A 72,089-nucleotide genomic window follows, 5' to 3' on the forward strand; every position below is an offset into this window, starting at 1 on the left:
CACCTCAAAGAATAGCCTGCACCTGAAAAGGTTCCAAGGAGGGCCATAAGAATGATCAGAGCTGGAAAGACGCTTCCTCTGAGAAATGATCAAGTGAGGGAAGACTCCTGTGTGTCCTTTGGGTACAACAGAGGTCTGTGAATGGCTCAGAGGAGGTGGCTTTGGATCAGTTTGCATCTTCTCTTTGTCTACCAAGCGTGTCACAAAATTCACTACCTTTCTTCAACAGATATCTCTATTGTGTTTCTTTTTTTATAATGTACAGAGATATTCTGGGGACTGGCACAAAGTGGAGAGAGAGAATTTCTATATAGTACAGGGCCTGATAGCAGAGTGATGAAAAAGACACGTTATGCAGCCACTTGTATTTTCCTTTAGTAACACTCCCACTGAAGAAAAGCTGGAAGAGAAAGAGATTAAATAAGTAAAAATGCCCTATCAGTTTTTAGAGACACCTACACAGTGAGTGGGAAGCTCCTTCTGTGAGACTGCTATTTACCCTATTTCAGGCTCTTTCCTCAGACACATATTGTATTAAATTAATCTTAGGGAAAATACAACATCCCAAAAGACTCACACTGATCTAAGGCTCTTTTTTGACTTTCCAAAGCTCCTCCATCTTTTTTTTTTTCCTTTTTTTTTTTTTTTTTTTTTTTTGACAAAGATCTTTCTAACACAATTTTGAGATTTTATGTCAACGGAAGCACTGAGGAAGCTCATAGCAGGAAATTTACAGTTTATGATAAATCCGCTCCTAGATTTCATATTGTCTATTTACTGTGTCAGCTGCTGCATCAGAAATAAAGCAGAATTGCAATGGTACCACCCCAAGCTGATCTCTGTTCTCTTGCTTTCCCAGGACATAACCTAAGCAACCCCTGTCCCTCATCCCTTGTATTCACAATGTCAATGTTGAACCTTGATGACTGATCATAAAAAACAAAACAAAACAACAACAAAAACAGAAAAGCAAAACAACAAAAAAATGCCCACATTACTAAATTTATAATTTCAAATTAAGATTGGTTTGGGGGTCTTGGTTGGAGGATTTTTTTTCCTGCCAGAAGGACTGAGGAATTCTTACAAGAAAGTATTTCCTCTTCACTAAGGGGAATCATGAACAGGGAAAACATGCAGAAAGAAACAGGGAAATGCTGAGTAGGATATTCAAATTTCACACAGCCTATTTCTGTTAATACTTTTATTCAAATCTACTGCATGTGTAGTAATGAAGAGATGTATTATAGGCTTACCAGTAGGATTCATAAAATCACAGAATAATTCAGGTTGGAAGGGACCTCTGGAGCTCCTGCAGCTCCGCTGTTCTTCAGAGCAGGGCCAAGCAGATCAGGATGCTCAGCTGAGTGCTCAGCCTGTCCTATGACAGATTCCCCAACCCTTGTGACACCTTATTCTAGGGTCTGGCCACTCACATGGTAAAACACTCTTGCATCCAACTGGAATATCCTTGGCTTTGTCTGTTGTGCCTTGGCTTTTCCCCTCTGCATTTCTGTCCTGGTTTGAAAAGACAGATGTCTGCCAGGGAAAGCTGGAGCTTCCCTTGGAATGGAGGATGTAAACCCCCTCCCTCCAAATAATTATAATTTTTCAATTATGGGGCTTTCAGGCAAAGATGTGAGAATAGGAATAACAATTCTTTACTAGGAATATAAAAAAAATAAAATTTAGTGGCACAAAAACCAAACAGACAAAAAAACCCCTCTAGAAACCCTGACAGAGTCAGAGATACAACCTGACACCCTGTTGGTCAGGGTGTTGGGAGCAGTCCAAATAAATCCTCCTGGAGTGAAAGATGTGGTTCTGTTGGAGCAGAGATGATCCCATAGAAGGGTCCAGTGGTGCTGGGATGGGTCCAGTCTTCCTCTGGGAATCCAGTGCACACAGGCTGTGCTGGTGTTCTGAATCCCAGGTTTTATCCAGGCAGGAATGCTGGGCTCGTCCCCCTCGGTGGAGCATCTCCCCATGGGATGATGGAATTGTATCAGTCATGCCGTGAGCCTCGATGGCCCATGAACAGCAGATATCCCCTGGAGGGAGGATGGGTGGTGGAGGAGATAACACTGCCCCAGCTGGTTTTGACAGCTGCCCATTAATAGAAGGCACCCACCCCCTCCCCCAGAGCCATGAGGAAAGAAACATCTCCCCAGACAGCTTCAACAGATGGGAAATAGAATACATCTTGCATTGAACCCAAGACAATTTCCTGAAAGACTCTGGCTCTATCTTCTCTAGGTCTTCCCATCTGGCAGCTGTTCCCAACAACAAAATCACCCCTTAATTTCTCTTCCAAGTGCCAAACAGACTCTTTTCTTTGACTCTCCCAAAGACAGAATAAAGGTTCGGTAGTGAAAGAACACCCAATAACCAGAATTAAGTGTCGCTCCTTCGGGGTGATCCTTCTGTTAATGCAGACTTGGATCCCTAACACAGCTTTGTGACAGAAGCACAGTTCAGCCCAGCCTGTGAGGAAAAGACAAAAGTGAAAATCAGACAGAGAACTCCCCAAAGTTTCATATCTTTTTGTTTCTACAAAGAAACTTTGTACCTGGAAGAAGTTTGACTCAGGTGTTGAACATGTTACAGTGCACACATGTACGGTGTTACCTGGGTGTACAATTAAACTTCAGCTTTGCCCTGCTTACATTTAAGCTTCAGGAATTGTGTGATTATTCCCTTTTCAAGACGACATTTGCAATGTGTCTGGTTGCAGATAAAGAGCTTGACATTGTGTTTTGAGTGTTTGGTTTAAAGGCTTGACATCTGGAGAAGTTAGAGATATTTCGAAATGGTTTTCAATAAATCTGATGTCAGAAAACACAGAATTTCAGAGTGAGTGACTGCAGTTACAGTCTAGTTTTTTACGTTTGGCAAGTATTTCACAAGGAACAGACAGCTGAGCTCTCCCAAACCTCCCCGGGCATCCCCATCACCCATCTGGCAGCTGGGCACACCTCACCTGCCAGGACACAGCTGGCACCAGGAGTCCTGCAGCCCTGCAGCCCCATTTATTCCAGCCCCACTCAGGAGCTACCTAAATGACCACAGCCTGCCAGTCACAGCCCACCTGGGAGCTGCAGAAATTTCTGGAAGCTCCCAGAAGCAGCTGAAAGCAACAGCCTCATTCTAAGCAAAGCAAACACAGTGAAAACACAGAACTGGAAGCAAACAAGTGACTAAAAGAACAAATTCTGATCAGCTATAAATAAAAAATAATTCAGAGGGATGCTGGAACAGGAACTGAATGAGGCAACCCCCAAGAAACCCAATCAAACTTCAACTGTGTCAGAGATGGTGGGATGGGCCTGATGGACTCCAGATGTTCCTTCCAACCAACTAGACAATCCTTCTCTGGTTGATACCAGTGCAAACAGATTCTGTAGTGCCATGTTCATTGGCAACCAGACCTTTGGTCCGTAACCTGAGGGATGGGTTGCCTGGGAACAAGGACCAGGAGGGAGGCTGGGGTGGCTACAAGCCACAAGTCTGACTCACCCAGGCCAGGTACAGCTCAATGAGGCACTAAGGAAATGCTAAAGTGGGTACAGCACTTCCTCCTGCATCTCTCTCAGGATCCAACCATTTGTACTTCAGCATTTGCTGAGCTGACATTGTTCCTTATATTTAATAAAAACTACAGGGGATTTGCTATGTGTCCCCTTGAACCCATTAAGCTCTAAGCTGTGACAGCAGCTGTAGGAAGGAATGCCAGGCATGAACTTCAGCCTTCTGAAGAGTCACCTTTTTTGCCACACTCTGAACCCTTTGCTAGTTTTGTTCTCGCTCTTTGATGGGCAATTAATTCCTATTCACCTGTCAGACACCCTCATCATTTTCTAATATACTTCTAATCACTCCACTTTTGAGTTTATTGCCACTTTGCCCATGCCATTACAGAGTGACAGGACCCAAAGAACCTGTGGCTGCAGGGTGGATGCAGGTCCTGAATTGATTTAAGATTGGCTGGAGAAACCTCTGCTGCAGCTGAGCCTGCTCATGAGGAAAGATCCCAGTTTTTTAGCACTTCTGAAAGTCCCAAGACAGCAGTTCCTCCTCTGGTCACTCGGTGAGCTGGGTGATGCTGTTTGCTCCTGAAAAATGAGCTGCATTGTCAGGTGTCAGTGGCTCTTGAGTGTGGAACATCTCCTGCTGCTGATGTGACAGATGTTGAGCAGGATAGAGGACAGCGTCCATTCATGTGGGACCTGGCATATGAGAGCTCTCAGAATTAAAAATAGCTGCCCACCTCAGGCCTGGGAGATGCAGCAGGAAAGAAATGAGTGAGGACAGGATAATGTCACCCTAATGATTCATGCCATGTTGTACAGCTGGGCCAATTACATTTTATGACTGACTGATAAGACAGGAAATTGTGATATTCCCCCTCCAGCATTGTCAATGATTTTGTTCTCCATATCATACTTAAACCATTTTTTACAAATAATTTTTATTAGGCTCTGAATCCCTCCCAGATTACACAATCAGGATAGACCAAACTCATCCTGGAAAGGGGTTCTCTGCCAGGCAGCCCTTACTTCTTCCCACCAGAGCTCCTTCTGTGCAGCTGCCAAATTCAGCCTGTACCAGAGATTGGATCCATGCCTGACAGACACTGATCTCAAAATCAAAGCACACCAAGAGAGCAGAGCACTGTAAAAAAAATTGAAATTTCTATCCAGAGGCATTCTTGTATGAAAAATACACAACAAATAAAGAAATTGCTTGGTTGAATATCCTGACAGGAAAAAGGTGGTGTGAAGGATGTCGACAGCAGGGCAAGGCATGCTCAAACTGCTGAGGACAGGAAGATCTTCAAAGTAATCATTCATTTTACTAACTAATAGTAAATACATTTTCTTTTTGATGGTAGTGAGAGATCTATTAAATAAAATATATAAAACCAACCAAGATATATTTTCAGTGCTGTAAGAGAAACCTTATGCATTTAGCGCATGATTCATGGTCCACTGAAGGTTCATGAAAGTCTTTTAGTCAGCTTCACTGGATTTTGGTTCTGATAGCTCAGGTCCTGAAAATTCCAGCACCCAGCAGAACATATGAATAAGGATTCCAGATTTAAAGGAGATAATCTGTATTTCAACCCAAGTTATACTCATAAAATAATCTGGAGTAAGAATGTTCCTAACCTTTTATCTGCAGCATTCTGCCAACCCAATCATTCATCTCCCTGGCACGTTTGAAACAAGGAAATATTTTGTCAGACAGCTCTCAAACAGCAGCAGAGGTTTTATCACAGGCTTGAAATGGAAAGTGATACTGCTGTTAAAATCTAGTCCTGATAACATAAATCTCCTGACATTATTGAGGCTGCCCTTCCAGTGCATTCCAGTATGTTTTAGTAGATTTATGATGAATACCTGTAGATGGAAAAACAAATGAGATTGAATAGAAGATGTGACAAATACATTCTCTCTGCCTCTGCTTTGACCTGCTCACTCTCTATTGAAAAAGATCTTGTCTCTATGTATATAAATGTACAGATAGTCTATCACTTACCTAGTACATAGCTTAAAACAATTTGTAAAGGAATCTGTGAAGGCATGTAAGTATGATCAAAGTTGAGTAGAAAAACATAACAACACTTAAGTGACTCTCTTACATTTCAGTTAAATCTGATAGAGCTCGGTGTGTCCTTAATGTTCCTAGATTAATGCTAAATTCTGAAGGAAATTGGCATATCCTCCAGGAAGAAGTTTTCTTCAAGGTTATTGCAGATTCTAGCAATGTTTTTGAATCACAACCAGAAAAATATCTTTATTCCAGAGACATGGCACATAAAGCTAGTGGGAATATTGGTATTTGGAGACATTTTGTGCCTTCAGGATGGAACAAAAGGCCTTTGTAAATCCAGTAGCTCCAGATTGTGGCTTTTCTCTAAGGAAAATACTATCTGAGATGAAAATATTCTCTTGCTTATTACTCTTTTTGTCACAAAATACAAAACACATTTGGTTTCAACAGATGGCCAGTGAATTCCATGGGAAAAAACCCCATTGATTTCAACAGGAATTGGACCAGGTTTGAGGTCTCAAACTTGCTACTTGATTTGAGCATTAATTTGGTAATAGGATCATGGGTCGAGGAATGCCTACCAAATCTCAGATTCCCAAATGGTATCTGCAGTTTCAAATCCTGTTCAGAAGTGCAGTACTTCCAGGTTGTTGATGTTGCTTAAATTAAACAAAGCTGTGTGATTTATTGAGTAGCTCAGAGGTTACACTGATACCAGGATATAGAAAACATCAGCATTGTTTTCAGGTTCACATAAAGGCTGTTCCAAAGTATTCCAGCAGCTCTCCAGCCCCAATGAATGAGGACAGGCACTGTGTGTCTGAAACAATACTGTTATTTTCTAGATTTTGAGACGTTATTTGTATGTCTTCTTGAAGTTATCTTGCTTCCCTCCTACCTGTCTTCCACTTGAGAAAATTTTGTTTGTAGTGCAATACTGGGAAATCAGGAATTTACTGAATGAGCAAACTGAACTGAGAAGGGAAACTTAACTATGCCAAAGATTTGAGACTGGATCACTGAACCAGTGAGGAATAGAATCACAAACTCTATCCTTTGCTTTACTTCCTTGTGAAAAATATCATTGCTTTTACCAATCTGTCATTCCTCATTGTTCCTGGGCAGGTCCATTTGAATCCAGGAGAATCTAGTCAATAAAAACATCTAAAGGAAATGACAACCTGAACATAACCCAGAACTTGTAAGCCTTCTGTTTGTAAGGACAAGATTTTGCAGATGCATTGAGAAATGTGGCACAGCTACTTTTTGGGGTGTTTTTTCCCCAAAAGAAAACTGCTGGGGAATGCAAGTATCTGGGAGGGATAAACACCACACTGTGGAAAACAGGGTGCTGTAGTGAAAAATTCCTGAAGCAACGCCAGAAACTTCATTGACATGAATAGATTGTAAAGAGGGAGGAATCAAATTCTGGCTGCAGGAGCTGTTTTTAATTAATTGCCTGAGATCTCATTCCTGCCTTGCCCTTGATGCTGTCACTCACTGGTTGGAAATGCTGCCAGCTCAGCAGTGCTCCCTTTCTCCCAACAAGTGGTGGCATTTCCCATGTTCTTTGCACAGCTGTTCAACGAGTGCCAACCTGCAGCTCCCAGTAAGTGAGACATAATTCTGCTGCTTAGGAATAGAGCCCTACCTGCTTCCTTTGAAATAGGCAACACCTGCCCCAACAACTGTTCTCATCAACATAAACATTACTTTAGGAGGATGCTTAAAGGTGACAAAGTGCCAAAACCTACCCTAGACCTTTCTGCGTTTGCAAGGTGGGCAAAATGTTTACTCTGATTAAAAAGAATAAAAATCCCATTTCCTGTTATGAAAATGGAGGAGTTAATGTGAGTGGAAGTTCTTTTTGTTATGTTGCAAATATTCTATTCACAATATTCAATTTGAGTACAAGTTGCACTATTTGAGGTTCTCTGAATAATTCACGTGCATTCATTTACTCTTGATTAGTGGATCCGCTTCTTCAAAAGGTAAGTATTTATTTTATTTTATGACATGTAGCATTAATAATTTATTGCATTTCTCACAAGCTGCTTTTAAAGAAAGCAATGAAAATTTGCAAGGAGACAAGAGTTCTGAATAGATATAAAGAGCCAAGGAGTCACTTAAGCTGTCATTTTGGAAATTGTTACTGCTGTTTCTCAGGGAGGAAGAATGCAATCTCGATAATGCAGAGGAGTGAATAACCTGGGCTGAACAGATGATGCAATGACAGAGAATTGCAGCACTGCTTTCTGTGCAATAAATGACAGCCAGGCACTCGTGTCCCCTGCCTTCTCAGTGATGAGGATCTCTTTGGAGAAAACCTTCTATGAAAACTATTCTTGTGCAGTAGCACGAGGATTATCAAACACCTTTGGAAAACTGCAGTGGGAAAAGGCCAAATAAAATTACTGGGACAAGTAGTGATGTTATTTAGGGTAAATGAAAAATAAATCGCATCTGCAAAGCATGAGGACTTGGAAGCTTGCATTCAAAGGAGAGGAAAGCTCTGGTAGGGACAGTGGACAGTGTAACTTGACTATAAAAGTTATCATGTTAATATAAATTTTAATGCTAATTTCATTCCATTACAGAATTCAACTCTTAAGACTTCAGGGTAGCTTTAGAAACCAGGATGTGCCCTGTTGACAGTTTCCCTATTGACTGTATTTCCTCAAGCACTCATCTTAACTGGTTTCTCCTAATTTCACTTGTAGACAATTATATTAAAATTACAAAGGCTCAATGACTTTTGCTATCTTAATTTCTAGCATCACATTTAAATTACTCTAGAATGCAAGCTGCCTTAAATAGAAATTGAGAGGTACATCTGTTTCCATTTTTGCTAAAATCATTTTATTTGTTGCTGAAATTGGGGTAGTTGCATAGAAAGGCCACAAAGGAACAAACTGCCACAATAGTCAGAGATATTACCGAGAATTTATGATATTTTCCGTCTTTTTTTACCTCTGCCGCTTAAGGACAGAAGCGTGGGATGTAACACTGGTTTGTACAAATCACCTTTGTCAGTGTTATTTCAATACGTATAAATTTCCATAGTAATAATAATACTATAAATTAACATATTTCAGCAGTAAAATGCAATTTTACTCCACAATTTTCTGCAATAAACACACAGTTTCCTTTTTTTTTTTAATTTAAATGAACAAGGTTAAAATAACCTTGATTTATTCAGTTATTTTATCAAGCAATATAGTTAAAATCTACTTATGTAAAACTTCTTAGACTTATGCTGAACAGCCAAAGCCTCTCTAGAGGGTCACCATTCAACTGATCACTTAATTTTAAGCCCTTTATGGTTAGCAAAAGTTATAGAATCAATAGTCACAAATTCAGCCCGTTTAAATTAGTATTCATAAACTGAGCAAAAATGGGCACATTCCTGTGCAGAATAATCTGTGAGCCTTTAGTTATTATGGCTGCCACAGATTCCACTTAAAAAAATGCCAAATCAAGTTATAAAATGTGCATGAAATACAATATAAATATCTAACTTTATCAAGTACCTGCACTTCCAGGTAAGAAGTGTAATGTAGCTGTATAAAAGAATAATTTTCCTACTCTGGATATGAACTTTCTGCACTGAAATCACAAGAAGTTGTTCCTGGAATTTATATCTGTTATTATTATATTTTCATGTCACACCTGATCTATGAAGGTAACCGTGGCTGAGCAACTAAAGTTTCAGGGAAAATTCCTTCAGAAGGTGAGTAACTCAAAGCAAGAAAATTTTGGGGTAGTTAAAAAGGTTTATGATACAAAGAATAAAGTTGAGGGAAAATGATCTAGAGATATAAAAAAAAAAAAAAAGAGAGTGCACATTTACTGTGCATATTTATGTCCAGCTGAGCTGAGAACCAGGTAAAGGCAACTCCGACATTATTTCCTTCTTACCAGCACCCACACTTTTACTGCCTGTGCATATTTCTCATCTTAAACTTATATCTCAGGTCATTTATCCCTGAGGAATTGGCTTGGAGAACACTACTAAAGGTGTTTTTCAGACTAAAATTCTCGCTGCATCTGCCACAAACTCCCTACTACTGGTGTTACTACAGCTGGAGTTACTTTAATTAAGTTTTTGCCAACTGCAGCCAAATATGACCTTATCTAATGAGTGTTCCTGGCAATCTCATGAGTTGAGAGCCTTTCTGGGAAGCAGAAATTTGCCAAATCTGGCAGGAAGTCCTAATTTTGTTGCCACATGCTGCAGCATGTGAGACAGATAACGTTGGATAAGGCAGCTGCTATTGAGCTACAGGCTTTTGGCAGCTCATTCCTGGCCATGTGGAGAACATGCAGTGTTGACACAGTCCAGAAAATAATGAATTAATAATTAGTAAAAAAAAAATTGTTAAAACTTAATGGTGCAGATTTTGTCCAAGTAAACTTGGGAAAGTCCAGTGAGAAGGAGTTTGAGGTGTACCCAAAAGGAGCTGCTAAATATCGAAATCATTTAATGGAAAGCTAGACTGTAGTACTTTTCCTGTTAGAAATGGCACTGTCAGAGCTGTCCTGCTGTACAACGTGGATGATAGTATTCCAAGAGATTCCCAAGCAAAGGAGACTTGGTGAAACCACCTGGGTCAGTCCAAGATGAGTTCCTCACAGGCTCTTCCTCTGCATGTGACCTCTGTCTGGGTGACAAATGATGCTGTGGGAAAGCAATTTCATTGAGATAACACTTTTCTTGCCTGCTTGCAGCCACATATTGTTCAAATTTAGGCAGTTAGCAAACAGGTAAACTCATAAAAATGCATTTTCCCACTTCAGGAGAGCTTTCTTTTTTTGTCATGAAGTGGCAAGACCATTTAACAACTTCTTTGCATTACGGCAAGACTCCTTGTAGATTTCTTTAACCCTCTTGGTGTTTTCCCTACACAGGAGAAAGATTATTTAATGTTTTTTGTTCAGTTCCTCTGTGGTACAGGTGTGCATGCCTAAGCACAGTTGGCATTCTAACAGACATAAAACAGAGAGGGATGTGCCAGCACAGCATCGAGCAAGGGGGTGAAGAAAGGGAAGTGGCAACCCAGCAACTGCACTTGATGCCTTAAGTTTAATCTTTTATGTATTTCAGGTTCTGTGCTGCCCAGGGGTGCAGTTCTCAGCCTCACAGCCAGTGTCACTCAGCTCTGCACAGAGCAGGGACACAAAACAAATCCTTTTCCTGCTGCACACCAAGGACAACTTTCAGTCCCAAAAGCACAAACAAGGGTGGGCTGGGAGGGAGGAACAGGAAGGATGGGACCTCACAGCCTGAAGCTGCAATTTGACTATTAAACCCCAAGATGGAAATGGACCAAAACTTATAAAAATGTAAGACTTCCTGACTGCTCTTCCATTTTGTGACCATTTTGGGTCTACCTTGCATGTACCCCATGCCAGATTCTTGTCCTGCCCAAGGTGTATCCTGGAGGTCTTTCAATAAACACCTACTTTATTTTCTAGCTCTGTCCAACCTCTGTTCCAGGTCAGCCTTCCCAAGGCATCACACTCAGCTCCTTAAACTAATCCCAGTTCACACCATGGGAGCACAGCTCTCTGCTCAGCTGCCTCTTGAGCTGGTTAAGCAGAACTCGTCACAGAAAAAAATTTGCTGATTTGTCTTTAGCGCAAACCCAACTCTTTGTTCTTTTGTGCACATCAAACCTCAGCCTCTTGCATTCCTCTGACAGGAACGTGGCATGAGCACAGAACGCACCCAGGTGCCTCCTGGCAGGCAAACCAGCCTGAGAGGGCAGGTCATACTTGCTGGACAAGAGGGGTTGGGATTGTCACATTTGGTGCACACTCATCACACTTCTCATACTTAGGACAGAAACCTTCATGCAAATGCTGGGTTTGGACTCATTTGATGTTAGCCGTCTGAAAGGCAGACATCTTATTTCCCAGCTTCTCTCCATCCTCAGGGGAGCACATGGAGGTTCCAAAATTTTCCAAGTGAAGGAATTACCCCTAAAGGTTACTTTTACCCTATCAGAGATTCCTTAGACAATGAACTTTGACAAAAAAGCCCCCTAAAATTATGGGTGATGTAGATAACCTTGGCCATTGTGTCTAATTAGAAGTACACGGATTTTTTTCCTCCCAGTATGTAATCGGCAAATGTGTATTTATTTATTTATTTTTGTTTGTTTGTATTCAGCCTGCTGGGTAGATTTCCTTTCATTGTTATTAGATTCAGGTACTCGCATCAGATGTTCTACATAGAGTAAACATTAAGATTCCTGAATTTTCATTACATCTCCTATATTCAATGAATCATTTATATGCAAATGAACTCAAATTTTACAGCATAAATCTTCAATATTAGTGTTTTTGTAGTCCTTTCTTTGAATTTTAGTGGCATATTTTTAGGGAATTTCAGACAAGCACTGCCAAAACAGTAATAGGCTTCAATAACTGCCTTTTGTAGACTGAAGTGACAGCTTTGAGGTTGGAAAATTTTATCTTTTCTTTAATATTCAGTAGTTTTACAGTGACAAGAAACACATTTTTGAGTCAATAGGCTGAAATCTGATAAAAAGCATTTAAAAACCCAAGTAGTTTGATTGGGTGCAATCATTGCATGAGAGTGACTCCAGCTAACAAAAAGGCTCAATCTTCCCCTGCCTCACGGTGACAATTTTGCTTTATAGGGAAGGAGCTGTGCAGCACATTTTCTGCAGCACATAAGCTGCAAATGTGACCCTTTAGATTCTTTTTTTCTGCATTTAAAGAGCTTGTTTAGAATTTCAGAGGCTTGTTTTCTTTGCCAATTTCCCCAGCATCATTTTTATGAGTCAGCTCAGACAGTCTTTACTTTTCAGATGTCAAGGCCTTGCATTACATTTCCTACATTACCAGGCAGGCACGGTGCTAAATGTCTCTGCTGCAACTGAAACAAACAAACATCAGCTTGGATCTGCCAAGACAGGAAGCTCTGACTTTGTGCATGCCTCCATAAGATGATGAATATTTTTAGATTATGTTTAGTAACTAGAGTGATACCCAATGCTGACATTTGTCTCTCATACAGAGATGAAATTTGAAAACAATGAAAATTACATTTGGAGTGTCTCTATTTATACTTAGGTTGATTATGTATCTTTCTTTTTTCATCAGTTTTCAGTTTTTAAATCATTCTGCTCCATTGTGGTCTCTCCAGCTCAAATCACTTCAAAGCATTTGCTTTTGCACAGCAACAGCAAGAGTCCCTTTATATTTTCTAGAAATGAGCCTGTAAGATTTCCTGGGGAAAGAGCCTTTTTAAATAGGCCTCAAAGTATTCCAAGTAGGTCTCCTTTGTCATTACAGATCTTGATTATATTGATTTTTAACAGATATTTCTATGCAAACCAAAAATTTTGCATGTCTATAAAATGCTAATGAATAAAATTAGCATTGCACTGCAGATGGCCCAGTGTATCTCAGCGTACGTGTTAGCTGGAAAGGTTGGCCATTTTTCCTGTTTGCCCGTGTCTTTTTTTCTCAAAAGTATTCAAAGTATTCACCTTTCCCCCCACCTACTCACGCCTCTTATAATCACTTAATTTTTCAGACTGATTTTAACTTCCCTCTGTACACAGAAGTTTGATCTACACAGCAGAGAAGAAATACCCCACATCCCTTATAGAACAGCTGAAATTTGCAAAGTTTAGACAAGCTTTTGGGTACAGCCTTTTATCCTCTCTGGTAACTAAACAACAACTCAAGCTAAGCACAGGTTAAAAGCAATTTCTCTTGGTTTAATCTCTTTATGTTAATCAACTCTTTTACCACATGCATAACAGCTGCAGTGGCAATGAATGACTTCATTTCTGTGCCTTATAAAAGTGTCCTTTTTTCTTTACACATCCTACTCATCTGCTCTAGAACACATCACAGCTGGTGTCTTACAGCTAGGGGTTAAAATCTAGTACAGAGCTCCCAGGCACCTTGTTCATCTGTCTCTTGGATGGATGTTCACAGTAACTTTCTTTTTTATGAACACAGACTTAATCCTGGTGGCAAAAAAAGGCGAGAAGAGGTTGCACCAATTCCACAGTGAAAAGCAGAATGCATGAACCTACAGATTTCTCTTTCTGCTTTGAATTATATATGAAGACCTAGGTGTCACACCCTTAACATATCCACTGTCAGAACTTTAGCTTTAAGCATTAAATTAGCACCAACAAAAGGCATCTAAATCATGAAAATAATAAAAATAAAAGTGGAAATACATTATGAGTCTCACTGTAGTTATCAGGCATGTCATGTTTTCATACTGGAATAGGAATGCAAGGACCAGGACACAAAGAATAGATCTTGGAGAAATACTTGTTTGCCAGTAAAGTGCACAAGTACCTTCTTCAAATATGACTTTCATGACTATTCAAGGGAGAAGAGCTGTCTTCTGAACAAGCAAGCAGGAAGCACCTGCTTGCTTGTTCCCTCTTCTGCTTGACATGTGGCACTTCCAAGGAGGAGCAGACTCATGACTGCTCCAACTGCAACCCAGCCCTAAGTCCACACCTGGAAAAAACCTGAGGAGAAGGCAAAAGTGCTAAAATATCATGTGGGCAGCACTCCTCCAAACCTGTCTGCTGCTGGGACCCAGATGTTCTGTTTTTAAACAAATCCATGTGTGTGTTCTAGCAAGCCCTTCCCTCAGCCCAAATTACCTGGCAGGAGCTGGAGCCCATCGTAACAGGCAAGAGAAGCTTTTTGAACACTGCACCAGGGCTGCAGTGTTTTGGTGAAAATATTGCACTTTGTCGGGCTGGACAGCAAATCCCTGTGGATTCAGGAATTTCCACCTTGCCAGAGCAGGGCTCCAGGTGCTTCCTGTGCCTGCAGGGAGATAAGCAGAATGAGGGGAGCACAATTCTGCAATTCCCCTGCAGCTCTGCAGTGACACCAGGGACAAAATGGTGCACGTCTTCAGGCACTACACATTTCTGCCCTTCTCTGTTCTTGTTTTGCCAGACCTCTGTGAAATTCCACACTTTCCTTGCCTCCCGAGGTGGCCCTGCAAAAAAAAAAAAAAAAAATTTGCCAACTCCATCCAAACCAGGGAAACCCTTCAGCTCCATAAATTTTCATCCATTTTCTTAATTTGGAGGTTGAATATTTATCTAGCCTAGCAACTGATGTGTCAGCAGTTATGGCTGTAAGGGAACATACTCGTGCAGAGTTCTGATGCCAAAATAAATAATATTTTCCTGCTTGAAAGTTCCTGCAGATGTAAAAGCCATAACTGCATCAAAGAATAAGATATTACTGCCTTAGTGTCAGGCCAACAAGAGCTGCTCCTTAAATATGGACTAAAATAAGATAGAAGAATGCATAAAATGTTGCTTCATTAGTTCCTCGTTTGATGGTTATTTCTTTATATCACATTCATGGTGAGAGGATAATCTCTTTAGCTCAACAACAACCCATTAACCATGTTCTCTCAATTAGAAATAGCTTCTTTTCTAAAAAAGCAAACACCATAAACACTCCTGCCTCCAGCTCATAATGATTTTCTCTAAGTAAATGTATCAGAGGCATAGTGCAAGGAAGGAGCTTGGTACAAAGAGAAATGACACAGAAATGGAAGATATTTCCGATCATATAAAGCTCAATTGCTGTACACATTGTGTGTGAATATTTTTACTGTTTACCAGAAGCCTGTTACTCAGGTGCACAAAGCAACTACAAATAAAGTAAAATTTTCTTGACTTTCTGGCAGTCTGGGGCTTCCCAGTAAAAGGAAACTTGGAAAGCTGAAAATGGGAGAGAAGCGTAGCCAGGGGAATACTTTTAAACAACTTATGTTTCAGAAACCCAAAGAAAACAGTGCAAAGGAGAAAACTGCTTTCGTGGATCTAGTTTATTAATAAGCATTGTAATTAACAAGTCAACATGCTGTACAGAAACCTGAAATAGAACTACTGCAAATTTACTGGACTTTAAATGCTGCTGGACTGCAGTACATGGTGCCCAGCTGCATTATTTGTAGAGTGTGGTTAGGGCTGTTTCAATACACAGACATACACTGCTCACTCCCAGATCCTGTAGTTTGCCATAGAGCAGGGAGACTTCCCAGAAACACAAACTCAAATATTTACAAGAAATCGTCAATCTCTTTCTTCACTAGGGATAACATAAGTTATACACAATTTTCCTACGTATACCAAATAAAATCTTTGCCTTCAACTTTACTTTGTGTCTGCATAAACCAATTCCTTCCCGTTTATTTACCCAGCTAAACCAGGGCAGCAAACTGCAGTGTGATCATTTAATTGCTTATCATTGATTAAGGGTCGGTATTCAACCTGCAAAAGGAAAACGTGAAAAATCAAATAAAGCCAAGCATAAATTTGCCAACTTTAAAACCTCAGCTTGACTCCAACAACCTTGAGCTAATCAGCCATTACCAGTGGAAATATTTGGAGGCTCTGCCTTTGGCTGGACCATGCTGGAAGCAGGGGAGGAGTGGTGGGTGTGGGCTGGTGGGTTCATGGCTCCGTGGCTTTGGAGTTCCCCATGGATTACAGCGTGCTCAGGGTACAACAAAGCCGAGTTTCCCTTCTCTAGGGAAAATCCCAAACAGACCCAGGCACAGCAGGGTCAGGGATGCAAAGGGATCTGTGCTCTGCTCCAGCTCTGGGCTCAGCACCACAGAACGGATGCTGTGTGGAGCTGCCTCGTGCTAGCATTCCTAAACCCTCCGGTCCCATTAGCACGGGCTTATTGCCATGCTAATTAGCTAAATGACCTGCATCCGGCCAGCTCCCGGCCCGGGAGAGCAGGTGCTCTGCAGTCCTTGTCTGGCCAGGCAGACATGCTTAATTGTTCTTTAGAATTAAGTTACACTTCAGAATACAGCACAGCTCAGGAAAACAAAGAAACAGCATCTTTTACTTCAAACAGTTTGAATCGGTTCTTTTTTTAAACTTTTTTTTCTTTTTTTTTTTTTCTTTTTTTTTTTTTAATTAATTTTAGCATTGACTGCTTTACAATATGGCAATAATCCATTTCGCAATGCTCAGGAGTGCAACAAGCATGAGTTTGGAGGGGGAAATAATCTAGACTCGACTGTGTGACACATCACTTTGAAGGCAAAGGTTTTCCTTTATTGTTACACTGTATGGAACAAATCTAATCATGTAACTAGCATTTTACTGTATATTGTATATAGAGTCGTTTTCTCCACAAATTCACACAAGTAAGATAAAATAAGTTAAATGACTAGAAAGAAAAAAAAATACACAAAAATATACAGTCTATGTACTAGATAAATTATTTATATATATGGCAAGATGTGTAACGAGTCTCTAGCAACATTATTCCTCTGGATACTGACATGCTACTCAGAAAAATGTTGCCTCAAATGCGTATTTTTATATATTAGAGGTATAATATATAAAAATGAGGGAGCCATTTATCTCCTGATACATCTCCTTGTGTATTTACAATTAATTGCTCTGTATCTTGTTGACTGAATCTTAGAATATCAAACACATTTTCATGAATATAATGTTTAATACTTCTTATAATCAGGCTCATCTTTTATGCTTTTTCTTTAAGTAATCTTTTACTGTTGCTTGGTTTGGGTGTTTTGTTGGGTTTTTCTTTGTATGCTTTCAAGGGAAGGGGGCTGGTTAAGTGCTTCTCTACCTTAGGGAAATTAAAAAAAAAAAACCAACCCTAAAGTAACTCCTAAATATTTAAACTAAGTGAAGTTGTTGGGGTTTTTTCTCCTACCAATGAAAAGAAACCCACTAATTCTGGGTCTTTCACCTTTTCCTATAAAAATCCTAAAATTGTAGAAATTAATTCTTTGCCAGAAAATTTCAGTTGCAATCTTCATCCCCAAAAGAACTCTCCAAAAGCCCCCCCCCCCAAACCCCACAAAAAAACAAACCAAACCAAACAAACAAACAAACAAAAAGAGTTTTCCAGTGGAGCTGCCATTCCATAAACATTTGGAATAGCAGCACCTGTAATAAAAACTAAAGCCCTCTGCTTACAATAGGAGGAATTACTGTCAGCATTATTCTAAATTTGCACAATTAGTATGTTTGGTAAATCTGTGTAAACTACAGATAAGATCATTTTTTGCATATCCCTGAAAAGAACTGCCAAATTCTCTCCTCCTGATGTCTCCAAAGCAAACAACAAAGGGTTTTGTATACATTAGGTATGAATTAATTTGTCAATTTTTCAATTGTTCCAGGATTGAAAAAGAGATTTGTCAGTACCCAAAGGATTATGATTTTTTTCCAGGATTTACATGCAACTGGAAGCCAGTGTGCCACATCTTTTCTAAAAGTTATTTAAAACTATTAAAAAAAAAAAAAAAAAAGAGGAAGCAAAAGAAGTACATCATTAGATAATCGGATGCCTATTAATTAAACCCTATCAGTAGGTTAAAAGTGAAGCTTTTTTTTCTTTTTTTCTTTTTTTTTCCACATGAAATCTAAATGTGGTTTGAATAGATTTACAGTGGGGACAGCAATATATAAAGCTACTTATACCTGCTGGGCACATAAGAGAAGCTCTTTTAGCATTCATTGGAAACCCTCAACAACTTGAACTTCTGTAAATTTTACAAGCAGCTAATATTACAGCATTTTTACACACAGTTTTGTTTACAAATTACAGATTTAAGTTACATTATGAAGCCTACATAGAGTTCTACCCATAGGAAATATTCACACAGTTTTTCCCCTCCATACAGCTTCGATTGTCTCACTTAATGTAGCAATAAAACAAAAAAGTGATGCATTTTCTTAAAGGAAAAATTTCTTGGTACGTACATACTGCAAATAATGAAATGGCTAAAGACCAACAAAGTACTAGAAGGAAATACTAGAAGGAAAATATGTTTTTTTCATCTAAAAAAGGAATCTTCTTTTCATCCACTGTGGAATTTACCAAGAGAATATATTCTCCAGTACACAGAACACTGAAAAAAATCTTTTCTCTCTAAAGAGAATCACCTTGAGACTTTTTCAAATAATATGAATAGGGTTTGTTTATATTTATCCAACTTCCACTACCTAGATCCTTCTTTCTTTGCTGAGCACTATCAGTCATTCTCTAACAACTAACCCACAATGACAAGTACTTCTTAGTCTAACAGGTTTGTGATGAAGTAACCAATATTATAGTTAAATTTTTACTGGATACTTACAATAGGTGAATATAGCTGTAAAAAAAAGCCGTACACATCACTATTAAATATTCTTTAAAACACTGGTAGCTTGCAGCCACAACATCACATCAGCCAAAAAAACTACCCCACTTCCTACTGTTTTCAGCGGTGCCCATGTAATTTTCCACTAACAGGAACAGTAGCCAAAGCAAGCTCTGCAAGACGAAAAATAAAATAAAGAAAAGAAAAAGAGAGAAATAGACTTATGGCTAAAAATATAATAATTATAATATTCTTCCTTGAATTATTATAGAAAGCAAAAACTTGGAAAATGAAAAAGTAAAGTTGTTTCTTATTTGTTTTCCATTTTGATCTTGGATATCCTCTCATTGTCACATTGATTATTTCACACAGAAAAGCCTAGTCGAGAGTTTTTATTTCATCTATTGCATTTTTTCAGAAAATAAATACCTGTACATTGAGCCAATAAAAATTAAAATAAAAATCAGTTGTCACATACATTCCCCTTAATTATATAAAAGATAAATTTTGGTGGAAAGATATACCGTCCTTCTGAAGAACTAGAGTTTAGGATCTTATTAATTCTATTATGTCAAGTAATCAAATGAGAGAAATTGCTCACTTGATCTCTAATGCTAAGCAAATGGAAGATGAAATCTATGAATATGCTATAAATATGCTATAAACAACAACAACAACAAATTTGAGTAAGCTATTTTTAGACTACAATATCCCCCAAACTGTACTAAGGAATTGCCTCCAAAGGAAGGAGGAACTGCTGGCAGATATTTGCACTGTGAGAAAAAGAACCAGATTTTTATTTTCTTCTGAGTGTTTTTGTGTTGTGAGTTCTTATCCCCATTTTCTGGTTTATACCAAGAACTATGGTAAACACCTTTCCACCAGGTCCTAAGGACTTAGATTTTCTGTTTCAGATGTAGTGTTCTATTCACAAGCCTAACGAGCTTGTATGCGCCCGAGGAGTGGCGCTAGGCCGTGACTTTCCACAGTCACGCTTAAAGCCTGAAATTAGAGATTTGCCAGATATGCATTCACAGCTGGTGCTCGTGCACAAACGTGGTGCTGCTCCCAGCCCCCGGCGCCTGGTGGGACGCGGCGAAGTTTGCCAGAGGGATGACCTTGACGGGGTCCTCGGCGGCGCAATGTCTTTCACAGGTGTTGTAGAGCTGGGGCCTGGGCCCTCCCTGGCCCTTGTCACTGTCATCCTTTGGCAGGGGTCTCCCCAGGGTGTGACGGCCCTCAGGTCTGGCTCCTCGGGCCCAGCCTTGCTGGAAGCCAAACGATGGCAGGGAGGTGTTGGGCTGCTGGAACTGCGTCAGCGCCGGTGGCATCCAGCAGTTGTCGGAGTGGCCGAGGATGAGGCACTCCTGCGTGCAGTTCTCGGAGGCTTCGGCCAGGGCTTTCTGCAGGTTCACTTCGATAGCTAGGAGGATGGAAAGAACACAGGACAGTGTCAGGGGTGTGAGGAGAGACAGACAGAGGGAATCAAGGTCAGCAAAGCAACCCCCGCCCTACACTGATGGCCATGGTTTGGGAAGAAAAGGCCTCCAAGGGTAGAGGTTCAGTGAAGGTTCAGATGTTGGGGCCCGCAGTGTTGTCACAGTTCACACCATCATTAAAGCTTTAAAATAAGCCCTAACACACTCAATTTCCTACACTGATGGCCACAGTTTGGGAAGAAAAGGCCTCCAAGGGTAGAGGTTCAGTGAAGGTTCAGATGTTGGGGCCCGCAGTGTTGTCACAGTTCACACCATCATTAAGGATTTCTAATAAACCCTTATACACTCGATTTCCCAGAATCGTACAACTGCTCAGGTGGGAAAACACTTCTAAGCTCAGTGAGTTAAACCAGTAACCCAACACCACCCTGTTCACCCCTAAAAAAAACTCAAAGTGCCACATCCACACGCCTTTCAAACCCTCCCAGGGATGGTGAATTCCACCACCTCCCTGGGCAGCCTCTTCCAATGCTTGATGACCCCTTCAGTGAAGAATTTTTTTCCTAATGTCCAATCTAAACCTCCTCTGCCAGAAGCTGACCATGTCCTCTGGTCCAGTCACTTCCCTAAAATAATATTTTCACCTCTTGCAGGCGTCATTTCTGTAACAAAGCTAAAAACTTTATAATAATTTAATTCCATTACTCTAGATATTTGCACAGAAATACTTGGAAAAAAAAAAGACTTTTGGTTTCTTTAATATTCTCTTAAAACTGGATTTTTTCTTGTTTTCCTTTGCTTAAGGCAAAAAAACCTAAATTGGGCACTAGCCAAAGATGGTCCACTGGCCTCAAAGATGCACTCAAGCTACAAGAATAAAAAAGCATAACAGCTATTTTAAAGAGAATTGATTTCTCCATGCATTCAGTACTCAACACCTTGAAAAATCAAAGAGTACTAGCAAAAGAAGATGTAATCTCTGTAGTTTGCTAGTAATCAAACCAGATTTCTTCAGTAGATGTGAGGTTTGTGCCCTTGAAAAAGGATTATAGAAATTTTAATTTGTTCAAAGACAAAGTAAACTATGAAATCAAAAAGTGTTCATTTGTAATACATAAATATTTTTGATCTATTTCATTTAAATTGTAGCTTTGCCATGGTAGGTAAATTAAAAATGAATGGAATTTAAATTTCTACAAATGGTTCCTCAAAATAGTTTTAATATTGCAAGAGTTGATTTTATATTCTCTTCCTGTTTACAGGGTTAAATACATGAGAAGTGCAGAAGAATATCTGATTGGATATTTCCTTGTGTTTTCTTCATAAAACTTCCCAATGAAAGATACAAACATATTTTTAATGCCTGTCTTAATGAAAATTGCATTTAAAATCGGATTCTGGCTGATAAGCACTGGAGAAGGAATGCCACTAAAATTACTTATAGCAATGAGAGTGCTGAGTAGGAGCCTCCCACCCTCTGAGCTTTATGTTTAGACAGATGCTGCATTTCTGTTTTAACAAATATTTTGCATGTTGAAACCTGTGTAAAGCTGCAGAGCACAAACACTTATTTCCATGCTACATCTCAATACAAAGGAATTAAGTTTTTCCTTCAGGCATTGAAATACATAATGTTGCTGTCCAAAACAAGATTTTTTTTTTTTTAAATCTACCATGTTTAAGAAGACAGCTGGTTGCTCGTTATATCATGAATGCTCTGTTCTTGATTATTTCTCCTTCAGGACTCTCTACGTGTCAGTTAGAGGAATGATTGTTTATAAAAGTTATTTTGGTGTATTACTGGCATTTCAACATGTCCTCAGTCATTTTGCCTGAGCATTTTTCAGTTTAATCCTGACAAAGCTTTGGCACCTTGCTGTTGAAATACTAATCCAGTTTTGATGGGCAGTAGGAGACATAAATATGGAAATAATTCAGTGGAGGCAAGAGGTACTGCAAAAAAAGAAAAGTTTCTAGTGGTAGATTAGTCTAATCTTTCTGTGTCCTACTATCTGCTATTACAGACATAACTTCAAGTATATTCAAGTCTTTTAAGCTCTTTAATTATCCAGGTTTGCTTCTATTCTGATGAAAGCAACTCCCTGAAATCAGGTACAACCTTGACAGAGTGTGGAATTATTCCCATTTTGTAGAGAAACTGATCTTTTTTGCATTAATTTTAAAAAAAAACCCTTAAAATGCTATTAATTCAGGTAAAATGTGAAATACACACAATTATTTATTTGGAAATAATGCTTATTTGTTTTGAGGTCCTCACAGCAAGAGGTTACAACACTTGTACTGTACCATTTCTCTCGAACTACACTAAGAGAGTACACAGAGCTAAAACAGCAAAAGGAAGCATTTGACAATAAAAATTTAACATTTAACATTGGCCAAGGCAACTGTGGAAGAAAAAAGGTTGCCTATAAAACAGTCTCCACACCATTTCAAAGATCAGGACAGTAATTTTGTGTCACGTGATGCCAGACTACCTGGAGACTTGGAACAATGTTACCATGTTAAGAACAAGAGTATTGTTAAAATTACAGTCTTGTTTATTCTGTTAACAAATAGATATTTTAATCTGAGTTTTCGTTTTATTAAAAGTAAATAAATAGGACCCCCCAAAAAACCCAAAAAACACACCCCCCAAAGAACAACAACAAAAAGCAAAAGAAAAAAAAACAAGAATGAAAACCCCAAAGCTTTATAACTATTCTGGACACAATCCTAAGATATGAATGCAAATTATTTTGGTGTTAAGTTGTTTGGGTCTTTTTTTTAATAAAAAAGGTTGCCAATGCAGGATTGTTTAGAAGAAACATCTTTTGTAGAAGTCATAATCTTTCTTTCAGTCTTGTTTCAATATTGTTATCAGAGTGTGCTTTTCATCAGGGCTTATGGTTAATACCATGTAAAATATACAGTTTTCCTTAACTTTGAAAAAACACTTTTCAATGTCAAACAAAAAAACAACTTTCCCCACCCACAAACCAACGACTCTTGGAAAATAACTCAAACTAGAACAAACCGTAGAAAGATTTCTGCATGAATATTCACCGAGCATTATCTTTTATTTGCCTGCTCCTTCAGGCCATGAAATAGATCTTCTTTTTGTCAAACTCTGTCAGAATTCTGGATACCCAAAACTATCACAAAACTCTGTCTCTATTTTCCTTACATATCATTCCAGCCACACCTGTGGGAGATGTGAAATTCAGTGTTCAAGTGGTCATTGATCAGAAGCTCTGCAAATTGACCACGGCACCTTCTGGCTGCTACTCTTTAAGCTCCTTTCTATTTTGTTTCCTTGCAAGTAGTTCCAAATGTGGGTGACAATCAAATTTTCTGAGCCTTTCTCTCTCATTCCAAAGTAGTAGTGCAGGTGATTATTCTGCACAGTCTGATAAGTAATCAGGGGAAGGAAACACCTCTGACACCTGCCTCCACCCATCAAGGAAGAGAAAGTTCCGGCTGTCTCTGAATGCTTTCAGAAGAAATGATGGCTCTTGCAAGTGAAATTCAGTGTCTGGTACCATCTTCTCACATAAGACATGACAGGTTTATAAATGGAAATAGGAGTTTGCATATTCCCCACATATTATGAATAAAGATTACATTCCATTGAACTCTAAGCAGTCTAACTAGTTCCTTACTTCAATCAGTTACAAACCCTCAATTTTAGATATTATTTTCCAAACTACATGGAGACTCTTCAAACATGACATGAAAATTATACAAAAGAGAATTTTTAATTCATATAATAGATCACACTCGTGCACCTGTGAGTTTACCACTTTGATTTGAACTCCAGGTTGTTTTAGGAATGTTTTTTTTTTCTTTTTAATTGTCTGCAGAACTAAGAACATTTTTAAAGAAAGTGTCTGTCAGCTCTTACGAAATGTTTAGATCAGAACTGTCAAGTATAACTAAAAGCACAACAGTTAAAAGACTTTCTTCATTGTTCCGCAGTCTCATCATTTATAGGTCAAAACAGTTTTCAAGTAAGAATATTTCCCTTCACTCCAGAAAATCTGGAATTCCAGCCTTGCCAGATATCTATCCTTCAATCAAAACACCTACAAAAAATACCTTTTTTTTCCCTTGTTTGTTTTGACCAGAGACTTCCTATGGTTAAAAAGTCTGCGTGGGATTTTAGAGGTAGTAAATAAAAATGCTGATTATCCTCTTTGCTTTTTAGAGATGAAAACTGAAGAGCTTGACAGTGCTACTCTCCTTCTCAGTCTACAAAACTCCGGCGCAACTCTTTGGCATTTCTGGCTTACTATTATGTTCCAGTTTTAAGACTGTTTCTCATGGAAAATTCACAAAGGGAGACAGACTGTTGGTACGAGTATGTTACCCACAGTCTCAGAATGTTGAGAAGTTAGAATTATGGAATCATTTTGGTTGGAAAAGACCTGAAAGATCATCAAAACACATACTTGGTGTACAGACAGCTCACTTTATTTTCTACCCTTTCCCTCCAGCCTTGAAAGAGACATGTACTACTAAATGAATGTCAAGAGGACTGGTTCTTTCCTCACTCTGCCATGAAAGTCATCACTTGCACCACAGAATCACAGGGATTAGGCTGGAAAGGACTTTTGGTCTAACCTTCTGCTCATACCTGGGTATATTTGTTGAAAAAGAAGAGTGGCTTTTCCAAAAGGCCAGACTTTCAGAATTGTACATATCCCTTAAGAGAAAAAATCCAAATGCATGTGTTGAAGGGAAAGATGTGCTTCACTAAGGGTTGGACAATCAAGAACATGAGCTCCTGGAGAAGCCTTAAAAGATCCACCTTTATACACAAGTGTGGCAATGATCAAAAGACATTTGTAAATGCATTCATTACCAAAGCACTCAGATTCATTAGAAGTTCAGAAACCACCAGGCTGCACAATACCAATGCAGGTTTAGGGGCATAAAAACTGTGCAAAGAAAATTAAAAAGAAAAAGAAAAGGGGGAAAAAAAAAAAGAAAAAGAAAAGGAAACCTTAAACCACAGAATATAGAGTGCTTGAATTTTAAAGCCATGTAGCTGAAGTCTTAATGAAAAGCCAGTTTTGAATTTGACACATTTTGGATGCAAACCATCCAGCGTTACATTTAGAGCACTCTTGTTTCATAATAAAGCAAGCAACAATTAGCAAGCAATTAAGCAAATTGCCCATAATTATGCCATTGCCGAGCTATTTTTCATATTTTCACAACACAGCACATACATGAATACATGGCTGGCAGTGCCAATGCTGTTCTGTCAGCATCCAGAAGTGCCTCTCGTTTACTGGAGCGTTTCGTACTGAGCAGCTCCCAGCGCACCTCCAGCGCTCTCTGCTCAGCAGGAGCCCACCAGAGTGATGGAGATGACAACCCCAACTCCTCATCTCAGCCAGCAGCTCCTGAGGAATGGAGCTGCCCCCCCCCCCCCCACCACTCTTTGCCCATGTGTATTTACTAAATGTGGTGCTAAATCTAAGCAGGAATTCAAGCATAATGTGGGGAAATTATCGTCCGGAATTACCCTGGTGACCAAACATGGCCACTTGAGTAACATCATTTAGAGGTCTCCACCATTTGAGGAGAACAGAAATGACATTAACAGTAAAAAAGGGAGGGAGGAATAGTAGTTAGTGTAAAGTGGGTTACTTTTAATAAAGTCAGGAGGAAGAAGCTTGAATGCAGGAACCCTAAATAAGCGCTGCTATAATATACTCTAGCTTTTTGGTTTAATAATAAAATGCCTTTGGGAGGAGTTCCCTATGAATTTTTTATTTCCTGTATACATCTCAATAAATTAAAAACCTAAAAGAGTTACTTAAATTCTAGCCTTGGAACCTTTTTATTCAAAGAACAAGTAGGACACACGACCCTCAATTTTCAGCTGTGCGTACAGAGCTTGTTTTGCTTGTGAGAAATTAGGGAAGATTGATCCTCCACATGTTCTGACTGAGGAATCAACAGGCATGAGGGGAATCACATCTTCCTGTGCTACCTAGGCTTGCCAGATTGTGCTGGGTAGCTTGCAAGAATCAGCTCTGCTTCCATTCCAGTGAACATAGTTTATATCCTAACAGCCGTGGTTTTAATTTGAATTTAATCTTAAAAAAATACTTCTCATGAAATCCAAATGACAGGATGAGGTGTGAGGATTTTGCACCTGGATTCAACAAGTCAAGCAAACATTATTAAAGACAGCAAAGGAAAGTTGGTGAGGGCAAGAGGAAATGGAGGAAGTGTCAGGGCAAGAGAGTCAGCCTCTAGTAATTCCTGTCTCATTAACTACACTTGTGAAGTGAATCTTCCCCTCACGAGCAACAGCCCTACAAATAAAGCACATTAATCTTTCATTTGGTTACCTCATTGTTATTCTGACTAGAGCCTCAATCTTGTATTAATCATAACCAAGATATGGTCGAAAGGCAAAGCTCCTGTAAAAAGTTCAGCTTCAATAATTACTGTTTTCCACAGAAAGAGAATTCACATGAGAAAAAAAGAAACAAAAACAAAACAAAAACCCAAACAAACATACAGAAAAAAACCCAAACCAAAAAAAACCCCCAAAAACCCCCAAACCCAAGTCCCCAAACCTCCTGCAAACTCATTTTTTGAGCCAAATGAACATGGGTGTGACAGATTGTAGGACAGTACATGGCGCTGACCCTTACTGCTCTACCAGTCCAATTGAATTCATCTTTTATGTTCATGTTTCGCTGATATTTATGGGGAAAAAAAGGTAATTTGCAAAGGCCACATGTTTCTTGGATTAAAATTGTATATTGAGTTTTCAATAAGAGTTTTAACTATAACTAGTAAAGCATAATGACCACCTAAAATGGATAACCTAAAATCTAGTATATTGATTACAATAGTGGCTAATACAATGTGCTTTATTTAATATTTAATTAACTGCTTCCCATTTGTACTGAACCTTCTTAATTATTAATACATGGTTCATTATTTAACATGGAATATAAATTCAAATTCAAATCAATTAAACAAGGTGAAACTACATAGTGAGAAATGGTTTATCCTCCAGCAATAACCTTCAACCTGGAAACATAGTAAAGAGTGAAATTAGCATTTTTTCCCCCATACCTGCAAAGACTGTGCATTATAAGTGATACATATTAAGCTCTACTACTGATGTAAAATTCTTGTGATAAACACAACATCCTACAAAACTATGCTGGATAAAAAAGGGCTTCAGCTGTCACTTTTCAGAGGAACCATTTATGCAGAATATAACACTATACCTAGTTTTTCAGATTTCAGTTTCAAGTAAAATTACGTGTGTCCCTGAAGGAACGGCAGCTTACTGATTTTACTAAAAATCACTAAATACCTCAAAAGAGTGAGGATTCATAAAGAGAACTAAGAATCACTATGCAATCTACATAATCTCACTTTGGTGTGGAAACAAGAAAATGCATTTCCTAAGTTTAGGCTGTGTAATCAAAAAATCAGATACATCCATCTAAAACTCTGATACATCAGAGCAAAGATCTGGGCTTGGAGATAGGATGAGTGTCAGGAAGGTACAAAGGGAAGAGAATTTCTGGGTAGAACAGGGTCAGAAGCACTAACTTATTGATAAGGGGGCTACATGAACATATCAATATTCCTCTATCCCACTCTCCTACCAGATTCCAACACTTGTGACAAGGAGCAGATTGGGTGAGCCCCCTCAGCAGAGGTCAGGGCTGAGTGAGGAGGATGAGGATGAGAAGAAGTTCCTGCTCAGTTCTGTTCACACACAGCAGTTCCTTCAAGGGTCAGTGTGGGAAAAAGCCCCTCAAATGTCTGTGTTTACACCCTCTATTCATGCAGTCTCTTGGTGTATCTCCATGCCAAATGGTGCTCTGTCTTCCTTAGTATTGGTTTTGCAGTAACAAATAAACAAAAGTTTGATGGAAAGCAAAGAAAAAAAAATCTTTTAAATTAAGTAATTGAACAACTGTGCGCAATTGGTCGTGGTTCAGACATTTTAATGAAATATTAATTTTCAAAAGGGAGTCATAAAATCCCCAAATGCTCAGTGAGCTAGTGAACATATATCTCCTGAGATAACTTAAAAGGTAGACGATAAAAGTTGTTCTGAATTGTGTTTTCATCAGATATACACAAACAAACTTGAAGTCAAAGACCACTAGAGCAGCAACCAAAACAAACCTAAAACAGTCTAAAATATTCTGTACCTTTTGTGTGACTCCAGTTGTATTTCAAGGAAAGAAACCCAAAGAAACTATATTTCTTCATTAGAATATTAATCTTTTTTACTGTTAATACCCTGTTTATTTTTGAATATTTTGAAACATTTTTTACAATAATTACCTATGTAGTTATTTATGTAACACACTATGCTTTTTTGAGTGATGATAGCTATTACATTTTATTGGACCATCAACAATAATAATTCTTTCCAGCTGAATATATAAATAAAGCTTGCTGTGGATTGACAAAACAATCTTCCCATCAAAAATGTCATTTCAAAATTCAAATGCTTTGTGCCAGTGTTGATTCACATTACATTTGGGGGCATAGTGTGGTAACTGGTAGTTCCCATTTTCTCTATTCAATTCATTTTCACTTATTTCTTTAAAATATGAGGATCCTTAATATTATGAAGAAATGGCATTATTGAATGGAAATGTTCCCATTTCTCCAAAGCTGTCCCTCAGATTTTACATTTCACCATAAATATCAATTCAGGTTATGATGCTAGGAAAGAGCACTGCTTAAATTTCATGCCATCTGCAACATGGTCTAACAATAATCACAGCTATTCCCCTTTTCTGAATTCCCTACAACACCCTAGCAACTACTGCAGGAGAATAAAAGTTACGCTCCACCTCAAAACTTAAGAATACATAATTATGAGTAGTTAGGATAAATATTTCAGGGTAAGAGGCCATGGTTTGTAATTCCCCTAAAGCAGGGTCCTGGGGTGGCTCTTTGATGTTATATCCCCAACTGTCCTCTTTATGCTGTATGTTAAGTTCTCTACCTTTAAGACTAGTTCAGAGAGAGAGGAGGGAGAAGGAAGCAGTGTGGAATTTGTTTCAGACAGGGCCTGACTCCTGCACATTGTTTCTCTTGGACAGTGTTGTCTGCAGCGCCTACGGACTGTGGGACAGAGATCTCCTGTGCTTTTAGTTAGTTTTAGCTGCCTGAGGCAGAGGAGCTCCCTGGACTGTTTTTCCTTTGCCTCAGGACTGTTTAAAGCCGCTCTGGACTGAAAAGCCCAGAGGAGCAGCGGGAGCTGACCCGCGGCCCGGCGGGGCCTGGGCCCGCAGAGCTGAGCTACCCACAGCAGGGACTGTCTGAATTTGTCATCTCACTTCAGAACAACGAGAGGTTCCATTGTTTCATATTATTCATTCGTTATGCTTGTGGGCACTTTGTTTGTTAAATAAATCGTTTTTTCCACTTTTCTCTGGGGAGGTTTTTTTCCTGGACCAGTTGGGGGTGGGCCCGTTTGGGTTTGCTTCCCAGAGGGACCCTTTTTTGGGGATTTTCTCCCAAATTTCCCCTAAACCAGGACAGTGCAGCGCGTGACTCCATTGTGTTTTTTTAAGACCATTTCATGACAACCAACAACCTTGAGGAAGGGCAGGCTGGAAGAGTAAAACTTCAGCGTTCCACCTGTCCGCAGGACACTGGGATTCCCCTCCCGCTTGCCTTGTCCTCCCTGAGAGGACTCTCTCCTCCGTATGGCCGCAGCTTTCCTCTTGGAAAACCCTCTCAACCATAGCCTCCTTGATGACTACGCAACGGCTTCCACCCAATTTTTCACAGCAGTTTTCTCTCAAGACCACTTTGTCAATCTGCCGCCGGCTACCCTCAGCGGGCCCACGAAGCTGCTCATCCCTTTGACAAAGGCTCCGAAAAGTGTGAACACATGGAAAGGGCCATGTTTGATTAACAGCCCTGTGATTGCTGTAAAAATGAAATTTGAAAGGTAATAATTACATTTGTAATTACTTAGGTCTAAATCTCTTATGTTTCCTACTCCCTGTATTTCTGGACAGCTGGAGCAATGACTCATTAATAATAATAAAGTCATTTAACCCTGCAGGCACGTTACAAGGAGAAAGATGTCATTTGTCACCAATGTAAATAGAACAATCACTGAAGGATACAGCAAGACCACTATTTCATATTTATTGCAAATGATAAAAGGGACATTTTGCACTCATTCTCACCATGACATCCCAATCTGCTTGTTAATTATCAGCAAACATAAGGGGACAGCATACAACATACGAGGGCCTACTAATAATGCATTGTCCTGCGGTGACATTTCCATAATCACTTTAAATCTACCCTACACATCTGCACTAGTTAGAGCTTTCAGCACTTGAAATCATACCCCCTAGTAAGGAATGAATTATCCTTTGCAGATTGAGCACACAAAAACAGCTCTTTCTCAGAGTTTGAGGGTCTGATAGCTGACATGTGCCTCGCTATTACTTTAAGGGATAAGGTTTGGCATTCTGTTGCACTTGTGGTGGAGCACAGTGTGACTTAAAAATAAATGCAATTGTATTTTTAGGCCAGGAACTTTGCAGTTGTAAATCTCACTGGCAATATTTTAAACAAGGACTTCTGCAAGTCACTTAATTTTCCAGTGGTTTTCAGCACTGTTCTGTTCTTTGCTTCCTCAAGAACTCTGGAAGGACAACTCTGTCTTAGATGACACAAGTGCCCTTTTTCATAGGCAGCTCAAGTAAGTTACTCAGAATTTACTGGATTTTTAAAAAGTATTACTGATAATACTCCCTGTCTATGAAATAAACTTCTGAAGAAAGACAATTCTTTCCCTATATGATTATATTAAGAGCCATGAAACTTTGAGGAAAATTCTTGCAGAGAAATTTCGCCTGTGGCATCAATATGAAAACAAATGAAAGGATGTTTCAGGTAAATTATCTGAGTTTCAACTCCATCAACCTAGAACTTAAATTTCTTCCTTGGTTTGCTTATTCATCAGCACTTATCTAACCATCAGACATGTAGGAAGAACAGAGAACAAACTTAACAATACGGAGCTATAAACTGTTATTGTGTGGGTTAGAAAGGAGGAAAGAAAACTTCCTAAATCTGCTTATATTTTCCCCAGGTATTACAACAAAAGAAAGACATGCTTTCAAAAACTTAAATAAGTAGTGTTAAGAAATAAGACACATCAGGAAAGAGTAAAGTGCACAGAGTAAAATTCATATTTTCACTGTTAAGATAGTGACAACACAGAAAGGCTCGTATGTGGAGTGAAATGTTTTGTCAAATTGAAAAATGGAAATAATATGAACACTACAATTTTCACATCAATTGGAGGTAAAATGTTTTGAATTACAGTCATTTTAATCTTGTTTTATAAAGAAAATGACTTCAAATGGGTGATAATTTAAAACAGCATAATCCAAACTTCATTGTGCTCCAGTCAGGCATTGGAGCGTGGCTCCAAGTGATTTGGAGCAATCTTTGCACATCAGCTCAGAGCCTCATTCTCAGCAGACATTTGAACAACAACAACAAAAAGATTCCTGAAAACTACAGTTCCCATCATTTACCTGAGAGTTCAAAATCACTGACTGAGATGGCTCCAACTTCCTAATTGGGCCATTATAGGCATTGCTGGCACCTTCAGAAATTTGGGCAGCATCCTACTGAGGGAACGCTGTCACAGCTACCAGCTCTTTAACAGTCCCTTGTGTACCAGCTTCTCCACTGAAATTTTTCTGTTTGATTGGAAGTTCCTCATCTCACTCACATGAGCCTTCTCCAACTATTAAGAAGTTTTTTGGGCATCAAGGAGTTTTGCTGACAGGATATATATATAAAAATATTTATTTATTTATTTATTTATTTATTTGTATATTTATATATTTCTATATATATATATGTTCTCCAGAGTAAATTTCAATTAAAAATATAAAAACAGTGGAATTTTAGCTAGCAGCATTACTAAACTTATGTGGTTCTCCATAAAACATATGATTTTATCAGCCCCTAGACAACTGACAAATGATGGGAATAATTTAGGCCAGATAACACTTGACACAATCCTTTACAGAACATTTTCTCCTAGCATGGATAATTTTAAAAGGACATTGTTAGGAAACAGTGATAGCTGTGATTGTTCTGGAAGATTTTAGTGTCAGTAAGATCAGCCAAAGGAATGGAAGTGAGCAGCTGCTGACAGCATCTTGTCAGCCCATTGCAACAGCTGTCAGGAGTGGTTCTGTGACCTGCAGCCATGAGGACTATGATTCTTGAAAACAGGGTAGTGGTTATTGTTGTTGTTGTTGTTGTTATTATTATTATTATTATTATTATTATTATTATTATTATTACTACTACTACTACTACTACAATTAATTACGCAGAGCATAACGAATAGAAAACTGTGGGGGTATTAAGTTAAACTTCATGAGGTATCCAATTGTTCGTGAAATTAAACTTCATTACTTGGAAATATTTTTAAATGGAAATAAACACACTGGTTGATCTTTAAATTCTGCTTTTATAAGCTCAATTATATAAACATCTTCTTATAACCACACACTGTCTGTGTGTCTGTGTAAGGATTCTGAGGAGAGATATAAATTTATTGACCTTCAAATTTCAGAGAGTAGGTGTCAAGTTTTGACTCAGACCTCCTTATATTCATATTTTTATACATTGAACCATAGCTGTCTTTTCAAAAAAATTTAACGTTCACTCCTGTTTGATAAGCTTTGGCATGAATATGCCTAGGCTAATAAAAGCCTAACATATATTATTTAACAAGGTTAAAAACTAGCAATCAGACTTGTCAGGGAACTTATCACCTCCTTTAGAATATAAGCCTCAATCAGCCATTTCTCTACTGCATGGGACAGGGGCTCTCTTAGGTTTAGATTTAAGAAAATCAGTTCTCACAAAGTCACTAAACTTCAGCATCCAGCTCTTTTGAAAGTCCGAGTTTCAAATTAGTTTTGAAATCCTGGTCAGGGCAGACACACACTGGAGGTAACCAAATAAATCCCAGCAGTTCTTGCTGGGTGTGAAAATTCTTGAACTAACCTAATCTCTAGTTCATAAACCCACAAAATCCCATAATTTATGTTTATTTTTCCTGAAGTCCTACAGAAAGGATATTTTAAGTCTGGGTTAAGTGCTGGTCTGGCAGATGCCATATAGAAAGCTGTCAACACTTTTGGCACAGATTTCTTTTTGAGAGGGTTCAAACCTGAATTTCTGAAGGTGATGTTCCTTGAGCTTCATCAAACTGCATTTCACAAGCACCTTTCCTACAGTTCCTGTGGATGGCAGGAGAAGTTTTGACTCAGTCTGTGTTCCAAAGGGCTGCTTTAAATCTTTCTATGTTTTTTAATTAACCATAGGATATAAAAGGACCTAAATGAAAAGCTACCAGTCAATTGCTGACTAAGTGTTCACCAGCCTGTTATTGAACCTATTTCATCTATTTGTTCCTTAATTCACCCATAGTCTAGAGATGTCATTAATATGCTCAAAGTTAATTTATTATCCTCTATTGCTTCTATTCAGGCCCATGTTAACAGAATAAATTCATCACAAATAATCAGACTTGAAAAGGCAGATTTGGATTCTGACAGAGAATAATTGATCATGGCTGGGAAAAAGCCTCCCACAGACTGGGCTGTTGGAATGCTGGAAGATGAAACTGGAATGACTGCAGAACTCCTGCAGAAAAGGACATGAAAGTCTTGGGGGGCAAAACAAACAAATAATAAATCCCCGACTCCATCTCCCCAAGTAGGGAGGTTCCTGACACTGAGTATTTTTCTTTTTCACACTCACAGGTCCTTTTTCTTACCTTCTACCCTGAGGCAGAAATAATCATTAGGGCTCTGCTGGTCCTCGTTTCCATACCCAGAGCTGGGGACAGAGGGGCACAGGGAGTGCCAGGGACATTCAGAGCTCTGCAGAAATTCAGAATTCAGAGCTCTGGGGCCACAGACTGCTTATCAGTACATCCATGCAGCACATGGCCCTGCTGTAGTGCTGCACAGTGCAACACTAATTTATTTAATTTGCTATTTTTTGTCACCATCCCCGTGATAACAGCAGGTTTGGGGTGATCTACTGCTCTGTTACACCACGCTTGCTACCTATCTGTATATTATCTGAATTACAAAAGCAACTGGATATAACAGCATTTATGACGTGTTCCAGGTGCTGTTACAATAGAAAAAAATCAAATCCATTTTGTAGTTATAAGTCCATTATCCAGTGGAAATGGAAAGCACAAAGATACTGTCATGAATGTGGCACCACTGTGATTGTAACAGGGGTTTGGAGATTTATTGTAAAGCCCAGAAACACTTGAAATGACACAACTGATCATGGCATCATAGTCAATATTCTAACTATTATTATTTTGGCAAGTTATTGTTTTGTCCCCAGCTTCAGCACGGGGAGAATTCTCCTTCCTCCACAGCAGTGGCTGCTGTGGACTGGACATGGCCCCTTTTCTGTCAGACTGTGACTCCATTTATCCATCCCTTCATGTACTTGTCTCCTAATTCTGTACACACCAGAGCCCTTTCCCTGCTCCTGCTCTTGTTACACTGAGTAAATATGCAGTGTCAGGACTTGAGTTACCAAATTTCTCCAGGGAAAAAGAGGGGGAAAAAACCAGTGAGTAGCCCAGACCTGTCCAGGAAATAAAAAAACTCGCTCAGCTCAGCCTAGATATTTTACAGAGGATCTTATATACTGATATAGCAATGAATATCAGTACCCAAGTGTTTGTAAATATGTAGATTTATCTGGATGATTCCTTCAGAACATCCCACCTCCCTTTACCCTCTTTCTATCATATTCCAGAACCCACCTGAATTGTGCTTCTAAATGTGCTGCTATCAATATCTGGGTGGGTGGGGGTTTGTTGTTGTTGTTGGTTTTTTTGTTGGTTTTGGTGGTGGGGTTTTTTTGTTGTTTTTGTGGTTTGTTTGCTTGTTTGTTTGTTTTCCCCCAGATTCAAATGCTTATTTATTCTATGAATGCCTTGGAACTAAGACCTTCAGTGAGGTGAATGTACCAAAGGTCTGATCAGTACCGGATGTCCCAATGAAGAACCTCTGTACCAAAAGGGATCCAGTATTTCCCAGGGAAGCAATGGAGAGTTAGAAAGTGCAAACTCTGCAATATTAATTCAGGACCCTTGTGTAAATGTATTTTGATGCAAACTTTAATTAAATTATCATATACTATTTTTCTCATTGGACCCTTGGGCCCAATTCAGAGAGTAAGTAGTTATTCAATATTTATCTACTCTAATCAGCATGTGGCCATACACCTTTTTAATTAATATTTTCAAAGCCTTGTGTTGAATGCAGATTTATTCATTTCCTCATGTACTCTGTTGTTTTCACAACACAATCAAAAGCTTCATGAACATGAATAATATCCCACCTGAATTATTTGCTTTATTGAGGCCATTTGCATCTGGGAAACTGAGGATTTAAAAAAATTGAGTAAAATTATGCAGCCTCCATTATTTCATTATTTCTGGATGCCCAACATGAGATAACTTAAACCAGATTGTTATACTCTTGAGCACTGGATACTATATTAGATGTAGTTTTCAAAGCTTCCCTGTTGGAGAAGGGGATGATGTCCTTGGCACTCAAAGAAACTCAAAGAAACCCAAATGATGAAACATGATAGCAAAAACTCAGTTTTCCCCCACCACCAAAGAGCTGTGCTGCCCATTTCAAAATGTACAACAAAAATACAGGAATGTTGAAGAGCTGTCTTTCATTGTCCTTACTAAATCTAACCAAACAGAACATCAAAAAAACCCATGAATGTACTTTGAATAGTCTTACAGTGATGAAGAGCTCATTATTTTAATAAACCACTAAAAATCTGAGAATTTTATGAGCTTTGATGATTTCTTACAGTGCCAAAACTTTCCAGAAGATATATCTTAAAAATTAGCACTAACTGTAATGTAATAAAATGTAATGATTTCATAAAATTTGACATGGTAAACCAATTTTAGAAATTCCTCAAAGTGCTTCTCGGAATCAAATTTTAGTTCATTTTTAAAATGGACTGGACTATAGTTACAACTGTTCCCACTGTAAAATCTCATTATTTTTATGTAAGTTAAAATAGATTGGCCCCTTTGCAGTGAGAAATGCACAACTACATGAGTGTTTCTCAGAACTGTGCTGCTGTTACCCCTGGCTGATGAGTGACTTGTTTTGCAGCCTTTTTTCCCTGTCTGTTTCTGCCATGGGTTGTACCTGTGGGGAATATTAAAGGTAAGGTGGCTTTCAGAAAGCTGTGAAAGCAGGCCCCAGAAACAGAAGGAGCAGAAAAACTTGGAATTAGCTGCAGCTGTCAAGCCTGAAAGTAGGAAAAGTTACAAGAGTACAGCAAGCAAGGACATGAAACAATAGTCTGAGACTTAGGTTTGGCCAGGATAGACCTTAAGGCTGCAGAAAAATCTGCTTAGCAATATAGTAGAAGGTTTTAAGTTTAATAATGGAGTATTATGTATTATAAACAGAAAGCATCCAAGCAAGCATTGTTTGAAGCAGGTGTGTGTGTGTTTTAAGTGACTGGCTAGAACAATTGTCTGTGAGCTTTAGCAACATGCTATTGGCTGGAAAACTTTTAAAATGCCCTGTGACAGAGAGATCTTTGGCTGCTGCTGGCAGACAAGAGCTGTTGCCATCTTTCAATTGTCTCAAACCCTGTTATGAGGCTGATGCTGCAATAAAGACTCGAGGAACATCGTAAACTTTGTTCTGAGGTTGATTTGTAATAAAGATTTGAGAAGTGTATTTAGTAGTCCTGTCCCACTCATGCACAAACTTCCAACACGGTACCCTTTTCTCCCTAAGCTCTGCAGACAGGCTGCAGTTTCCATGCCAAACCCTCCTGTCCTTGGGGAATGAGCCAAGTGCAGAGACTGACAATGAAGAGAAGGGAACGGGACACACGCAGAAGAATGCAGGAAACACTTTTGAGAGCAGCAACTCTGCTCTCCCTTTCTAGTTCCAACACCATCATCACCTGTGGGAAAGTGACTTTACAAATGGTTATCATGGAGATGGCAGAAAGCTCAGAATTCCCTGGGCTCCTCAGCAGCAGGGAGCTCAGGGCAGTGACTCTGCAGCTGGGCTGGTGAGCTGTGTGATCACTGAAGCCACAGCCATCAAATCCCCCTGGATGAGCTCACACCCCTTTTCACAAGAAAGACTCTTCAGGGGAACTAAGGAGCACAGAAAAAATGGGTTAGAGCTTGGCATTTCATGAAAGCAGAGATTAGATCAATATAATTATGTAGCAGAGTGTGTAAATGGGCTTGAGGACAGCTCCAAAGCAGGAGGAGAAGAAGGGGTATCCAACTCCCAACAAAAGAGCTTGGCACTTGGCCCCTGGACTTGTGACAACTTGAAAAATAAGAGCTCTGAAGTGAATGGTCATATTTCTCTCATTCCAGAGAAAAGAAGAGGGGAAAAAAGCAGATATTAATATCTATCCTTTCATGAAAGAGAAAAGGGAAGTGGGGAAAGCAAGATGCACTCCCAAGGAGTTCTGGTCCATCAGATTTTAACGCCAGGCTTTTAATTGCAAAGTTCCATCTTCACAAGTAACAAGGTGCTGGCCACCTCAGAGGAAGTTCAGCAAACTGCATTTTCTAATTTGGACTCTAAGTACCCACTAGAAAGGCCATTTGTCCAAAGATTTTTTAGACACAATTGCTTCAGAAGTTCCACAGGCTCACAGTAAGTAGCCGGAATGAAGGCTTCTCTCTCCAACTCACAAAAAAAAAAAAAAAAAAACAAACACCAAAACAAAACAAAAAACAACCCTGTTAAAAATGTTCACAACTAAACACAACTAAAGTTTGAGCTCGTAACTTTTGCCGGCCTGCATGAAATGGTAACTAAGAACTGCCAAAAAATTAAAATAGGTATAGAAAATAAGTATTAAAAAAAATATTGGCCAGAGCACACAGATTCAAGCACATAGTCAAATCAAAACTGGTAATTGCTGTATTCCAGTCAATTAATAGGGTGTTACAAGAAATTCTCAAAAAACCTCATAAGTATCTGATATAGTTTAAGAGAACAAGCGACTGTGAAATGATGCATTAAAGGAAAAGAGGCTGTTCTAATAATTACCTTTCAGTCCATCCAGTGGCTCTGTACGATTCCAGAATGTGACATTCCTGTACTGCTGACTCTGGGATTCAGTACTTTCTCCTCTGACATATATGGCAAATTCTGTCACTCACCCGACATATCATGTTCATCACAGATACACTTTTTTCTGACTTATTTTGTGCACAGCTTATCATATTACCAAAAATGGGTAAAACAACTGGAGGAAAAACAACTGGGCTCCCTGTGAAGGGGCAGCACAGAAAAAAAATTTATCAATTCAGATTTTTAAATAGCTGTGATACTTTGAATGGAGTGTGTGAGCTCTCAAGAATTTGTTACTTCTTGTAAATTATTGGTCCAGGGTTCTTTACCTTCTGAAGATTTTTTTTTAATTATTATTATTTTAGTTACTGCTTTAGATTGTCCATCAAAAAGAAATAAAGAAAGGAGCAAAAAAAGCCACAGGGCACCTAAAATGCCATGAGGCAACAAGCTTCATCAACATCTTTAAATCAAAGACTTTATCTTCATATTTTCTCCACTTCATAACAAAACTGGATAATACATGGAGAAATGTTCATTATATTCTCAAAACACAAGCTTTTATGAACCTGATAATACTAAAATTTTACCTTGCCAAATGGTTCACCATGACCACCTTAAATGCATTACATTGGCTTGTTATTTCCATGCTAAATGACCAATATAAAATTACTGCACAAGTTCTATGGCTGGTGAAATAAATCTGCTCAGAGGACACTCTTGATTTCCAGTCAGCCAAATCTGGCTGCCATCTGACATATTAGACAAAAAAGAAAAAGTCATCTTTATATATATATATATATATATGGATAGATAGATAGATAGATAGATAGATAGATAAGTAGATATTAATAACAATCCAAACTACCCATGCTTTTCTAAAATTGGGTCAAAATCTCAAATCCTGAAACATATTTCATTTCTGCTTCTGTACATGAATCCCAGTGACATTTCATGCCAATCTCTGTGTGGATTTTCTGTCCTGAAACTTGGTGGATAAGTCACAAATTATGCTGGGGTGGAAGAAATAGGTGAAATGAAAATATCCCTTGAAATCAGTGTTTTTAGTATGATATGTGGAGGGTCTTTTTGCACAGAAAAAAATGAGATGATTAACAAAAAGTTGTCTTAGTTGTGTTAATTATCAATTTATCATAATTTTGAGAAGATCTGTGAGGATTGCTGGAGATGTGCTGACAAGATGTAAGAAGAATGGATAAAGGAATAAAAATAAACCCATGGAGGGTGATTGGGATGTTTCCTTAGCTACAATTAACTGAGATTTTTATGGAAAATTTTAAAAAATCTATTGCAATATGGAAAAAGATATTTTTTGAGTATTTAGGAATCCGTTTAAAGGTAAGACTTTTCAGGCTACTTTTTGTAAACCCATCAGCTCTGCTAAAGCACTGTTTTTACTTCTAAGGAAGACAAAATGTCACTTCCCAAGGAAATTGATTCCAGAATAAAAAAAAAAATAAAAAAAGCTGTATACAGGTCACAAAATCTACTTGTCTAATTCATTTCTTGCTTCTTCTTCTTTGCCTTTTTCCCCTCCCAAACACCCAGTGCAGCGCTGGGCCCTTCTGTTTAGTCAGTGGCCAATTACAACTTCTCTGGCGCAGTTTTTCATCCCAAGGCAATTTGGTAATCTTACACTGATTAATTAAACCCGGGTCTCTAAACAAACTGCTCCAATTCCTGTATCCAGAGCTTGCATATCTAATCCAGATAACAGGATAAGCAATGTGACTGTCAAAGTTCACCAAGAAATGAAAACAAGAGCCCTGTGTTCATTCTTCTTTGTGGAGTTTCTAAACAAAGAGTAAGTTGTACTTCTAGGTAGAAAATCTAATCTGCATTTAAACAGAATTTCTCCAAATAATAAACAAAAGCCTGAAGCAACAGTTTTACAGCAAGTCTCGCTGCTAGTGCAGAGCCTAATCCTTCTATCTCTATCTGTAAGCCCTTCTACCCTTGTATATTAATTTCCTTGCCGGTTTATCAAGTCATCTTGGCAGAGTTCACAGGAACAGCAGCCTCTCCTCACTTCCTCAATTCTCTGCAAAGCTGAGCCTAAAGCTGCTCCAGCTTTGGGTGGTCAGCAACTCAAGGCAAACTCAGATTTATGAGAACAAAGGGAAGTTATTAACCCCAAGAGGGAGAAGGATGGCCAGTAGCAGCATAAATCTCCCCGCAAAAGAGGCTTAGGCTTAAAACAGCAAGATGCTAAATGCTGCAGATTAGTTTTTAAAATCTTCTGGGACAGAGAAGTTTTCAGATGCTACCTTGCCACTCAGTATTTTATTTTTATGTTTGAAGGCAACAGATCTGATACCACCTGAAGACCTCACCTCTCCTACTGCTTTCCCTCAAAAGAACTATTTACATATTTCAGTAAAGAAATTTTAAAAAAAAATTACCCCCCTTCCCAAAAAGGGGCTCTGTTCTAAATTTAAAAACAATGAAGGAACTCATTATTAAATGAAAAAGATACCTCAGAGGAAAAGACAGAAGGATAGAATTAGCATTCTAGATGAGATTTGCCAGATTCTCAGATATAAAGAAAGTTAGTACCAGATGAGCAATAACTAATTTAATTCAGGCAGCTCTGCTTTAATACAGGTCACTGCTAATTAGACAAATACCCACTAGATTTGTCTACCTGATTCCCACTCCACTCCTAATATTGACAGACCATCAGCACATCAGCCTTTAAAATATTTTCTCGCTGTAAGCCCAACAAATTTGACCTATAACTCTATTGTATTATTAGATGTTGTTCCAGGCTGACTTGTTCTCTAAAGGGCCAAGGGGACCCAGCTGCCTTTGAACCAACACAGTTTGCAGTCACAGGGATCATCTTGTTTACAGGACTCAACAATATAGAATTTTTTTTTCCCCTGAAAACAGAGTTATAACTCCCATTTTGTGAAAGGCATTTTTTGATTTCAAGAAAGAGAGATAAGTTAGGAGTCAGTTTTCCTCCAGACTGTAGCACTTATTCACATTCAAGGAAGAAAAACAACAATATTAAGGATTCTGTAAAAGAACTTGATAAGCTCCTTTGGTAAGCAGAAAAAAAGAAAATCCCAAACCAATTAGTCTCTCAAGGAAACATTCTCTTTATGAATCAAAGCTATGTGCCAATAAGTATTTCTTATTAAGTAGAAGATTCTTGCTCTGCAGGGTAGGAGATGGACACTGCGTAAATTGAGTAAGTGTTAAACTGAATGAGAAAATGGTTGTAGGCAGAGAAGAAATTGAATAAAAGGGAAAAAAAAAAAAACCAACTCCAACCAAGCTTTCTACTTCACTACTAAAGATAGCAAGTTAAAATTAGAAAAGGATATACAGTAATCTTGTATTATTGATGGATTAATGATATATTTATTAAGAGAGAAAATACACTTTGCATCATTATAATGCCATAGGGACAATAAACTGCTTTGCTAAGTGTATAGGGAATATTTTAGCTACGGCCAGAGGCTTAAATATTTCACCATTCCACTGGAAAACATGTAGGAATTCAGATGGAAAACAAAATCATATGTAAAAGACAATCAACTCACAGCAAGAATAATTAAACCAGCATTTTATGTTCCTGTACAGTCAAGTATGGAGATGATTATTTGAAATGTTCTTACAGGAGGTCAGGTTTCCTGGCCTGGCTGGCAGACACAGGGAACTGCACAGAACTTACTCCAGCTGTTGGTGCAACCAGTTTAAAAGTGAAATACAGCACCAACCTTGCCTCTTTTGATGGATGACAAAACACAATGAAGAGAAGGAGAGGAAAAACTTTGGGTATTCCCTCATTTCTCAGATGGCAGGAGAGGTTCACATCTGCCCCACTCTCTTTGTTTTGCTGGGAAGTGCATTTTTGCACCACATTTGCCCATCTTTGGCACCAAAGATAAGCAATGGCACATGAGAATTGGCATGGCTTAAAACCCTGAGCAAACAGAGGACTTGCAGAAAGTGAAATCCAAAGATCAAGCATGATGTCACACTTAGGGAACATTTTATAGAGCTGCATTCACCTCTGCCTTCATGGTTTTTGGATCTTCAGGATTCATGTTTTGAGGCTTTTTATCTCAGTCCTCACAGGTAGAAGCCTCTTTTCAAAATCAAAGTCTTCCCAGATGATCAGAAAACAGAACATGGTCAAATAGCATGAAAACAAAGGGAAAACAACTAACTAGAACTGAGAAGCAGCAACTCAGGGAAATTGGAAAATTTTGAGTACAAAAGCCTTTGGCCTACATATAATTTTTTTTAAGTCCTCCATATTATAATCTCTTAGAAAACAAATTTAGCCACATAATAGCAAAGTTTTCTGTAGGTGTTTTGGAATTTTTACTGAAAAATCCCCAATATTACCAGTTTCACTTTAAAGAGTCACACAATACAAATAAAAGCACTCATAAAGTCAATTAGAAGTCAAAAGAAAATAAGCGTTGAACCAAAGTAATTAAACTATGCAATAAGAACGATTAATCTGTGAGAGTTCACGGCAAAGGTAAGGCACGGATCTGGCATGTACAGTGGAGAATGGATCTAAAAAATTCCCTAATTAGTTGGAATTAAGTGGTCACCTCCCTTAATTGGAAGGAAGAATGAATGCAAACTTCAAGAGGAAAGGTTTTCTTTTTTTAAAGCAGGGAAGAGGCTTCCTGCTCCCTCTGGCTGTGCCCCTGCCCGGGGCAGTCCCTGACCCTGGATTTGGGTTTCATCTCTCCCTGCTGGCACATCCCAGGCTGGCCCATCCCAGCCTCCTCCTTCCAGCAGGGAATGCCACAGCTGGGAGCATTTCCAGCTGCATCCTCTCAGCCCCAGGGAGGGCAAAGCTGAGGATGAAGTGCTGGCTCTGCCCATTCTTCTCCAGGAAATGAACCCTGACTCTTCCCAAACCACTCGGGTTCAGCCGTGGAGACAAGAAGGAAATCAGAAGTGTAATTTGTAGCTGCTGGGCCAGGGGCCACACCAATAAAAAGGATATTTTGTGAATTTTAGAGGAGAGCTATTAGCAGTCTTCATTTATCCCTCCTCCAAGTAAGTTTTACCAGGAGTGACAGTGGCGTTGGCACTCTGTGAGGATGTTCTGGAGCCTGGGAGCAGGAAACAGCAGGGGTGCTAAAGCTCCACCTCAGACCCATGCCCAAGCCATTACATCTCCACATCAGCGTTTTTTTTTTTTTGTTTTGTTTTTTTTTTTTTTTTTTTTTGTTTTGTTTTTTTGGCATGGAGCATCACAACTTTGGCCTCACAGCAAAAAGAAAAAACATCCAAAAAAATTATTTCAGCTTAAAATGTACCATTCACTTCTGATCACTTTCTTTTTTTTTTTTTTTAAATTCAGTTTGTTGTGAACATAAATCACCCTTTCCCAACAATCTTCCTGGCACACATGTGGGTGCCATGGCAACTATCACAATCTCCAAATCCTGTGCTCGTGAAACACACAACTGGGTGATGAAAGGATTGCTATCTGTGAATCCATAGATCTGCAATCACCCCCTAGCCGTGGCTAAATAGTATAAATAATTGTAGCATGGGTCTGTGTTTTTTTTTTTTAATGGGGAGAAATCCAGCAATAAGAACAGAAATTCAAATATTGCTTTTCCAGTCCAGATGTATCAAGATATCCAGCATTACAAGTCTCTTAAGAAACTGAGTAATTAATTACATTGCATTCAATGTAGTGAATAACTGCCAGGAAGCAGACTTAAAACTCGGATTCTGTTTTAATTTATTTTATTTATGGGCACAAGTGAGGCCTTCAGGTAACTGAATACAAAATAAATTGGACTGTGACTGCTAAAAGAAAAGTAGATTTAAGGTAGATTTAAGTAGAACAGGTACTTAAAACTAAAGAATTGCTTAAAAACAAAGCAAAAACAAGACGGGAAGAGGAAAACAGGGTCATTCTAACCTTGGTAGTCCACATCCCGATGCCTGAGGTAGGAGGAAGGAACCACATACTAAAATATCCCTTCATATAACTTTTCAGACTCATCTCATGTCCTTTTCAAACCATCTGAGTCCCAAAACACCCCATACTTTAGAAGATTCTGAAATTAATATAAGCTTATTTTCAAAATCTGCTTCTGCTTTAAGTCAGGTGAAAGGAAACACAGAACAAGTTCTGCTGAGAACTATTCTTGTTTTGCCTGAATTGGCTTTTCCCCCCTTCATCCAAACTAATTAAAAAATGTTCAAAACAATGAGATTTCCTCAGCTTTCTTACCATGGGCAGGGATTTATTCCTGAGTTACAGGATTGCAGAGGCATTATTCAGATAATAAAAAAGAAGGCCAGAGATTTGTAAACAATGGCAGAACAGCTTAACCATTTGATCCGCACTTTTCTAATAGTCATCATTATAAGAGCTTATTTTGTTATTATATTCCATTCTTCCTGAAATATCCAGTAAAAAACCACAGTTCAACTTACCCTTGAAGTATTTCCCTTTTCCATTTTAACAAAACTTGGGAGTTTCTGAATATTTCTATGCCTCTATCTGTATTCCATGAGGCTGCCCATTTCCTGAGCAGCTGAAGCCCTGAAGGAGAATCCTTTGGCCATATATTCCCTTTATAAATCCCCAGCTGATGCAGTTTACAATACTCCACTGAACTCCTGACTTTCATTTACAAAGCTCAGAAGAGAACTCATACCAGTGCCAGGCTGTTATGTACACCAAAGGATGTATCCATTTGATTAAGTCTCCTCCTTTATTCTCCACATTGGAACAGAGAGAGCAGGAGTAGCTTTTTCTTCTTTTTCTCCTCAGTGTTGCAGTTTTTTGTTTGCAGTGCAAGCTACTGGCATAAAATATTTAGCAAGACGTGAACCAGAAAAAAAAAAACACAAAAAAAACCAAAAAAACCCCACCAACTAATATTTTCATAGTGAGAATGTATAGATTACACATGGAATAGATGGAAAGGCACAAAATTAATTCTCAAAGGGCTGGTAAAATTACATCTGAACTGTCTGAAAGCACAGATCTGGTGTGTATTTAACCACCATTGTGATTGGTGCTTTCAAAAAAAAGAGGAGTCCCTTAAAGTTACCTATTTCTGCTTGAAATTTTAAAACTTTTTTTGCATGTGTTACAGTTTACTTGTTTCACCCAGCTCCTGTAACCCCTGCCACTGCTTGCAAATGCACATGTGCAGTAAATCCACTGTGGACTCACCTGGAAGCCAGGGGCAATTAAGGAGAAATAACTAAGGTAGCAGTATTTTATCATTGCAGGCCCAGAGTCATGAAAATTACCAAGAATTTAATTAATGTGTTCGCTACCCTGTGCATGACAACTGCCATTCATTAAGATATAATCAGCAGTAATATATAAGCAGAGGGTAGATCCCAAATGATTGGAGGGTTGAGATGAGCTCTGAGTTGCTGCCAGGCAGAGCTGCTGTGCCCTGGCCCACTCCTCTTTCCTGATCAGAGCCAGATCTTCCCTCTGCTGCCCAGTGGCACAGAAAAGAGCAGAGAGCACCAGCACAGGGAGCTGTGAGCACACAAATAGGAGACTATCCCTCACCAGGAGCTCCAAGGGATCCACCTGGCATGGCAGGGAGGGCTCCTGTGGTGCTGTTTTGGGGCTACCTAAAAACAGAGGCCAAACAGAGTTAAGGGAGTAAAAATATATTTATTTTTGTTCTTTAATTTTATAATGAATATATTTTTTGGAGGGGCTTCAGGTACAGTTTGGGCAGACAAAGCCCCCCAAGGGCTGCACCCAAAAATGACCACAGGTCATGGGTTTTCACACTTGTATAAGTTTGGTCCATTTGCATATTGGGGGTTAATCTTGCAATTACAACTTCAGCTAATGAAGCAATTTACCTCAAGTTTGCTCCTCCCAACTCACTTTTGTTTCCATCTCACAGTCCTGAGGCAGTGAGGTGCCCTTGATCCTCAGGCCTGGGGAGGAATTGTTGTGTCAGAGCAAAATGGGGAAGCAGCAGCTCACCCTGTGTGTGGAGTTTAGAGTTATACACTAAAGAACTGCAGGATTGCAAAAAAATGAAAAATATAAAAGCTGAAATCTTAAGGCATCACCTGCAGCCACCAGCACTGCCCTGAGCCCTGGTGCTGGCTGCACCACAGGAGAGCACACCTGTGTTCCCTGTCAGGGCAGCACTCACAACCGTGGACAAATTGATACTGGGATTGGGAATGCTGGCTCACAAGTCTCTGGCATGATCTAACCATAAAAAAAAGAAGATACTGTTGTTTTGTTGGATATTTTTTCCCCTTATGTGTTGGAGAATGGCAAACCCATCTATGCCCATGATCTTGAAAATATTCTTCCTTTTGGCCAAGGCAGAATATGTCTTTGCAGCATTTCATTTGCTCTGTGATTCTAGGAACCTTAATTAAAAAAAAACAAAAACAAAAACAAAAAACAAACAAACAAAAAAAAAAAAAAACCCCGCACAACATTTGAAATCAATTCTTCCTGTACTGTTTCAGCCTGAAGAGAATCAAATTATTTCAAACCAACTTATTTGAGAACTACCATGAATACTGGATGTAAGTGAAAAGAGATTCCAAAAGCATTGTGGGCACAGGTATGCTCTTTCGCTGTTACCCAACTTGAAATTTCAGGGACCCTGAGAAAGTTGGCAGCCTCTGATGAACAATTTTTGGATAGACCAAGAATATACTGAGGCAATCTTGAACCATGCTTGGCAAAAACTGAGCAAGACATGGTTCAAAATTATGTTGATCTGTCACTGAGGAAAAACTTTTTGTGATGAAGTGCTCAAAGATAACCAAGTTATGAAAAGAAAAATCACTGGTTCCCATGATGAACAGGTTATCTGAGCAAATATAATCAGATGGACGTCCAGAGAACAGACACATTAGCAAATTAAAGAAAGAAACCAAACCAAACCAGAAAGCCCTTGTGGAGATTAACCCAGCACAGGAATCACTCGAGTGCAATGTGGGGAATCAAAGTTGATCATAACTTATGGCACAGGTGGAATCACATCTAAATTGCCCAAGTAATGCTGCAACAAACCTTAGTGAGCTGTGCTTGATCCCCCATCCTTCAGAGCTGGGTGAAACAGAATTAATAATTTCATTAAATGCTTCTTTATGCATAAATTATCATCTCATTATCCTGAAAAGGAACTGGATCTCGGGATCTCGTTTAAGTTTACTTGTGTTGGATTTGGTTGGTCTGGTTATCTCTGAGTCGAGGTTGCAACACAGCACAGGGAGAACAGAGGTGAAAATATGAGTTGCTTTCATTCAGTAACACCTTATTATTTATTAAAAAGCATTTGGCTATGTCAGAGTTTGCCAAATGTAATAATTAGGTGTCATGCCCTCATAAAAATGTAAGCAATATGACAGCCACTAATGGAGAAAGAATTGAAGGCTAAGTAAAAAAATAATGAATCAATGGAACAGCCAGAGATTCATCAGAGGAATCCCAATGTCTGGTCTAAATACACTTCTGGTGGAATTTGTCTAAGGTCTCAGATCACTTGTAGATGAGACTTTCGGTTTTCTGAATTGTAGATTGTGGACATTTGGAAAAGAGCTAAGTTAGTGCTAATTAATCCTACAGCACGAACAGCAAATGCCCGTGTTTGGCCTGAACTTTAAGACACTCGTTGCCATCTCCTTGCAGACATGACATTATGAGAACCCCTCACAAATTAGCTTACATAACAGAAAATAAAAAGGAGTTTACCCTTTAGAAAGACAGAGTTCACCATCTTCAGGTGCTGGAAGTAAAGACTGGAGCTGAAAAGAGGCCAAATTGCTCTAACATTTAACCAATTTGGATCAGACGGGCTGAAGTCTATGGTCACAATGGACAAAGTGAAACAGAAAGGAAACTTAATTCTCCCGTTTTGTTCTACTGAAAAATGGGTTTCTGGTAAAGCACAGTTAATCACAGTGAGGAAATGACATGTCATAGTCATGGCACAATTGTGACAGCACCGCTGCTGCTAACTTATGAAGTCTGTGACCATTTGTGATTCTCTCCTTTGTACTAAATCAAAGGTTGAAGGCCAGAGTACTCCAGGTTTGTATGTGATTTTGCTTTGACAGGCACCTCATACAGAATATCCTTATAAAATGAAGATATCTATTATACTTTTATCATTTTCTAAGTTTGGGAACAAAAATGTTAGGATAATTGAACAAAGTATTATTGCACGGCTAAGATTTGGTGGGGATCCTTTTCCTTTTCCTTTTCCGAAGTGCCTTTTCTAGCAAAAACCACATCAAGAAATACCACCTAGATGACAAAGAATAATTTTTGATTGATCCAGGACACACTTTGCTTTAATAATGTTTTTCTTTTACTTTCTAGGAAGCTGCTTATTGAAGAAAGGAAAGGGACACTTAAATAAAAAAGTTTCTTGCGAAGTTATTTCACACAGATGAATCGGTGCAATGGAGACCTTTTTGCTACTTCATCTACTGTCTAATGAGAAAAAGAAATCCCAGCTTTTAAATCCAATTGCACTTTAGCTGACCTACAGTTCTGTTCATACAGAGGTAGATGGGAAAAGGTAACAATTCTAACAATTCCCACCTGACCCAAAATTTCAGGACAGCAATAAATTTCAAAGCGTTTTCCTTCTGCAGGCTGAGTAGTATTTCTATGAAAGTGAGCAATAAATGCATTTCTGCTGATCTCTGCACTTCATTCTGATGAAAACAAGTGCAGGAATACACATGACCTGGGAATTCTGTGGTCTGGGAACCACGGGATCCAAAATGCTAAATTTCATTGTTACTGAGCTGGTGAAGTTCCCCACTCAGGAGCTCATGTTCCAACCAGAACCATCCCACCTTCTGCTTGAAAAAAACAAAACCCATCCCACAACCTGCTGATGAAAAAAAAATCACTCCAACAGAAAAGGTGTAGCAATGATCACATAAAAATACGTCTGGCCTACAGTGGGCATGCTGTGACTTAGATGGGGTCTTAAAGAGGAGGAGGAAGAATAATCGTGTTTGTTGAAGATGTAACATAATTCTGAAGAAATTGAAATTGTTGCCTCTGTATGTGGTAGGCTTAAACAATATTTAACTGGCTGTTATTTCACTTTGGAAATCTGTTCTGCTGTGTGTTCTGTTGAATTAGATCAAGAATAAATTTGGATGAAGATAAAGTGCCAGCTCCATCAGTGAGAGTGGATCAGAGATCACACTCGAGTCAGAGGAATAAAAAGAATGATTAAATGAGGTCTACGTGCGTTTTGTAGGATGTACGGCTGGAGGCTCTTTTATGTGAAACGACTTCAAAGCTACCTTGTAAGAGTACATTAAAAATAAAATAGCACCCAGAAAAGATATGAGAGGGCAGAATTTTAACCCTGAAAATTTCTGATTTTCTTGGTAAATTACAGATAACACTCATCAGCAGTACTTAAGCCACTTCTCCTCCACGAGCTCGACAGTGGCAGGCAGGAGTGTTGCGACAGTCCAACTCCTTTTAGCGGCACAGAGACAGCCTAGAAACAGTCAAGTGACAGGAAGATTGTCTAAAAGGCACAATGATTGTAGGGACAAATGTCTACATGCAGCAGCCCCCTACCACCCACACTGTAATAACGATAACCCTCAACACAGAGAAGACACCAAATTGTACTTTCTCATCTGCAACACTGACATTACAGACTGATATTTGTACATTTAAATGGTCCAGTGCCTCCTGTTGCTGCATCCAAGCTGGTATTACATGTGTGCATTGCTGGGAGAGAAGGTACTCTATCCTTTATAAAGCAAACACATCTGGTGTGCAAGCCTTCTTTTTATGGTGTCTGACTTTATCATGATGGCTGCACATTCATGAAACAAACAAAAAACACCAGTTAGGCTTTAGACTTGCAATGGGAGCCCTTGCTGAGATTTTTCAGCCAAGATGCTACGTCATTAACAGACGTTTAATATTGATTTCATGCCAAACTATTTGCTACACACCATATTTGTGGTTCCTTGGATGTTTCAAATCTTAGCTGTCTCAAATCTTTTCTCTCTTCACAACCTGCTCTTCCTTTACAGAGCTATAACCTCTTCAGGGATGTATCTGGAACAACTCTGGGTGAGGGGAGCAATGAGACCTTCTTTGCTCCCATCTCAGTGAAATGGAGCACTGCAAGCACCCTCTTCCCTTCCACCCTCCCGTGCCAACCTCCCCTGCACCATGCCCTTGGGGTTCCTTGGCTCTGTGCCCCGCTGATGGGGAAAGGAAGGTGCCAGAGTGTCTTAGGTTGCAATATGTAACCAAAAATGATGTATAGGGAACACGGCCAGAGCTGGGGAGTCTGCAGCCTCTCTGGGTAACCTGTGCCAGGGCCTCACCATCCTCACTGGGAGAATTTCTTCCCAATATCCTATCTAAACCTGCCCTCCTTCCCCTTATGGCCATTCCCTGCTGTCCTGTCACTCTGAAGGCCATTCCCTCTTTTCCTGTCACTTTGTTCAAAGTCCCTCTCCAGCTCTCTCAAAGCCCCTTTAGGTGCTGGAATGGACTCCAATGTCTCCCTGGAGCCTTCTCACAGCCAGGCTGAACAGCTCCAGCTCTCTCAGCCTGGCTCCAGAGCAGTTCCAGCCTTGCAAATGTCCATTGTGACACTGCAGGGCTTCCTGTAACCAAGGGTGCATTGTCACACTGTGGAACCAAGGAGACCCTTATGACACTGGGGTCCCCATGGAAACAAGGGGCCACTGTGACACTTTGGGGCCTCAAGGAACCGTAAGTGTCCTTTGCGATACTGCGGAACCAAGGAGCCATTGTGACACTCTGGGGCCCCATAGAAGCAATGGGACATCGTGACACTTCAGGCCCTCATGGAACCAAGGAGAGCAGTGTGGCACTCCAAGGGCTCATGGAATAAAGGAACCCTTGTGACACAGGGGAGGCCAAGGAAACCAAGTGGTCCATTGTGACATTGAGGGGCCTCCGAGAACCAAGGGGCCATTATGACACTTTTGGGTGTTATGAAAGCAAAGGGGATCCTTGTGGCACTGTGGGGTCTTGTGTAACCAAGGGTCTGTGTGGCACAGCAGGGCCTCATGGAACCAAGGCCATTTCAAAACTGCTGAGCCAAGTAGACCATTGGGACACTGTGGGGCCTGATTGAACTGATGAGAATATGGTGACACAGTGAGACTTTATGGAAACAAGGATCCATTGTGACACTTTGGGGTCTCCTTTAACCAGGAGTCCAATTGTGACACTGCAGAGCCAAGGAGATCATTGTGATCCTACAAGGTCTCATGGAAACAAGTGGCCATTGTGTCACTTTGGGGCCCCATTGGACCAAGGCCACCGTTGTGACACTGTAGGGCATCACGGAAGCAAAGGGCCCTTGTGACACTGCAGGGCCCCATGTGTAAGAGACAGTCCAAAGATCCCTCATCTGCCTCACGACCATCGTCAAGGACAGAGACTGAAACCCCTAAAAGGGACTTTAAAATCTCAGCACAGGAGTTCTGGCCTGGCTGAGGTGGGATGTTGACCAAGTGCTGCCTGCCAGTGTGTTTGATGGAAAAAACCCAGCACGCATTTCTATCGGAACATCAGAACCTGAGCAGAAACAATGGGCAAGTCACGGTGAAGAGACTGCGCCTGCTGACTTGTACTGGTTGACACTGTACCTGCTGACGGCTGACCTGTTCTGAGTTCTCAAAACGAACACACTGTAATGATTTCCCCCACCTGTCTGGCCAATTGCCTGTCGCTTCAGAGAGGACTATAAGGACCCCTGAGTTAACCACACACTTTGAGATCTCCCCACAGAAGAAGACGGATCTATTGGCCAGACCACGAGGATTTCGTCTCTCCGTTGGTAGCTATAACCCACCTCCTCTTTCTCTTTTCTCGCTATCCTCTATTTCCCTTCAAATCTCCACTATCGCATTTGTTGGCACTAAGTAAAGGTGCATTTTTGATTGAGTAAACTGAGTTGTCCCCTGCTGTGTCTTTCGCGCCTTGAGATCCTTAAAACAAACCATCAGCTTCCCCGCATATATTTGCGGACCCTGACATTAAATTGGCGTTATGGACAGGATCTTGATGGACAGAGGGGTTGCGGGTTTTATACAGTTTGTAAAAGGAGAAGGACCCTCGTCTCAGCCGCACCTAGCACACCACTTCGGTGAGCGCTGTTAGAAAGCAAGGGGGGCGAGGGAAAATTCCCACAAACTCTATAGACCCAGGCAAATAGCACTCCCTGTCATCAGGATTTCACAAAAAGATCTCATTGTGCAAAAGATGGGACTGTAGTTAGGTTTTTTTGTGTGTTTTGGGCTGCTTGGTGTAGTTGAGGAGACAAATATTTGTAACTAAGGTGAACCTCCCAGGCAGTTTTGGTCTCCTCGCCCATTCCAGGGAAGCGAAGGGAAACACAGTTGTAGCTGTGCTTTTGGTGTAACTTTAAGAATACCTCCCTGAGAGTGGTTTTGGTCCCTTCACAAAATGAGTGAAAAAGATAAGAATGCATTTTATGCTTTGTTAGCGAAACATGGCACCGGACCTTCTCCAGATGGAGAAAGGTGGGCACAGAATAATTGGTTTAAATTTGAAAACATAGTAACTAGAATATATTCTTTACAACATGATGCTAGATATAAACTGGGCAGAAATAAAACCATTCTTTGCTCAGTTTTGGGGGCCTGTCTCTCGGCAGCCATAGCAATCCGTTTTAAACGGGTAAGTGAAGAAAAAGCAGTAATAGAATCCCAATTAAATTTGGTAGAAGCTTTGCAAACACAATTAGAACAGGAAAGAAAGAATTATTTGCTGCAGACTTCCCTTGCAGAAGGGCGAAGTAAAAACTTAAAATCTGCAGATTCACCCACAGAAACAGAAAGAAAGGAGACATACAACATTAAACAAATATACTCTCAGAAAGAATTAGAACACATGCAAAATTGTGGGGAACACTGTTGCTCCAACTTGAGACCTCTCATCAAAACAGAATATAATTCTATAAATGAAGAGGATCATGATCCCCACATAACCACCAAAGAAATACCATACATGGCCACTGAATTAGCTAAATTAAAGAAAGAATACTCCCGCCTCCCAAGTGAATCAGAGACGGAGTATGTTTTTAGAGTCTCACTCACTGGGGGTGACCAAATTCAATTAAGTGAACAAGAAGCAAGTGGCTATTGGGGACATGGAGTTTTCTTAACAACAGGAAATACACGTGCTCCATGGTCCCTGACACAGCGTGCAGCTTACTGGGCAGGGGGGTTAAACCCCCTTGAGAGGGGCGACCCTCTGGCAATAGTCGGCACTCCAGACCAACTCCTAGAAAACATACACAAAGCTGCATGCTTGCAAATGATACATGAAAGGAAATTAATCTCTGGCTATGAGTCACCAATGCAACAGCCTGTCAAACCTGAGATCATGACCCCCCCAATTCGAGGTTTGCCAGAGTCTCTAAAACCAACAGCAATTCTTCTTCAATAAACAAGAGCATCTATCTCTCTGGTAGATAGACTTGAAAGATTTCTTGGCCATACAAGAGATCAAACTGGTTCCACTGACTCCACTGACTCCTCACCTTTTACAACTCCTAGCACACAATATAACAGCAGTCATAAACTTTGGACATGGAGTGAGGTAGCAGAGGAGTTAATAAGTTACAGTAGAAAATATGGACCAGTGAAGTACTCAGAGGACAAACAAGAAAAACCCAGAGGAGTCAGGCACATTGCCTCTCCTAATGAAAAATCAGAAAAGGGAAAACAAATTTCCAAGTGGCAGCAACGGTGGTGGCTAGGACTGAAAAGGGGAGTTCCACGAGAAGTAATGAATAAATTGCCATATGATAAATTGGCTAAAATAATTTCTAATTGGCTCTGTCCCAAACATATTGTATTGGAACCATCAAACCAACAACCCAGCGCACCTCCTGTCCGCAAAGACGACAGCCCATACTCCACTAACTTGGAAATCCAAGCAATTTTTGGACAAAGATCTGCAGAACTAAGGCCATCTGCAGGATTCAGAGAACCAGTGTCCCAAGAACAGCAGCAGGAGCCAGTGAAGAGAACATCGCTCAGTGTCACTCCAGGCACGGCTGATGCCGGGCACAGCTCAGCCTGTGGGGAGCTCCCATAGCTCCTGCCTTCTCCCTCCCTGCTGACAGCTCCCTCCCTCCAGCCCTCAGACCCTGCCCATCCCCCCTTATTCCCTCCCAGCTCATCCCTTTGCTTCGCCTTTCATTAATAAACACTTTGGCTTCTTCACTTTACCTGCGTCTCTGTGGAGCTGAAGCGGCGTAAAAACCTGAGCCCTGGCACACACAGGCCCCTGCTGCCGTCCTCTTCCGCGCCGTGTTTTGTGCAGAGACACAGAGGAGCGAGGCCGCGTCAGGCTGGAAAGGTGCCTGTGCTGAAGGTCCAGTTCCACAACACTGTGGAGTTTAAGGTCCTACTGAGCAGCCTGAAGCTCCTGGATTTTGGAAGAGCCAACCTGAGTATGCTCGGAACCCAGCTGTGAGGGATTCCATGGCAAGCATCTACAGAGAGCAAAGGAGCTTGGAATGCTGGAAGCTTTCAAGAATAGCTTCCTGAAAGCACAGCAGTGCTCCATCCCTGTGCAGGGTCAGGGAGAGGGCAGAAGCAGAGACCATCAGGCCTTAACAGGGAGCTTTGGGTGTGCCTAAGGGCAAGTGAAGCGGCAGCAACACGGTGGCCGAGACTCGGACACGTGACCGAGCCAATGACCCGAGCGCCGTCAGGCAGTGCTGGGATCCCGGCTGCGGTTCTGGTCCCCAGAGCTGAGGAATCGCAGCCCCTGCCTCAGAGCCTGTCAGAAAGCCAAGCAAGTGAGAGCAGAGGGAGGGCAGCCTTCCAGTCTCTCTTGGGCATGGCCACAAAGCAGCCCCTGCTTCTCCTTCCTCCGCCTGTGTTTGGGGTGTGCTGATGGCAGCGTCAGCCAGGCTGTGCTCTGTGTTCCAAAGGCTGTGGAGAGCGGGCACGAAAAGTGCTGCGTGCACAGCGGAGAGTCCTGGAAGGTGCTGGCAGGAGCGTCCTGCGGGAACAGGGCTCTGGTCTCTGGCCGGGAAGAGCCTGGTTTTGCTGCTGTGAGTGCAGGCAGGCGTCGAGGCAGGTGAAGAGGCAGCGGGCAGCTTGTGTTTGTAGAGGGCCTGGGGCTGCGTGTGCGAACCTCCACCTGGAATCACACTGGGGGAAATCCCAGCTAGAGCTGGAGCGCCTGTCCAGAAAGGACCAGAAGGAATTCAGCCTTGCCAGGGTTTCTTAAGAGTGTGTTGGTGTTCCCCAGGAAAGGTACACATTTGGGGAAATGCCTCTGGGGAAAGGGGGCTTGCTGTGGAAGGAAAGCGCTTTCCTAGAAGCTCCCGGTGCTGTTGGAGCAACTGTCCCCCTTTGGCTCTCTGTGGTCCTTTCAGTCCTTGAGGCCTGTTGCACTTGGCAGATGGACAAGGGAAGGGAGAAGGCTGTGAAGAGCAGGTTTGGAATCCACCCGGACCTGCGGAGACCAAGGTCAGCACCTGCAGCAGGGTGTGTTCCCCCCCGTTTGGACACAGGTGTGAGCAGGAGCATCTCTGTCCAGCTGCCAGCCCCAAAGCTGTCTTTGAGAGCTGTGAATTCAAAGGCCTTCACGCACACACCTCTCACATCTTACCTGTCTGCTGTGTTTCAACTCTTGGCAATATGCATTTGCCTCTTGCTTGCTGGAAGCTGCTGCGGCCCAGAGGGCCGGCACCGAGCTGGGCTTGTGTGGGCCAGGCGGCACGGAGAGTCTTGGCTGATCTTGGGGTGTCTGTGGCCTCAGAAAAGGCTTGGAAGGTTTTCCTCCCAAGGCGCCCTGCTCACTGGCTCTCCCTGTGCATCTTGGAGAGAACAAGGCAGGCATTTCTGGCAGCTGGGCATTAGCAGGCCTTCAAATGGGGGCGTGTTGAGGAGCAGGCCCAGCTGAGACACCCTGAGAGGAGCCCAGCGCTCCTTGCCCCTCTCCGCAGACACGTGAGCGTTGTCTCTTTTCGGGATGACCCCGGCTGTGTCAGGGGGTGCTGCTACGTGGACACGAGACAGCCGGTCCTGTCCTGCTGGGTCCCAGCAGTGCCTCGCAGCAGTCCTGCATCCCAGTCAGGATGCCGGCCAAGAGAGGTCCTGGAAGCTGAGGGAGCCGATTTGAAGCTTGCGCGGGTGCCTACAGGTCAAGGCCAAGGGCGTTCCCTCAGGATAGAGCAGTCCTGAGAGGTCTCTAGAATTCAAAGAAATCAGCAGACCAATGCATTGTCCACCAAAAGCTCTTTGATTGGCAGGAGGTTAGGGCTCTGCACCCCACCACAAGGCTTCTTTGCCACGTCCAAATTGCAGTGGGTTTCTGTAGGAATTCTATCAAAAATACCTTCCGTCTTTAGACTGCTGAGGTGATTCCATAGGCAGGGGCTTAGAAAGAAGCACATTGCATCAGAATCCTAGACTTGAAGCTAATGTCCACCTGCTGGCCAGGAGGAGTCTCAGCGCACCAAAGCAGCTCATCTTCCTCACCCCTTCCCTGCACAGGGCTGATTCTGTAGCCGCCCTTAGGTCTTCCCCAAGGCTATGTCTAAAGCTTTTTGTCAAGTCACTCTCTTGCCAAGTTAGGCTTCCAGGTTTTTCTTATGTGAACTGGTGCTAAGTACTTCTGGATATGTGTGCTAAGTACTCTTTCCTTCTGTCAATTGCCTGTGCTTCCTTACATCAAACAAAGGCCTTGTTTGGTTCCTAAATGTGCCTGATGCTGGCCCAAGTCTTTTGGCACTGCTTGCTTTCCTGTGGCATGCTCTATCTCCCCCGAGAGTAAAGAGGGAGCTGGAGAAGGAGCTTGCCAGGCTGCTCTCCATCCTTTACCAGCAGTCCTGCTTAAGCGGACAAGTCCGAGCTGAGCGCAAATGGAACAGCCGAGCACGGGAAGGGTGGGTGGGAAGGATGATCCAGGAACCGTAGGCCTGGCAGCCTGAGCTTGCTGCCGGGGAAGGCCTTGGAGCACATCCTCCTGAGTGCCATCCCATGGCACGTGCAGGGAACCAGGGGGTGGGAAAGCTCTGCGGAGGGATGGGGACAGCTGTGGGTCTTGGCAGGGCGTTGAGCTGGGGTTGGTGTTGCTGGGCGTGTTGGGGAAGGAGTCGTCTGGAAGAGGAGAGGTCTAGGCTGGAACTGGAGTCACTTTGAAGGCACCACCTGTGGTATGGCACAGCTTTGGTTATGGAGGACAGAAGGAATAGCTGAGACTTATCAAAAGCCTGATGTCTCTGTGGAAGTGAAGAAGGACTCGAGAAAAATGCAGAACACTTCCACAAGCCAAACACAGGTCCCAAATGGGAAAACAAACAAACAAAACCTTGTGACCTCCAGAAGGAGCCCATGCACCCTTGGGCTAGAGCGCTGCAGAAGCCAAGACATAGAGCTTCACTGAGCCAGATGCTCACCTAGAGCACCAGCCCTTTGGTGCCTCAACATGGCAGATCAAAGGCCATTTCCCAGCTGGCACTGGCTGGGGCAAATGCTAGGTCCTGGCAGGATTGCAGCACTCAGGATCTTTAGCCAGCAGCAGCAAGTGCTGGCTGGGCAGAAACTTGCACCTCTGCCTTGCACTAATGACAGCACCCTCCAGAATTGGCATTTACTATCTCAGGAAAATCTGACTCTGCTGTCACCACAGCTGTAGGGTTGTGGTAACTTTGCTCATTTTGCTCCTCTTTGGCCTCTTCTCCAGAAGAAGAGAGAGCCATCAGCACTGCAGGTGGCTGAGGAGCTACCACTAACTGTAGCAATGTATCTGCAGCAATGTATCTGCATAACTTGGAATACAAAGTGCTCAAGCCCAACTACCACCTAGAGATATTAGTTACAAGTAGCAGCTCTTTGGGAATATATCAAGGCCACAGAGACACAAACTGGTCTAAAAAGAAGAGGAGCCTGGGAAATTGAATACCAGGACAAGAAGAATGAGCTAGAGGCCATGAAGGCTCGGAATTATAGCCAATCAAATTGCCTAAGGGACGTGTGCTGAGCCAACAAAGCAGACGAACCAATCAAGAAAGGCATGAAGGTGTGAACAGTGGTCTTACAATCTATAATCATAGTGTAATGTAAATATGAAATGGCTTCTGCAGAAATCCTATCGGTTCTGTCGTTCAGAGGTACCGAGCTCCCACAAGTATCATTCAGATGTATTTGCTGGCAGCCAGAAATGAAAATTCAGGACTCAAGCTGTAGCTCTAAAGTGCAGGGAGATGCTCGAGGAGGCACTACCTTTGTTTTAGCAATTCAGCAAGCGAGCAAATCCTTCTGTGAAAGGAACCACTACCCTCCTTGCCTTCCTTCTGGCACCTGAGAAGGACAAAGACTGTCCGAAATGCAATTTGCAGGCTGCCACAAGTCTGTGCTTCTTGTGTCTTTTCAACACAGCTCTACCCAAAGCTGCAGCCACAGCTGACACCGGAGAGGAAAGCCCCTGAGAGCAGCAGAGTCTGTGTGGGCTGTTGGCATTTACCTCTCCTCCTGTGGCAGTGTTGAGTGCTTTACAAACCTCTCCAAAAGTCCAAGAAACAAAAGAGCCACAAAGAAAGGAGAAAGCATTTAGATCTTGGAGTGCAAGCCAGCCCAGACTGGAGATCTCTGCTGGAAATGCCTAAAACCTGCAGGATGCAGAAGGGCTCTGTCAGAAGGCAGATGAGGCATTTTGCTCTCAAGTGCATGGCCACTGGGCCTGAAGCATTGAGGATTACTGCCTCAGCTCAGAAGGAGAGTTTCTTCTTTCTTCTCGGGTTTCAGTCTCTAAATTATGCAGTTCTAATCCTGACCATGGAGTATTTCCTTCAGCAAACTCTTGGAAAGAAAGCTATGATAGGGGGTAGGTTTCTCTTTCAGGCAAGCAAGATTCTTCTCCCTCTGTACGTGTGGCCAGCTGATTATAGATATACAAAAATGCAGAGGAAATAAACACACCGCTGTCCCACACTTGAGAGACCAGGAGATCTACCAGGTCCTGTTGCCTACTGCAGGCAAGACCTTGGCAGTGTGACAATTTGACAATTTGACAATGCCTTCTGGCCACGCTTACAAATTCTGACTGGTACTGAGAGATGGGACAGTCTAGCCTCAGTGTCTGAACATTTTTGCAGCTTGCCTGACTTCAGACTTGATCGATATTCCACCAGGAAAACACCTGGCCCATGGTTTTGTGGTCGGACTCACCCGCTGCTGATATTTTTGACTTTGATGGATTTTCTCATGGGATTTTCCATGCTCACAATTGTCCCTGAGGAAAACAAAATTCCAGATGCTGACTTTCAAGCAGAGATCCCAGCTTCCAGGAGATACCTAAAAATGCAGCCCCCTTGCTGGGGCACTGAACCCTTTGTGGTCAGCTGGGTAACAGCAACAACAACAAGCAGACAGACAGACAGACAGCTCTGAAGCAGAAATGGCCAGCAGAGACTGATTTTCTCCAGAAGTTCCTCTGGGGAATCCTAAATGTCCCTGTGATATCAAACTGAGGAGGAACATTTGGTCCAGCTACGCTGCCACGTGCGCACAATACGCTATCCTCCAGACAACAAATACACAAGACGTACTCAGTAGCTCCAGGGAGTCCTCCTCGATCTGCTGTTGCTGAGCAGCAGCTGTGTCAGCGCAGGAGATGAACCGACTGCCCAGGATCACCGTCTCAGCTTGGGGAGCAAAGGCTCCTTGACACAATGCTCCTGCTGCAGCTGGTTTGGTGCAAGAGCCTGTGTAGATCTGGGAGAAGAAATGAGTTTGGTTCAGAAAGGTGGCTGGCAGAGATGACCCTGAGATGCCGTTCCAAATGCCAGCCCTTAGGAAGATGCTGTCAGCCTGCCACACGCAGGGCTCTTCAAATGGATTTTTTGCACATCCACTTCCCTTTGACTGGATGGCTCAAAGCCAGAGGCTGGTGTTACTGGAGTTCATGGCCAGATTCATCTTCCATTTTCAGGGATTTTCTGAAGGAGGACTGCCACAAGGACCATATTCCACTTCCTCCCTCTTTTCCCCCTCCAAGGGCTACAGACACACTTGCAGCTCCCTGTTCAAATGTTCTACCTCCTCCCACGGAGTGCTCTTGTCCTCCACCACGTTCAGGTCATGCTCAACTGGCAGCACTTCTGGTGGAGGCAGTTCCTGTGGCTCCCACTGATCCTGGGGCTCCTCCTCCTCAGTCATTTGCAGGAGGCCTTTGCAGGCTGCCTGGCCAGATGTCAACACTTCCACCTCGAGTCAAACAGAACAAAGCAGTCAGAGACTACAGCTCGTCCCTGTCAGCCAAGAGTCATCAGCTGTGAGCAAAGGGAAAGAAGAGATTTACAAGGGCTACAGACAGCTTGTTTCCATCCTCCGTCTTGGGCACCATGTTCCACTGTTAAAACACCACAGGATCAGGAAGGGCAGAGCCATGGGGGAGGGAAATGCACAGGGACTCCCCCTGGGAGGGACCTCAGGAGGTTTCCAGGCCAGGCCAAAGCACAGTCAGTGGAGAAAGGGACACAGGGAGGAGCTGTCTGTGTGCTCTGCCATGGCAGGATGAGATGCAGAGCTGCACAGACACCCAGACCATGTGGATCCCTGCAGGAGCTGATCTCACTCAGTGGCTCCCAGGCCGCTGCTGCTCTCTGGTTGCTCTGGTTTGATGTTCCCTGGTGGTCACACCCAGCCCCACACACACCAGTGCTGTGTGCACACACACCAGTCTCAACAGTGCCTGGGCCCCAAAGGACACAGGACCTGATGGTTTGTGGTCCCCACGCCAGTATCTGACACTTGGACATCCCTCAGTACCATGAGCAGAGAGAGCTCCCTTGTCCCAGAGAGTTCTTGGCAGCAAGGGGTTTAGGAAAATGGCACAGGCTGTGGGGATCAGCTGTAGGGCATGGCCAGGGATGGGCACTGACCATCACCTCTGAGCAAACCACCTTGATCCCCCATCCTTTCCCTTCCTGGGGCCCTTTCTTAGATACCCCATGGGAAATCTCGCACATTGCCCAAATGCCCTTTGTGGATTTCCATCGTAAATCTCAGACCTCAACGCAGAACCTCCCATGCTCAGATGACATCATGCTGGAAAGCTCTGCCATTGACCCCCTTGATGAGGCTTTCATGAGGAGGTGTCAGAACTTCCCTAAAATTAAATTTTTATCTTCTGGTTTTTTTAAAATTGGAATGGCCCTAAAATATCATGTGCTGCAGCCCCCTTGCTGTGAGAAGGCACAACTACCACTGCAACAGATGGTCAAAGCTCCAGATCTTGAACAGGTTTTGGGATGGGGCACTCACTTTTGTGGACAACCTGTTCCTGTCCTGTCAGCATAAACACAATATATTTCATTCTTATATCAAGTCTGAATTTATGCTTGACAATTTTAAAGGCTTTTCCCTTTCCACTGCCAATACAGGCTTGTAAAAACATGCCAATTTTTCTGGGATTATGACCATGATGTTTTAATCTGAAAAGACCTTGAAAAGACACAAAAATCTCCCAAGATATGATCTGGAGGCCACAAGCACAAAGCCCGTGAGACTAAGGGCCCTGGGCTCAGTGGTGTGAGTAGCCTGAGAGGGCCTGAAGGGGTGTTTCAGCGATGGTGGAGCTCTTCTTCATTGTGTGAAACTGCCTGAGGATGAAATAATGCCAAACAGATCTCCTGGGGAGTTCCAAACTGGACACAAGGAGAGAGGAATTTCTGTCCCAGGGCAGGGCTGTGGTGCAAAACATCCCCCAGAAAGAGTCTGGAGCAGCCCAAGGCTCTGTGTGGCCAGGCAGAGGCAGGCAGGACGCAGAGCTGTCAGCAAAGGAAGGGCCCAGCCAGGTGGGGCAGCCGGGGGATGACGACAGCCTGCAGGGACAGAGGCGCAGGGCACGGACACCGTAGCACAGCCTGGGCTGCACAGGGCACAGGGATGGGCAGCAGCTGCAAGGCCCTGACAGAGCCAACTCCTGCAGCACTTTGGCCATGGCTGCTGGGCCTGGGCCTGAGCCATGAGGAGGAGACAAGTGACCCTTGCAGGCCTGGGGCCTCATTGCCTCCTTGTCCCTGCTCAGCAGCCTGGCAGGGGCCGCCCCATGCTGCTGCCCTTGGCATTGCACATCCCCACATCCCAGTGGGCCGGGAAGAGCCCTGAGCACTGAGGGAGGGACAGGATGTGCCTTGGCAGGGGCTGGGGCTCGGGCCTTGGCCCTTGGCATTCCTGAAACACATGCAGGTTTGCTCAGCATCACAGACACCTTTGCCTTGTTTGTCCCCACCTGTCATCAGTGCCTGCGGTGTTCTGCTCTAACTGGAACCTGGGGACATTTTCTCAGTCGTGTCTGTCAGTGGGACCCATTAAAATTTCAAGAAACATTTGACTGTGAGTTTTGAGAAGTTTTTTGAACATACTCTTAGGGACTGAGTCTGATGTAAACAACACCAAATCCACAGGAGGATCATTAAAGTCCTTGTGCTTTTCCTGTGCTGCTCAGCTGGCCTGGGCTCTTGGAACAGAGGCAGCTCCTGGCAACCAAGAAAAGTTTCAAAAAGTCATTTCTCCTGAGGAGAAATCCACCTTCAGATGGGCCACCTTTGTTATTTGAAATGTAGACTCAAAGTTTTCAGTGGCATAACATACTTTTCTGTTCCTTTCTCATTAATTGTTAACCCTCTCTTTTTTGTTTGTTTTGGTTTAGTTTTGCTTTTAACAATAGAGAACATCATTCTCTTACATGGAATATTAGCTTTTGCATTAATGCCTGTTGGTATCAATGCCTATACAATTTTAACTTTTGAATACAATTCGTGTGTTTCACCAGCACACTAATAAACACATAGAACTGAACAATAGAACTAATCTGTCTTTAGCTCCCACTGCTGCTTCAGTAAATTGTCTTGCTCCTTTTTCAGTTTGTGTTGCTTTTTTCTCCTGCAATTTCAGTTCTTCCATCAGCTGAATCAACATCTCTGCTTGCTGTTTCTCTCCCTCTTGTCTTGTTCTTTCCAATGCTTCCCCTTGGGCAGTTCTGTAGTCATTTTCATGACATTTCTTCTCTTCAAGTTCGGTCACCTTCTTTTTGGTTTTTTTGCTTTATTTGGTCACTCCTAGCTTTTCTTACGCTCCGTTTGTGCAGCTCCAACTCTGCCTCTCAGAGCTCTGCCCCTGCTTCCAGCTACGCTGTGCCGCCACCAACACTGGCACGTGCCGCCCCAGGATCCGCAAACTGCGGTCGTACCTTGGGGTCGGTGTCTCATAAGTCACCCAGACTCTCAGGGCTGCCTACATTGCTTTTAGGCTCTCAGGTCCTCCTGGCTGCAACTTGTCTGGACTTTTAGGCTCTCAGGTCTGCCTGTTTTGCTCTCAGGTTCTCAGGTTCGCCTGCTCTGCTGGTCAGGCTCTTGATCAGCCTGGCTCAGCTCAGCTGGGCTCCACCATCTTACTGCTCTTAGGTCTGTAGTCGTCTGCCAGGATCACATCAGGGTCACCATTCATTGTCACCCAGTCCTCATAGGGGGCACCAGCTGACAGTGGAGTCACAACTGATGCCTGTGTCAGTCCCTCATTATCTAAAAACTCTCATACCTTTCTCTCTGTAGCCTACCCACGGACAGCTCCATGCAGCTTTCTGACTCCTTCTCTCTTCCTACTCTCTTCCTCCTCGCTTCCTTCTTCAGCACTGGATTACTCTTTCCTGCCTTTTGCATGATCACCTGACCCTTTCTGTCCATCAAACACCTGCTAGACCCTTCTTCCTCACAGCACAGCCTCCAACTGATTCTCAACCAGCTAACCCACTGTTTTATAACACTCATTCTCATTGGATGTAGCTGGGATCTATTAAGGGCAAGGCTGTTCCCACTCCTGGGAGATGGTACCGCTGCAATTGATCAGGGGCAAGATTGCCTTCAGCACTATCCCTATTCTCTTTACAATCCATCCTCCCACACCATGGAGAATCTGTGTACAGTACAGAACCTCATGGAACCAAGGGGCAATTGTGATGCTGCAGGGCCCCAAGGATCCAAGAACTTGGAACAGGACTGGCTGGCTTGGCCTCTGGTCTGACTGGTCCAGCTGACCTTGACATGTTGAGGGCTGCTTCTCATCTACCCCTGAAACCCTGGAGTTCTGTGCATTCCTGCCTGTAGGAAAGAAATCTCCTCCTCCAAGGCTTGATGGCCAAAACTGGGATTTTTCCCCTAAATTCAATTATATCCAAAGATTGCTCCCATATGTAACCTGCCAGGACAGACAGCTCTGGCTGGCCTTGGCCTCTTAGGGGCCATCTCTTATCTGCCTTCAAAACACTGGAGGGCTGTGCTTTTCTTTCTATGGAAAAAAACCCAAAAAACAACCCATCTTTCAAGTCCAGATGTCCATGGCCAAAACTGGGAACCTGCCTCCAAAACTCCTTCTATCCAAGGACAGCTCCCAGACAAAAGCTGCAAGGACAGTCTGGGTTCCCTTGGCTTCCTGAGGGCCAGCTCTCACCTGCCTTTGAAACACTGGGGCTCCCTACTTTCTTTCCTGTGGAAAAGAACTGCCCTTCCTGTCCTGACATCCATGGACAAAGCTGGGATTTGGCCTCCTGAACTCCATCTATCCAAGGATTGCTACCAGACAAAAGCTTCCATGACAAACAGGTCTTGCTGGTGTTGGCTTCTTTGGGGCTGCATCTAATCAGCCTTTGAAACACTGGGGCTCTGTCCATTCCTTTTTGTTTAGAAGAACTGTCATTCCAGTCCTGGCACCAATAGCTGAAATGGAATCCCACCTCCAAAACTCCACATATAATCAAGGGCTCCTTTCAGACAAAACTGCAAGGACAGACAGGTCTGGTTTGCTTTGGCCTCAGGTGAGTGCCTCTCATCTGCCTTCAAAACCCTGGGTTTCCTTTCTATAGAAAAGAACCGTACTTGTCCAGGTGCCCATGGCGTCAAGCACAAGGCCACAATCTAGGGATGAAGGAGCTCAGTGCTCATTGGAGTGGAGTCTGGGGACAGGGGATGAGAGCCCTGGGAGTGCTTGAAGGGTGGTTTCAGAGATGGTGGATCCTTTTGACATCATAGAGAACAGCCAGAGAAAGGAAAAAATAATGCCAAGGGCACCTGGGGGAGCCCAGACTGGGAACAAAAACGAAGGAATTTCCGTCCCAGGGCAGGGCTGTGGTGCAACACGTCCCCCCGAAGGAGTCTGGAGCAGCCCAAGGCTCAGTGTGGCCAGGCAGAGGCAGGCAGGACGCAGAGCTGTCAGCAAAGGAAGGGCCCAGCCAGGTGGGGCAGCCGGGGGATGACGACAGCCTGCAGGGACAGAGGCGCAGGGCACGGACACCGTAGCACAGCCTGGGCTGCACAGGGCACAGGGATGGGCAGCAGCTGCAAGGCCCTGACAGAGCCAACTCCTGCAGCACTTTGGCCATGGCTGCTGGGCCTGGGCCTGAGCCATGAGGAGGAGACAAGTGACCCTTGCAGGCCTGGGGCCTCATTGCCTCCTTGTCCCTGCTCAGCAGCCTGGCAGGGGCCGCCCCATGCTGCTGCCCTTGGCATTGCACATCCCCACATCCCAGTGGGCCGGGAAGAGCCCTGAGCACTGAGGGAGGGACAGGATGTGCCTTGGCAGGGGCTGGGGCTCGGGCATTGGCCCTTTGCATTTTTGGAACACATGCAGGTTTGCTCAGCATCACAGACACCTTTGCCTTGTTTGTCCCCACCTGTCATCACTGCCTGCAGTGATGGAACCTGGGGACACTTTCTCCATTTGGTCTCTCTGTGGGTCCCATTAAAATTCAAGAAACTTCAGTGTTTCAAGTTAACTGAGTACTTGAGAAGTTTTTTGTACACTCTCTCAGGGACAGAGTTGAATGTAAACACCAAATCCACGGGAGAGTCATTAAAGTCCTTGTGCTGTGTCTGTGCTGCTGAGCTGGGCTGGGCTCCTGCCACAGAGGCAGCTCCTTGCAACAAAGAAAACTTGAAGAAAGACATTTCTCCTGAGAAGAAATCCTCCTTCAGATGGGTCACCTTTGTTATTTGAAATGTAGACTCAGAGACAAAGTTTACAGCGGCATAACAGCCTTTTCTGTTCTTTTCTCACCAATTGTTAACACTCTATTTTTTGTTTGTTTTGGTTAATTTGCTTTTAACAGTAGAGAACATCATTCTGTTACATGGAACATTTGCTTTTAAACTTAGACCTATTGATATCTATGCCTATGGAAGCTACGCCTATGGAATATTAAGTTTTAAATACAATACGTATGTTTCACGAGCAAATAAACACGTTGAAGTGAACAATTGTGCCCCAGACTCTCCAGGATCCCTAACTGTTCCCTCAGCATCCATTTAGCACCCCCTCCCCCCACCAAAAGCATCCCTGGATCCCCTGAATGCTCCAACCAAACCGATTCCCGTTGGAGCGACTTCAGGGAATTCATCTCCAATCATCCCCCCTGGCCTCGGAGCCCCTCATAACACGGTTCTGCGCCTAAAATTCCTGCCATGCCCCGCGGCCTCAAGAGCCCGGTTACAGCTCCCCAAGCTCCCCCCAAGTGCTCCCGAACCGTACACGTTCCCCCCGAGGACCTCAAGTCACGGCTCGGACACAAAAGTGTCCCCCAAGCGCCTTCCCGGACCCCAAACGCCCCGTTCGAGCCACTTCCGGGACTACAGCTCCCAGCATGCTCCGCGGCGCACACAGAGCCCTATTCCAGCCGTGACTCCATCTCCCGTCATGCCCCGCGCCCCGCCGGCAGCCATTGGAGCCGCGCCTCGAACTCCCGTGATGCTCCGCGGCCCCGTTACACCGTGTTCTACCCGCGCCTACAACTCCCATCATCCCCCGCGCCCCAGAGAGTCCCCTCAGGGCCCCCAAGTGCCCGCCCGGACCCCGAATTATCCGACAGAATCCTTTAGTGCCCCGCCAAGGGCCCACGCGGCTCCCCCAAGTGTCCTCCAGACCCTTAAGTTCTCTAGAAATTCCTTCCCCAGCTCCAAAACATCCCCAAATGTGCCCCAGAAACGTCTCCGTGGACCCCAAAGTAGCCCCTTTTACCCTGTCTGAGAAAATGATGAACACAATTACAAAAGGACTAAAAACAGGACTAATTAGCATAAGAAAAGACAAATCAATAGACAATAGAGGTCAATGAATTAATGAAGGGAATTGTGTTACTTAGAACAAATGACCAATATTTTTTTAATTGTTAAAAATGTATACCTTTTTCAATATAAATATAAAATTAGGTATGTAAAGAACAGTAATAACATTATAAATCTGGAAAATATAATTATATTTTAAAAATAATTACATTTTATTTTTTTAAAAACATAATTTTTTTATGTTTTGGGATGTCAGTCCTTGGTGGGTGAGGTTAGATATGGTGAGGTTGGGGTGAGGAGCAGGTTGTCCAAACAAGGTCAGCCTGCAAGGGGCTCATTCTTCACCATGCCCAGACCTCCTAAGGAGACATTCAAATTAAGATCACTTGGGAAATGCTTCTGTCACTTCTTCAATGAACTGAAATATTAAAACTGTGCCCTTGATTTAAAAGAAAAAAAAAAAAAAACCAAAATCATGAGATGCACTTTGAAATCTCCCTCAACAGAACCCCAAACTGACTCCAAGCAGCTGCACAAGCCCTGGAGACTTGAAGGCAAATGAAGAGAAAGAGCTCGTGAAGGTATTCTGTATTTTCATGAGCCCCACACTGGATTTGGGGCTGAGTCCAGGACGCTTAGGCATGGAGAGAAGGTTGAAGAAGCTGCTCAAGGAGGCAGAAGCAAAACTCCAAGTCCCTTGGAGCATCCCTGGGCCCCACTGAGGGCAGGGAGTGCCAAAGGCTCCCCAGGGACTGCTGAGAGCAGATCCTTGAGGCCCGGATTGCAGGGAGCCGCAGGCTGTGAGCAGGGAACTGCAATGCTGAGCAAGGCCTGGGCTGGTTGGAGGCAGCAGAAAGGCCAAGCCCTGAGCCCAGGCCTGGCACAGCAGGGCCTGTCCCTCCCGGGTGGCTCGGGGCTGCTTGTGGGGCAGTGGGATGGGAGGGGCAGCAAGGACAAATGGCACAAAGCTGTGTGACACTCCCGATCCTCATGGCACTGCGGGCCAGTGTGACACAGCAGGGCCTCATGGAAACGAGGCCGTAATGAGCCTGCGGGGCTGTAACACCCCAGAACACTGAAATAATGGGGGCACCCAAAGGTTCTCTTACTCGAGTTTGGTGCACAAGGAGAAATGCCAACCAGATAGTCTCAGGATGAACAGATGCACAGAATATTCTTATTTGCAAGGAACAGTCAAGGATCATAAGTCCAATTCTGAAGTTAATGGCCCATAGAGGGACTGAACCCTAAACCTCAGTGATATTAGCACCATACTTTAACCAACTGAGCTAAGAGGTCAAAGCAACACACAGCTCTACTGGCAAAATAGAGAAAATCAAGGAACTTGGAAAACCATTTAATAAAACATCCAACTCAAAATAAAACTCTTATCATAGCAGTAGCTTCATTGACTTAGCCCATTTGACCTGGAAACCTTTACAGAATTACAGAATGACAAAATGACCAAATTGGAAGAGACCTCCAAGATCATTGAGTTCAACCCATGTCCCAACACCTCACCTAAGCCATGGCACCTAGTGCCACATCCAGTCTTTTTTAAAACACATCCAGAGATGGTGATGCCACCACCTCTCCAGTCAGATCATTCCAGAACTTTATCACCCTTTCCATAAAAATCTTTTTCCTAATTTCCAACCTATATTTCCCTTTGTGCAGCCTTAAGACTCTGTCCTCTCATTCTCTCAGTGGCCGCCTGGAGAAAGAGACCAAGCCCCACCTGACTACAAACACCTTTCAGGGAGTTGTAGAGAGTGATAAGGTCATTTCTGACTCTCCTTTTCTCCAGGCTAAACAACCCCAGCTCCCTCAGTCGTACCTCACAGGAGTTGTGTTCCAAGCCCCTCACCAGCCTTGTTGCCTCCTCTGGACACGTTCAAGCATCTCAACGTCCTTCCTAAACTGAGGGCCCAGAACTGGACACAGCACTCGAGGTGTGGCCTCACCAGTGCCAAGTACAGGAGAAGAATGACCTCCCTGCTCCTGCTGGCCACACCATTCCTGATCCAGGCCAGGTGCCATTGGCCTTCTTGGCCACCTGGGCACACTGCTGCCTCATGTTCAGTTGGCTGTCGACCAGAACCCCCAGGGCCCTTTCTGCCTGGGCACTGTCCAGCCACACCATCCCCAGCCTAGAGCACTGCAGGGGTTATTGTGGCCAAAATGCAGGACTCAGCACTTGGACTTAACAAACTTCACCTTGTTGCACTCTGCCCACCCATCCAACTGTTCCAGGTCTCTCTGCAGAGCCCTCCTACCTGCCAACAGATCGACAAATGTTCCCAGCTTAGTGTCATCTAAAAATTTACTAATAAGAGATTCAATAGCCCCATCCATGTCGTCAATACAAATGTTGAACAGAGCTGGCCCCAGCACAGACCCCTGAGGAACACCCCTGGTGACTGGCTGCCAGCTGGATGCAGCACCCTTCCCCACCACTCTCTGGGCCCGGCCATGCAGCCAGTTGTTAACCCAGCAAAGAGTGCTCCTGTTCAAGCCGTGGGCTGCCAGCTTTTCCAGGAGCGTGCTGTGGGAGACAGTGCCTAAGGCCTTGCTGAAGTCCCAACAGACAACATCCACAGCCTTTCCCACATCCACCACACAAGTCACCTGGCCATAAAAGGAGACATAAAAACTGGTCAAACATGACCTACCCCTCCTAAACCCGTGCTGGCTGGCTCTGATACCCTGTCCATGAAACAATATAAACTGCTCCATGACCTTTACCAGGTACTGAGGTCAGGCTAACTGGCCTATAATTACCAGGATCCTCCTTCCCACCCTTCTTGTGAATGGGTGTCACATTGCCCAGCTTCCAGTCATCTGGAATCTCACCAGTGGGCCAGGACTGTTGGTAAATGATGGAGAGCGGCTTCACAAGCTCATCTGCCAGCTCCCTCATCACCCTGGGGTGGATCCCACCTGGGCCCATAGATCTATGAACATCCAAGCAGCTCAGCAGTTCTCTGACTGCCTCCTCCTGGACACTAAGTTCCCTCCCACATCCAGTACAGAACAAAGGTTGGCCTTCCTATTGCAGTTAATATATTTGAAAAACTTTTTTTAATATCCTGTACAAAATTGCCAAATTAAGTTTGAATTGAGCTTTGGACTCCCAAACACTTTTCCTACATGCTCTAGCAATCCCCTTAAATACTCCTTGACCTGACCCTCCTTCCAAAGATGATACATCCTCTTTTTATTCCTAAGTTCCTTCAAAACCTCCTTGCCCATCCAGGCTGGACGTTTGCCTCGTCAGCTCATCTTTTGGCACACAGGGAAAGCCTGTTCCTCTGCCCTCAAGATCTCTGCTTTGAAGCACGCCCACCTTCCCTGGACTCCTTTGTTTTTAAGGGCTGCTTCCCTAGCAACTCCCTGAATAAGTCTCGTAAATAGGCCAAAGTCTGCTGATTGGAAGTCCAGTGTAAAAGTCTTCTTGATGTTCTTCCTGATTTCACCAAATATCGAGAACTCTATAATTTCATCATCACTGTGTCCCAAGGAGCCTCCAACCACCACATCTCCCACCAGCCCTTCTCTATTTGCAAACAACAGGTCGAACATAGGCCCTCCCCTGGTGGGGCTCACTCACCAGCTGCAACAAAAAGTTGTCCTCCATACACTCCAAAACCTTCCTGGACTGCCTCTTTCCTGCTATATTAAGTTCCCAGCAGATATCTGGCAGCTTAAAGTCACCTACAAGAACAAGGGCTGGTGATCCTGAAACATTCTCCAGCTGCTTTTAGATTAAGTTGTCCACCTCTTCTTCCTGGCTGGGTGGATGATAACAGACTCCCAGCAGGTTCCCCTGGTACCCCGTCCTGTTTTCTTAGGGTACAACGGTAACAATGAAAACCTTACCAAGGGCACAACTCCCAAGTCCACAAGGAAAAGAACAGACAAGCTGTCAAGTTCTTCAAATATTTGTCCTGCTTTGCTGCAAGACTCCTACTGCACACACAGTGTGGAAAGCCAAGGGAAGCTGCAGTTGGTGGCACGTCTTGTGACAGAAGCTGCACCTCGTTCTCCAGGAAGTGTTCTTGGAAAGAGCAGACGGGACTGTGGAGAAGATTCTGGGAAAACTGAAAGAGCATTTAAGAAATGAAATGAAAATGTATAGAACCAATACTAAGATGTCCTTGTCAAATGATTTTGATGCTCCCCTTTTCCATCTTGCACTACTTCTCCATCCCATGAACTACAAATAGATCTCACCTCTAAGATCCATGATTTGGCAAGTTTGAGATGCTGTAAAATACCATGAGCTACACACAATTTGCCTTCCCCTGTTTTTCTTGGAAAGCAATGCTGGAGACACAAGTGCAGTGCTTGGGCCAGGTACAAATTCTGCATTCAGGGAACGTGCTCTGACAGTGTCTGACCCTCAGCAGGGACAATGCACAGCAGCAACCAAGGGGAATGCTCTGCCACAGTGCAGGAGTCAAGACTCTGTGTCTTGGCTCCTGTGGGCAAAGTTCCCGTGTTTGGACAGGCTCGGGGCTGCCCCCGGGGAGCGCGGGGCTCGGCGTGGGGCTGAGCGGGCAACGGACAAACGGACCTGGGGAAAAACGGCCCCGGGGCTTCAGTT

At 42.4% G+C, this 72,089-nt stretch overlaps 1 long non-coding RNA gene across 1 annotated transcript; it reads right to left on the reverse strand.

Annotated features, from left to right (window-relative positions):
- Positions 1-18,917: 18,917 nt before the first annotated feature.
- Positions 18,918-45,031, reverse strand: LOC136304471 (uncharacterized). Its single transcript, XR_010724611.1, has 2 exons — positions 44,823-45,031; positions 18,918-20,147 (listed from the first exon to the last, which is right to left on the reverse strand). It is a non-coding gene; the product is annotated as an uncharacterized lncRNA (long non-coding RNA).
- Positions 45,032-72,089: the final 27,058 nt, after the last annotated feature.

Source organism: Chamaea fasciata, unplaced genomic scaffold (assembly GCF_029207755.1).
Source record: "Chamaea fasciata isolate MVZ Bird 193981 ecotype frontalis unplaced genomic scaffold, bChaFas1.0.hap1 SCAF_96, whole genome shotgun sequence".
Classification (NCBI taxonomy): domain Eukaryota; kingdom Metazoa; phylum Chordata; class Aves; order Passeriformes; family Sylviidae; genus Chamaea; species Chamaea fasciata.